Here is a 72,089-nt window from a genome sequence, read left to right as displayed (position 1 = left end):
CTGTACTGTCTGGGTTATATCAATACGACCTTAATATTTGATATTTAAAATTCCTTGAGCTGTTTGTGGTATAGAACAATTTCTGAAATATGTCATGTATACCTTTAACAATATGATAACAATTAAAAACAAATACATGAAAATGCCATACTAATATTTTATTTACCCAAAGACACCTATAATTGTGTAAGAACGTATGTATCATGCAACAGTTGATAAAGTTTCTTTATACAAAATTCAAATACATATTCAATAGTAAGCACTACAAGCAATATATGAGAAATGCAATTGTTCGTGTACAACTAATAACAAAACACTTATGTATATTGTAGCACTTTAAATAGCTGCTTGAAATAATCTTCTCTCTAAATGAACAATGTTAAAAATCATTTTCTTCAAATTGGTTTGCCATTGCTAGATGTTTTCGTAGAAGCTAACCAGTCTTCATCGTGTACTTTCAGTTTCTGAAGAGCGAGGACTTTAGGACAGATGTCGAGGGAATCCATTATCTCGTTCCAGGATAGAAGAATATCATTTTCGTTGACAGCGCTCAACAAATGATCGAAATACATGTCAATATGTTCCTGATCATCATACATGACGCAGGAGTGTTGAACCTGTGAGGGATGGTCAACCTCACATCCATAGCACTGATCTTTCCGTGACAACGTTTCCAAGACATTCGTATAATGCCTTAGCATACAGAAAGTCAAAGTAACTGTTCATTATCATCATGTGTGCTGTGGACTCGTTCATCATTTGTTAAACCCGTGAAACAATGACTTGTCACAATACCACGGAGAGCTTCGTTGACTACCAAAAGTGTAGGTGCTAGTGTCAATCCCCGTAGATTTGGGTGTATCAATAACGTCTACGCTGGTTGAATGGCCAAAGATTTTGAGGAATTTACAATGTTTATAGTGCTCTTCCCAAGGATTATCGGTTATTTCCCACTTTGGCAGTTTTATGTTGCATGAGAAACAGATGACTTTATCACTATATCCAGAATAATAAAATCCTGCCTTGGCTAACTGGTGTTTATCTGGAATTATTTGTGTAGACCAACCGTTGAATGTTGATAACCGGTCGTTGTTAAACTTGAAAGTTTTAGTGTTGTATAGTTAGTTGTGTCCATGGGTTCACTGTCCATCGAGGAAAGATTTCAGCAGTAGAACACATTGTTTCAGGTCACAGAGAGTTTCAAACTGTTCTGTACTAAGTTTGATTTGTAAGCTCCCCTTTTTCAATAAAAAGTAGTTCGAAGTTTCTGTCTTCTTTACAACCAAAGAAAATTTTTCGTCCACTGTACAACAGATGTGTTGTAAAACGGGTGACAACTGCACAGACGTAAATCCCTTTTTTTGAAAATAGTTAATCGTCTCTTCAGTAAACTCAAACTGAGCTTGTGCCATGCTAAAAATAAACAAATACATAATGATCAGTTAAAGGAGAATAATCCATTATCATCTCTATAAAAAATCTAATAAAAATTACATGATTAGTGTTCCTTTTATATTTACATTTCTAACGTGAAGGGTGGTGAAATTAAACATCTTTACAAATTGTACTCACCAGTTAATAAATTTTACTCTAAGTTCCAAGGTTTATGAGAGCTTGTTGCTTCTGGTGCGAACGCTTCGATGCTGGTTGTGAAAATTCTGAGAACATACACGCATTGTATACACGATGGAACATATTTAACCTTGACCCGATCTTGGCCTTGTGGAGATGTGGTCTACATCAATTTCGAAGTTGACACGAGCACGGACATGCGTTATACTGACCTAGTTAGGATGACTTTGGTGGGAGGTTAATGCGACCAAGGTTATATACATGAGCAGTGGTAACCTACATTTGGTGACCTATGGAAAGAACAAGGACACAGACCTAGATTTGTGACTAATCCCAAAAAACCCACCTCTATTAAGCCTCATTTGCTACTACTACTAGGTTAAAAGTAAATCAACTTAACTGTGATGTCTTTAAGTGCAAATACTTTCAAGGTTCATCTTCCAAAGATTAATTTGCAATGATGTTATCATGCTTTAATATCATGCATGGAAATTTCAAATGATCAATCATATTTCTAAGTCATAGCGAAGTCAGATGCAGGGGAATAAATGTGTTTACCACAAACAAAATGGAAATTAAAGTCCTTTGTAAGTCGGCGTTGTTTTTGTTCAGTAGTCATCTTAAAATTGGTAATCTGCCAAAATTGTTGCTTATCTTACAAAATGTAATTCTAAGGAAGTGAAAATAAATTGAGTTTGAATATATTTTAAGGGCTCTTCCATTTAAATTCAATGGAGGTGGTTCAGTAAACACTGGAATATATAGGTTCCTGAGCACTGCACTTGTACTTATTGCCCTCTGTCTTATTTTTTACTTTCATGGAGATCCGATAAGTAGTTATTTAGTAAATCTCCCGACAATGAGGAGGAGGGACCTACTTTATGGTTGTGAACTTGAATGGAATAGCCCTAACAGTTTCAGTAACAAAGTGTATTTACGGAATCAATTACTGATATGAACAAAGGTTTACAATTCATTAAACGGGATGAGAAAATTATTACTCAAAACAACTTGTAGGTTTATTTCGATGGATTTTTTTTTCAGTTCAAATAGCTGGTCCTCATGAATTTACAAGTATCTTTTTTGCCAATTGCTGCTCTGTCTCGGCCCGTTTCTTTTCGAAATTTTACAGCTCATCATCTGCTTATTCATTCGATGGTGTTCTTGCTGAAGACATACCAATATGAAATATGATTACTGGTCAAATAAACACTGAACGATCTGGTATTTATCAATATTTCCATGACAAACTACAGAAACAAGCTCAGTAGCCAGCATAAGTTTTAAGCATAAACCCCTTGAAATGGCACAGGGTAAAAGTCTAAAACATAAGACAAAACAACAAAAATCATAAACAAGAAACATGGAACAACAGCACAAAACTCCACAAACACCACAGTGCATACATACTATACAAAGAAAACTAGGTGTTTTTATCAAGGATTGTTAGGAACCGCTTTGGAACTGTCAGTAATATTTAAATTTACTGTGGGTTTAAACCAGTTTGAGTGCACAACCTCACTCTTATCCCAACAATCCAGAATAATGTTATCAAATTGTTCTGTCATTCTTCTTAGCATATTGGCGACTTCAAATGGAGGTAGGTAATATTAATTGAGAGGCGTGGAAAATGAATGTCTATGCTAGATCCTACATAAATTGGAATTCTTTGATATAATCCAAATTCAAACTATTCCCAAATTGACATCCATTCTATCCACAATTTTTCACCACAACCACATCCATTTCATCTGGAGATGGAAGCTTTCTGCTTTTTTTTGACTCCAAAAGAATTCCTTCTAAGCTGAAACATATTAATGAATTAAAAAATCACCATAAAAAGCAGGAATGACAGTGAAGGTTAGATTGGTTTAACGTCGCAATGCAGAACTTATGACACACGCTCTGCACATATACTAAAATATATTCAAACATTTTTAAAGGTTGGTCCCCAACCCCTATTTTTATCATAGAGCCTCAAGTTTCGGCTCAAATGCGCAAAGAAACAAGACCAATGTTGCGCCCCTCTAATGACTAGCTCAGGAGCCGTACCGGTATTGCCGAAATGATGTTTCTAACCATTTCGATTCTTTATGTAGACATTAGGTGTTTGAAAACATATACAAGAATATCGGGGGGGGGGGTTATAAATCATGTTTGGTTATCAATCCCAAATAATTGCTAATAACAATAAGTCTGATTCATAACATTAGTCAAATCACAACAAAACTTTATTCTCTTAAGTAAACAAACAGGGGTAAAATGAGAACTCGTTAGATAAGTATGCATACACAATTACTGAATAATGTTTAGTTATATTATATTTTATCCCTTTATGATTTCTGATACATCTTTACTTATTCCACACTTCTATGCATACAACAACGACTGAAATACATGTATGGTACCCTCAACTCACACTGTAACATGTACTGATACTTTTGTACTCATGTAGACTAGTTAACACTTCAATTTCATGTATTTTCTTCGATCGTCACAAACATCTTGCAAAGTTAAACTAGCTTTGTTGAATGTTGTCATTTATACTGCTTTTGCATCTGAGAATTGTCAATCCTTTCGCAGAAAACAACAATTTATTCCTTGAAGATACAAGTTCACATAAGCGTAAGAAAGTATTAAAAATGGGAACCACAGTATTGTGGCTGGGCGTGTTTCTTGTCGCTAAAATATTTTTGAAACAGTCTGTTTTGGAATTTTAGAACTTTAAAACATTTATGCTCAGCTGTTAAACGTAGGAGCATGTATCAGCCGCAGGTGAAAATTCAGTCAAATGTGTACATGTTTATGGCTTTGACAGTTCGATTGCAGTGATGCAGCAGCAACAAACATTTTAGTGTATACGTTGATTGAAATGGCATATACCCGGTAGAATGTTTTTGAACAAGTGCTTAGGCATATGTCATATTATATTTTCCTACTGCTTTGTACCAAGTTTCAACCATTATATAATTTAAAAAAAATAAAAAAGGAATAAAGAATTCGAATGTAATATGTAGATTTAGAAAGAATGAATAAAGTAAATGCACACCATGAACCATGACACTTAACTTTTGCAAGAATCTCATTCCGTTTGGCATCCTTGGTCTTGTTGCCATAAGAGGCAGCTTTATTCACGGGCACGGATTCAGTCCAGTTGGAATATCTCTTTTAAACCAAGCCATTATACAAGTCATGCATTTTACCAAGACGACCCAATGTTGACATGAGTTCGCGTTCCAAATGAGGAGTATTAAGTGGAAAGTCAAAGCTTACTAGAATGCGATCAAAAAGTTGAGGCTGAGTTTAAATGACCGTTGAGAACGACCTCAAAATATTTTGTGATCACCAATTTGCGTACGGTCTCAATGGAGTCCAAAAGTATCAAGTCAAACTGAGAATGCTTTGAGCTTAAGGCCGGAACTTAAACCAAACTTCTGTCTTGCTGACCGTTCCTTGTTGGTTGTCTAAGCATTTATTAATAAAATTCAGAGTGTTGTTTTTTGTTGATGTGTGTATTTCGTTAAGTTATCGTAAGCTGTTGAATAGTTGCCTCTTAACATTCTTATCGTTCAAAAAACTACTTAAGGCTTGTTCTTTCAATTTCCATTGTATTATTTGAAAAGGCTTTGATTTTAACGTATGCCATTCGCGTTCAGATCTAGAAACAAATCATAAGTTCTCCATGTTAATCGGCTTATGTAAAATCCATTAGTTTCAGCAACGGAAAGCACATATTTATTTCGTGATTGACCGTTGTTTGCTTACAATCATACTTAAATTGGCACTTTCATAGTCGGAATAAATTTTAAGACATGGTTTATGTTGCAGACTACAAAAAAGACAATTGCCCCTGAAATATTGAAAATAAATGCTTCTTAGTTAGCATATTATGTTTGATCAAAAAGTGACCCGGTTTAATGGCACTGGGTAAACGCCAAAGACATAGAACACAAATTTAAAAAAAATCACAAACAAGAAACATGGAAGAACAGCACAAAACTCCACAAAGAGCACAGTGCATACATACTATATAAAAAAACTAGGTATGTTTATCAAGGATTGTTAGGTACAGCCTTGGAACAGTCAGTAAAATGTAAATTTACTGGGGTTTTAAACCAGTTTACGTGCACAAACCCCACTCTTATCCCAACAATCCTAAATAAAGAAAAAACGTAAAAGGTAAATCTTACCAAAGTATGCATTAAAAATACACGTACTTCTGTGGTATTACACTTTCGTATAAAAATGTCGGTCATTGTCGTAATGCTAGCTGAATCTTACACTGAATTTACACCAAATTGTAGTTTTATCTGAAAATATATTTGCCCCCCGCAATGATGTCATCGTTTCAGTTAAATGTTTTTCGTAACATTTCTTTTGGAATGAAGCGTAAGGCTTTGGCTTATATAATTATTTATGCCATGTCATATCCATTTTTGTTATTTTGCGCAAATTTCCGCTATTTTAAGGTCAAGACCTTTCTGTATTTGTCATGTATAAGGTGTCTTATCTTTTTGAATTGTTTATATTTATATTCCATAACTTAAAACTATGTTTAGAGCCATTCTTTGCATGAGTAGCGTACATTTTCAAGATGGCTGCCATTCATTTCTTTAAGCGTTTTTTCGTGCCGTCTCTCCATTGTCACTCGATTTGTTTGCACTGCCATCATTTTGGTTGGCACTGCTAACTGTTTGGTTGGCATTGTCATCAATTTTCATGGCAATAGCGTTCCAACATCTTTCGGTTGATGTGCAAGTATATAAGCGCCACGATTTTCGTTTGCAGTTAGTCTGAGTCAAGAACTTTAAGAGCAGACCCGCGTAACGTTTGCTTGAGTAATTAAGCGGAGTTTTAACTGACATAATAACAATTTTTAGTAGCATTACAGTATGGCTTGACATAATAATTTCTCAGTAAACATATAACTTAAGTGAAATTATACATTAATTCGTATTTTAACAAATGTTTAATTTTGATAAAATCGATATATATATATATAACATTTACAGAAAATACATGTATTGGAGATAAACAAGGTCAAATAAACAATAATGAGCAAGTTGGGTGACTTGTGTGTGTGTTATCTCGCTTTGATTGCCAATACCAGAACACTATTAAAATCGCGTTATACTGCATGAAATGACATCGCGAGATTCATGATTAATAGAATAAATATATCATATAATATATATAATTTATGAATAATTATCCTAGGTTCGAGTTGTAATTGGTGTAGACAACACAATTGTCTTGTTAAAATCAGATGTTGTTACAATCACCTGAGAGTCAAACTGAACTTGTTAGCAGAGCCTACACGAAGTGGACACTGAGTATATTGTTATAGCTAGTGACCGCATATATATTTGTGTTACGTAAATGTATAAGTGCGAAACTGGGGTTATCTCCATACATTTTGATGTAAAACATGTGATCGGTTATTCTGTATCAATCAAGTGCTACGAATCTACACATAACATGGCAATTATACAATGAAAAATAAAAGAACAAGCCCAGTAGCCGAAAATTCAAAAATCTAGGAGCATTCAAATTATGGACTACCGGACTCAGTCTCTGTAAGACTGGGAATTAACAACATAAACTGTGAGTAAAGGGGGATTTCACTGCTTCCACACGGCACCCACAAAACTGCATTGGCAAGCCACAAAAGGGACAAAGAGGTAACCTTTCCCAGTACTAGAAGTTGGATAAGGGTGTAGTTTGTTGTGGTGATAAATGTTTTTTCAGGTTTTTCCAAGTTAAATATATAATAATATACAGAAAGAGTGTATGGAATCTTATTACCACCGTGTCAAAATGATGTGGGAGTTTTGTCCACTCTGTCGAAATGATGTGGGAGGGTTTTTTTCCACCTAGTCAAAAATGGCATGGGAGGTTTTGTCCATGTGATTCAAATTTTTCGTATTGGCGCCCTCCTGGTTGGACACTAACAACCATGTTTGTATTTTTCGTATTTGCGCCCTCCTGGTTGGATGCTAACAACCATGTTTGTATTTTTCGTATTGGCGCCCTCCTGGTTGGACGCTAACAACCATGTTTGTATTTTTCGTATTGGCGCCCTCCTTGTTGAACGCTAACAGCCATGTTTGTATTTTTCGTATTGGCTCCCTCCTAGTTGGACGCTAACAACCATGTTTGTATTTTCGTATTGGCGCCCTTAGTGTGCTGTATTGTCCTGGTTGGTAAGCGCCTTGTCATCAGGCTAACAATCATCTTTGTATTGTTCATATTGGCGCCCTTAGGGTGTCGTCCTGGTTGGTAAGCGCACCGTCAGCACGCTGACAACCATGTTTGTATTGATGGTATTGGCGCCTTCATTGTGTCATCCTTTGGGTATTATAGGACACCATTACGACAAATGCTTTTTCATGTTATTTCACGAGTTGCTGGTAAAGTTGGTTTGTTGTATGTTGTAACAAATGACACCGCGACAATAAAATGTAAATGAATGTGTAAAGAAGATACATGTTATCTAACAAAATGATTTAAATGAATATTGAAGGACAGTTAAAGCAAAAATATTTAGAATTATTATTATAAAATAATATAAAAAATATATCTGATAGTCACATGATAAGCAACAAGTTGCCAACGCGTGCATGAGATTTGCTTTGAGGGATAAATTGACATCTATACATTTTGAATTAAAGCGGATATAAATTGTTAATGTGATTCTAGGTCATTAAGTTCAATGTAATACACACTTTTATAAAGGCTTAAACCATCAAATATGGCACAAAATTCGATTTTAATCCATGTCACATGGTGATTTATGTCGATGTCATGCGATATTTCAGAAATTGTTTAACAAGGCTGATACCTTTATATAAGCCAAGTCCATGCACTATTATGGATTTAAGTAATGACATTTGCCTACTTGTACATGCACATTTTCAATTTAAGAACGCGAAAACAAACGACGTTGTTGATGTAGTTTAATGTAGGTTAAAACAAAAAACGTTTATGAATTTATGCATGCATAGCATATAAAACCCATTATGTTGGTATTTGATTTTCAAGAATAAACAATATACACATACTCTGTCACGAGAGAAAAAAAAATATATATCAGATTTGACTTACTTGGGGAAAACAAACACACAATTAAACGACATTAATGTCAAAGGTTTACATGCATATAGACATTCTTTACATACTTTATCTCCAAAACTGAGTTTAGGTTCCTTAAACCATAATGTTGATTTTTCTCCGTTTTCGTTTATACATGCTGATGTCATTTAAGAGTTTATAAAAGGCTGTCTGCGCCCATTGGCAGCAATAGGGCTTTTTCATGCTTGTGTGTTTAAAGAGCATTTAATGCCAAACGAAACGTAACGTTTAAGGGACTGTCAATCAAAGTCACAATGACGCTACTAGAAAAAAAAGAAACATTACTGATACTCGAATTATGTTTGTTTAATACACTTATTTTAAATAAAGAACGGTAACTAGTAGTCTGAGTTTCATCGTTTAATAATGAGCGTTATTGATATATAATTGTAATTTATCCGCATGGTTCTTATTGCGTTGTCTTTGTCAATTACTTATATATTTCTTAATCCGAATTGGCATGTAAACGCGACATAAAAGGAAGGTATCTTTTTACCTCTAGTTTACATTCTTGCTTAGTTAGCCTCGTTCTGGTTATTGAAATAAATGCATGCATACAATTTGATGGAGGCCTATGCCATCAGGAAGTTTTTTATTTCATAATTGATTTAAGAAGTATAATCTGTCGTTTCGTTGGAAAGCCAATGCTTTTGACGTTTGACTGACAATATGTAAACAATAGTTTTTACACCCAACACTCAAAACTGATGTAATACATGAACGATTGGAAACTACAGGGGTGCAGGCGTTTCGCGGTTGCTGTTTTTAATTCCATCAACTCATGTATTGGGTGATGTCACTAGTATGTACTCTTCTGTGGACTTAATATAATTTTTGTAATTACAACTAATTTAAATTTCATTGTACGATTTTTCATCAAAGCATTAAAATTTGGCGTATAATAAGTTTGAAAGAGGAGGCCCGATCCAGCATTTGTTTTATTATGATGTGATCATATGACTTTTCATGTCTATATCTGTTATGTATATACATATTACAACAAAGATATATCAGATTACTTGGCAGCTCTTTCTTGTCACAGTGAATGATTGTAACCCTAAAAATCAACGCATTAGTGAAAATCACGTAACATTTAATTGAATTTTATAAATCTAAAACTCGATCTAGATATGAGACAGTGACCTTCACTTTTTTTAAAACACTTCAATTGAGTTTCTTAAATTAAGCTGACGTTTACTACTTCTTTTTAATTATTGCATTAGAAGTTCTGTAAAATTCATATTTTATAAGACACCACTGATACACAATGACATTTGTTTGCATAGCGTATTTGACAACTTAATCGTTTTCTTAGTATGTGACGTTTTGGGAAATGTCCGAAACTGGTGTTGAGAAAACACATGTCTCACTCCCTTTGCGTGTCCCTTTTTATTAGAAAATTGCACGTTTTCTCTCTATTATATATATCATGTATTTCACTGTGTATATAGCACGTGATCAATTACGTCGTATATGGTACGTCTGAAGGCAACACTTTGCTTAAAATGAAGACTTAAAACAAACATAACTTTGATTGATTAGGTCGTTAGACAAACCTGTTTCCAAACTAAAGTTTTGACAGTGCTCCATCACGCGGCGATTTTGTGAAAATGTCTGTCGAAGTGTTTTGAGATACTTAACGCTCAATCAAACTCGGGTAAAACACCGAAGGCGGTGCACATTTAGCGTCGTAGAGTGCGCTCTGTTTAATTTTGAATGGTGAAGAAATTGTTAAGTTATCTTTGTTGAAAGTCTTCATTCAAAGCAAGATATTACCTTCCGACGTAGCATTTAATGACGCAATTTATCACGTGGTAAACACACTGTTTGGCGTAAATGTAACTTTATGCAATAACATTCTCATATTAAATCTATGTTTGTATTGAAATGAATGTTCGGAAATTGTAAATGGGATTAATAAATGGTAAATATTGACGCCGTTGTTGACTGCATCGTCTATCATGTATTTATAACAGGTAGCGGCGTTTAAAATGATGTATATTAATATAAATATTTACTAAAAGGAGAAAGAAGATCATAGAGGGATTTTGGTGCTGCATTCAAGGGTATTAAAATAGGGTATTAAAATACGCAAACTATTCTAAGTGTATCTGTTTTTTTATTACATTTGAAAAGACAGAAACGATTGGGGAATATCTTTCATGAATATTTGTTTTTTTAAAGGCTTGATTGCGATCTTTTTGTTCTTGAGAGGCGATGTGTCAATTTCGTTTTACAAAAAGCTGGATACATTACATAAAATACGATCTTTGTTAAAACGTCATACAGTGAAACATCAAATCATTCAGAACATTTTGTATTTTTCAACACATCTGATTTTCATTTTTTCGTCGCTAATTTATATGTTGAAGAGCGATTGTCCTTTCCGATTACTCAATTATCTGCCCCTGAAAAAACACTGTTCAGAAGATTAAGTCCCCGGAAGTAGAAAAGTTATATTTCACATACCATGTATCAATTTCAGCTTGTTGTGTGTAGCAAATGTTCCTTGCACACTTCTTTGTTTAAGTACAAATAATTATACAAGAAACATTGGTTTCACCCAAACAAGCCAAAACTTAAGTAGGACATTTGAAATATAACTGTTCTGCTTCCGGGGACTCAATCTCATGTGTATTCATAGGCAAGCTAATGAGTTTTCGGAAAAAACAAAACAGTTTGACGGAATTTTGTCATACGCTCATAGATGACATAGCCCTTTGGAATGAACATTACAGGAGTTCCTTCTCGAGATATTAAAGACATGTCCGATGAAATTTGCGCGGTGTTTTGAGACGCATCAGTTAAATGATTACTAAATGATTATATAAAATCTGATAAATACTAAAGAAATATTTCAACCAAATCGTAAGAAAAGTTTATCTTCCACTTCCCCACACGTGAAATCTGATTTCAGTTTGTTTTTTCTTATTCAAATCGTTGGGAAAAAGTACCTTTCACATTCCCATACTGGAACTATCAAATACCAGCGCGGGAAAACCTGCGCATCCCAGCAATGGAAACTATAAAATCCCCACGCGGCAACACTATCACATCCTCACAAACTATCGCATACAAACACAGGGAAACTATCCCACTCCCCGCTGGAAAACTATGGGCGTGGCAATCGCAACACAATGTATACAATCACGCGCAAGATAACAAACACGCATGCAAGAGTGGAAATGTAACAATGTAGCGGAAGGACAATTCCGTTTTCTTTCAGGATATCTGATGACGTCACAGTGGCATTTATATCATGCAGACAAATAGCGTATTGGGACACACTTGGAGAAGTGCACCTGAAAATAAGAGAAACGATTTAGCAAGTTAGTCGTAATCACACGACATCATGACATTGGTAGTTCTTGAACTATAATTGAAATATGTTTATCATTTGAGAACTGTCGTAATAACGGAAACGATAAAGTAACTTAGAAACAATGTTTACGATTCAACAATTGAAACCTCACAATATCGGCTCTTTTCCTTGAAGTCTTATCATCGTAATCGCAGACAGTGGATACTGTATGTGGGATACATATCGGGCCCACGTCAGCCACCAGGGATAAGTCACCGTGATGAAGCCGCTAAACAACAGCGAACTGAACAAAAAGGTGTTTGCAAAGAGCAACGCTACCTTTAAGTTGGTAAATACAGCGCCGATCAGCATTCCGAGCCCCTAAAACATCACAATATAATATAATATTTCTTGACATAAATTTCACGATAATGGTATGTCGACTTCAGTCAGTATTATTTTCACATGAGTCTAGAATAAAATTATTTCAATCGTTGAATCTTCGTGTTGTATTATGAATCGCCGCACCGAAATGTTTACTTACATGCAATGCCATTATGTCTGAGGCTGATATAAATTACCCTTGGGCATGGTAGTAAATCATAACAGATGTCATGAGAAAGTGCACTTGATGGGTCTTGGACTCACGGCCTTTTTGGATGAGAGGCAGAGATTTACATATACCTCTACAGCACATCAACCTGCTGATAAAACAATAAACGATATAGATAAATGTTTACCAACCTGTGCACTTAAGATGCTTATCATAAATACAGACAAGGACGCGAAGAACTGTCCAACGTTGCCCAGTCCTGACATCCAGTAGACGACTGTGTAAAATAACGAAGGAACCACAATAGTCAGGGGCAATTCGCTTACAATTTTGGCAAAATAATAAGCAGACAATCGGTATGCCCCTGCAGCTCTTTCTTTTGAAATAACTCCTCTCTCTGTTGGAACTGAAAGGAAATCAGCCAATGGTAACAAACATGCCCAAAACATGTAAATGTCTGTTACCAATACAAGAGGAAATAATGAAGAAAGCGGGTTTTGTTATTTAAATCGTATTTTTTTCAATTAAATAAATAGTTCAATGCTTATGAAATATACAGGTTTAAAATTGATAATCTATTTAATTTCAACATCATAACAGATGTAGAAATTGATGTTGAAATTAAATAGATTATCAATTTTAAACTTGTATATTTTATAAGCATTGGCCAGTATTTGGACTAGGCACTGAAGAAAGCACTACATGCATAAATCAACTGGAACGAAGTAAATCAACGAATCAATTTTGCTCTTTTTCAAGATTTATCAAAAACATTATGTTCACAGTAAAAATGTCCAGATATATGAGTTTTCTTCTATATCAAATACAAATCATATTTCAAAAAACATACAAAAAGTTTTCTTTAAACTAGTATACTTGAATGTTACATTTAAACCCTGATATCGTAGCTAAAATATCAGTGGAAAACTCGTTAAAGTTTTGTTGACCTTTTAAGTGTAAAAATCTGATTAAATGTTTAAAGTTTGAATTTCAAAAACGTTCTTTTGTATACAATTCTAAGAAGTCAACAAATATATATATATATACGTGTCTTGTCAAAATGAAAACAGAGATTTAAATTTGAGTGGACAAACATTTCATTTGGCTGAATATAAAATGCATGACCATATAGGCTAGTCTTCCAAAAACATTCTCTCCGAACCCACTGTCCGCACTAACTATCCGCTTCTACTGTAGGTAAAACATGTTCGATATCGTTTGTTCTATCCAACCTCATTTTTGCGTGTGAATCCGATCTGCATTCTAGTGGAATCACTAAGTGAAAAAAAATGGAAATGGTAAAAGCCAGACAGGGAGCGCGTAGTAAAACATTGTAAGAAACAGTTGTTAAACGCAATTGTTTACACCACTTATTGAACTAAAACCTTTTTTCCCTTTACGGCGATCTTGTCTATGGTTTCATCGATCCATAATACATCCCGAATGTACGTCTTCACAAAAGCTTTGTATTTTTGTATGTATCAATTTAAGTAGAAGCTGATCCTAAAAGCGATCCTATGGTTGGACTTAACGTACAATTTTTTACGTTAATACATATATATACCAGTAATATCTAACACAAATCATTGAGGGGAAACAATTGCTCTTATAGGAAAATTAACCAGTGCCTTCACCTCATTAACCCATAGAGCAATGTCACGTTACGTCTTTGCATTACCTTTGTATAAACTAAGCTTACATGCTATTTATCTAAAGTCGGGGAGCAGAAACCTTTCACTGAAAGGGACTTTGACGTAGAACTTCAGAATACAATAGCAATCACAAAATGTGCCTTCCCATATTTTTTTCAATACATATCCTTCAGGTAAATCAGCGTAAACCACTGGTTATCTAGCTTTGTTACCAGCATCATTGACCTTGAAACCACCAACCCAACAACAATCCCAAGCGCAGCCTTCACATTGGCTACTTATTTTCCGATTGTCACCTAAATCCATGCATTCAAACTAATGTAATTGGGACAACACAATAGATTTTGGTAACAGCGACCTTGACATTCAGCGTATTGTCCCCAAAGCGTACATTTTAACATTCACTATCTTCATCATCAAGATCTATCGCTGTGGATCAATGTTTACTATTTAAGTTATGCAGCGGAAACCACATTATTTACTAAAGTTTCTCTCGCACGACCATCGACATGCTTTTGCTGCATACTGTGTCAATACCTTAAACATAAAACATATGCGAAAGACAGACCGACTTGACGCTTGTATACAATTAATAATAAATAACTTTAAAACCGTCATTGCGGTCCTTTTAGCTCAACGTAGATCAAAACATTGCTCACATGTCATTATAGCTTGTATCGCAGGTCCAAAGGTCCAAAACGTAACACAAAAATAAACCTGAAATTGAATAAACGAACATTTATCAAGGGATAATGAAGACAAGTACAGTAATTAAAAATTGTCAAAACTTGTTAAGTGAAACAAATATCTCGACCAGAACAGAGAGATCTCTTGGTATTTCCGCCTCTTATTCAAGTGGACGTTGGCTATCAGATAATGTAAATTATAAAACGGCAAAGATACAAAACAAACATAATACTAAGACTAACGGGAACGTAACCGAAACGGATACATGTACGTGTGGACTACTGGTACGGATACATGAACGTGTGGACTACTGGTACGGATACATGTACGTGTGGACTACTGGTACGGATACATGTACGCGTTGACTACTGGTACGGATACATGTACATGTGGACTACTGATACTGATACATGTACGTGTGGACTACTGGTACGGATACATGTACGTGTGGACTACTGGTACGGATACATGTACGTGTGGACTACTGGTACGGATACATGTACGTGTGGACTACTGGTACGGATACATGTACGTGTGGACTACTGATACTGATACATGTACGTGTGGACTACTGATACTGATACATGTACGCGTTGACTACTGGTACTGATACATGTACGCGTTGACTACTGATACTGATACATGTACGTGTGGACTACTGGTACGGATACATGTACGTGTGGACTACTGGTACTGATACATGTACGCGTTGACTACTGATACTGATACATGTACGTGTGGACTACTGATACTGATACATGTACGCGTTGACTACTGATACTGATACATGTACGTGTGGACTACTGGTACGGATACATGTACGTGTGGACTACTGGTACTGATACATGTACGCGTTGACTACTGATACTGATACATGTACGTGTGGACTACTGATACTGATACATGTACGTGTGGACTACTGGTACGGATACATGTGCGCGTTGACTACTGGTACGGATACATGTACGTGTGGACTACTGATACTGATACATGTACGCGTGGACTACTGGTACGGATACATGTACATGTGGACTACTGGTACTGATACATGTACGTGTGGACTACTGGTACGGATACATGTACGTGTGGACTACTGGTACGGATACATGTACGTGTGGACTACTGGTACGGATACATGTACGTGTGGACTACTGATACTGATACATGTACGCGTTGACTACTGATACTGATACATGTACGTGTGGACTACTGATACTGATACATGTACGTGTGGACTACTGGTACGGATACATGTACGCGTTGACTACTGGTACGGATACATGTACGTGTGGACTACTGATACTGATACATGTACGCGTTGACTACTGATACTGATACATGTACGTGTGGACTACTGGTACGGATACATGTACGTGTGGACTACTGGTACGGATACATGTACGTGTGGACTACTGATACTGATACATGTACGTGTGGACTACTGATACGGATACATGTACATGTGGACTACTGGTACGGATACATGTACGTGTGGACTACTGGTACGGATACATGTACGCGTTGACTACTGATACTGATACATGTACGCGTTGACTACTGATACTGATACATGTACGCGTGGACTACTGGTACGGATACATGTACGCGTTGACTACTGATACTGATACATGTACGTGTGGACTACTGATACGGATACATGTACGTGTGGACTACTGGTACGTATACACTAACGTGTGGACTACATTTTGAGTGTTACGTTATCAAGTGTTATATACTTTGCACACGATAATGCGAGTGATCAATATGAAGAATATATGTCAAACTTATATTCAACGTCAAACAGGAACTGGTAGGCTCGTCAATGTTAAGAAGTATTCAAAATTATGATTAAAACGTTTAAAATGGGTGTAGAAGGTAGATAAAATTTCGCAAACGTCATTTGAAGACAACTGCAACATTTATTCACACAGGTAGCTACACGCACAAGTGCATAGTGTTTCACAATCTACCTTAGATAAACAAGAACACTACATGACGCCGGTTTCTATGCATACAAAATCAATATTGTTTAAGCCTTTCAAAACGTAACATCAAAATATAAATGTAGCACAAACCAGGCCCATTCTGTCTCTGAACACGTCTGCAGTGTTCGGAATTTGAAAGAATAGCAAACTGACAATTGCCGACATTACTGCAAAGAAAACGAGGTCATGATATTGAAACAATCGGCCCTTCGATTGCTTGTAGTTTCGCCACGTCAACATTCGAAACTGCGTCCAAAACCCTGTAGGCCACCTTTCATGATGGCCTACACCGCTATCCACATCAAAAGCTTGCAAACAGATTTGCGCAGGTCTTGAATCTGCAAATAGAAAATGATATAATCAACAAAATAGTTATAACATGACATTTGATCGTTTCGAAATGTGTTAAATGATGATATCAAGAATGGCCTATTTTTTTTGCAACTTCGCGTTTCATTTGCGAAACGAAAAGATCACCTTTTTTCTCTTCCTTGTCGACCGTTCTTTCATTCTCATTAACGAAAGCTTCATTATTCTTGCCGCCTTGACAGTGTGGCCTGAAAAAGGTCAGACAGAAGATCGATAAAGAAGCAATATATCAAATTTGTGAATATTTCAAACATTCAATATTACAATAATCACGCGTTTTAAATTGTGAATGAGCTCACACTGGATGTAAATTCATGACATGCACACTTATCTTAGCCTCACATTAACGGTTCATCCTTGTTTAACTGCACAAGGTCATCAAGTATCGGTTTCTCAAGTTTCAAAAGATCGACTGAAAAAAGCATATGATAAAACGAAATATATTAAAGAAGCTTGAACGGCCATAACCGACAAATGCACTGACGAACTAGCGTGTTACGCACAAATAGCTGTACACGAAAAAACTTAGTATCAGACACTTACAAAGAGCAATACAAGTGCTAGATTGACATGAAATAAGATGTATCTAATTTAAGGTGAAATAAAGTAAAGCATGTTTCCTACTTAGAAAATCTGCAGGATTGTATAACGGGTTACAAATACGGTCAATCTTCTCCATAAACTTCAGTGGTTTTTCGTGTGCCTCTCCAAAGTACGCTACCTAAATCATAAGTTGTCTGTTTTTTATTATTCTAACTTGTACATTTATATTGTATTACAACATTAAACTACGATCAAAACATAAAATGTATTTAATTGATCATATGAAATTAAACATCATTGTAATATGTATATATTTCCTCTTTCGCCCTTTCTGTGGAATCAACGATAATGTTATCGAATCAATGTATTACTATAGCAGTATATAAATCGGTGGATATTACGAGAACACAAACCTGCCCATGTGTTAGAAGTAAAAGAGAGTCGAACAAGTGATAAATCTGGCTGGAAGGCTGGTGAATTGTTACAATTACCGTCTTGTTGTAGCGGGATGCAAACCACTTCAGTTGGTTTATCAGACTGAGTGCAATGCTTGAGTCAAGGCCAGATGTAGGCTCCTATAGATATATATCACCATCAAAAGCCAAGTACATACATATAGGGTTTAATGTTTCTGACTGATTATCAATTGTAACACTGCAAATAGAAAACGGCCGAATCGTTCCTAACGTTGCATAGAATAGAAAGGAAATATTTACCGGGCAGTAGTACTCGTAACTGTAACTTACATCCAGAAGTAGTATGTCCGGATCAGTAAGCAGTTCAGATGCAATGCTGGCTCTTTTCTTCTCCCCACCCGAAAGACCTCGAACGAAGTTGTCGCCAATCACTATAATGAAGCATGCAACAACAGATTTATTTGAAATGGTTGATGTGTTGGAAGTAATATTGTAAAGGTAAGAAGTAATTCTAGTTAGGTCAATTAATGAAATTAGAAAATGAAACATGTTATAGATAATCAAGTAATGACAATAATCTTTCAAAAGCCAATAACTATATTTTATTTCATTTTATTCGTTCTGACATATATTTTGTGACCATTTGATGTCTCTACATGCACTTGCAAATTAAATATCGGCAAACCACCAATCCAAATGTGTATTATCTTTGTTTATACTACTAAGAGTGGTTTTTAATATGTCTTAAATTGCACATTATGCATTCATTGTGGTGATAAGAATTTAATTGAAAATGAACCATTATGGTTTTATAATATAACATCTTTTTTCTAGACATGGTCAGACTCCGGAAACGATGAAGATGTAATCAGACTTTAATTGGAAATTGAAAGGTTATCATCACATACTGGAGAAAAACTAAGAGAGTTATCATCACAGTTGCAAAGTCGTTATCTAGAAGAATTAGAAACAAATAGAGCTGATGATCCAAAAATTGTGAAAGAGGAACTGGATGAACAAACCGAATGTACTGTAAAACAAAAGGATGTAGATACCAACCAGGTGGTACATAAACAGTTAAAGCAAACTATCCCACAAATGAACAAGAGAAACTATATGCACAAACTAAATGTAATGTGGAACAAAAGGATGCAGACAGCAATTGTGTAAGCCATGAAGCTGATCATGGCATGTTATCGGCACACCTACCAAGTAAGAAACCAGTATATAAAGAAACAGTTAGAGCTAATGATACTACAAATAAACAGGATTAACTGTGCGCACAAACTGAATGTACTGAGGAACAAAAGGATGCAGATAACAATGGTATAAGCCATGAAACCAACCATGGCATGTTGTCAGCTCAGCTGCCAAGTGAGAAACCAGGAGATATAGAAACAGTAAGAGCAGATCCTTATACATACAATTATTCTGCAATAAAAATTGAACACTTAACCGAGAACAATTTACATGAAACAGATATCGGAGTTGAAAAAAGGAAAAAGAAACGAAGAAAAGTTCCAATAAGAAAGAAACTGTAATATATGTCAAGTTTGGATGATGATGATGATAATGATGATGATTATTACTCAAATCTTTCAGATGTTACAAAACATAAAATCAATGTTTAAAACGAAGTGAGGATGGACTGGGAGAAAATATCAAATAGGAATGCAAAGAGGAAATTGCAACATTCAACCAGGAAACAACGAAAAGAAATTCGACATAATCAAAATCAACACACACGTCAAATAATCATCCAAGATGTTAAAAGAATAAGTCTGACAGAGGCTGTCTTGAGAAACACCCTTATCGGACATGATAAGGGACGTTTAAACCAATTACTTCATGCCAACAGCATCAAGCGTGACAGTGTCCCTCCTCATGGAAACTGTTTCATCCAGGCAGCATGCAGCATTCAAATCAGATAACAGAGACATATGATGAACTAAGGCAGTCAATATGTAGGCATAATGCAAAGTACATGGGTTTCCTACTGACTAAATTTAGCTCTGAAAATGAGGAATTGTTTGAGGAAAAGAGAACAACTAAAGGGAGACAGGTACTGGTCAGGTAAAAATGAAGACTTTTTACCACTTGCATTATCTAACTATATTCAATGTCCTGTTACAATATAAACAAGCAAACTTGACCAGCCAGTTATTATAATTACATCCTCACTGAATGTAGGGGGAAACGAACAGTGAAATACAACCATATTTTGATAAGATTTACCTTTTGCGTTTTATCTTTATTTAGGATAATTGAGATAAGAGTGAGGTTTGTGCACTTAAACTGGTTTAAACCCCCAGTAAATTTACGTTTTAATGACCGTTCCAAGGCGGTACCTAACAATCCTTGATAAAGATACTTAGTTTTTTATATATAGTATGCATGCACAGTGCTGCTTGTGGGGTTTTGTGATGTTCTTCCATGTTTATTGTTTGTGATTTTATGTTCAATGTCTTTGGCGTTTATCCAGTGCCATTAAACCGGGTTAATGTTTAAACGTTTTGCTACTGAGCTTGTTTTAGTAGCTTTTCGCATAAATATTGCTTATACATCAATTCAAAATATCTTAGAGCATTACGATGCATGTTTGCAACTTGATTCAACTGAAAGTTCTAACATCACTTCTCAGCCTGTCAAGGTGTCCAGAATTGCTAACAGCAACACCATTAGAAACGGAGAAAAAAAACAAATCCGTCTTCGGGCCAACCTTCAGCTACTGCTAGTAGAAGCAGCCCAAAGAAGAAGGCAAAGTTCGTTTTCCCAGGGAAAAAAGCTTTTTAGAAAAAGACAAGCCACACCTTAAAACTGGAAGAAAATTGTCCATAAAAGGTTAAAACTATGTCGGGAGGAGAACACGTCGCCTACATGGAAAATCGTCAAGAAAAAGGAAGTTCAGTCTTGTGATTGTTCCACTGTAATGACAAAGTATCATTTGAGCATAGATGTGCTATAAAAGATAGTTATTATGCATTGGACTCGTATAAGAAACAAAAATGACTTTTTGTGCTTAATTTTGCATGAACAGAGCACTAAGACATACCTGAATGATTCTGGACAACAAAAAGAAACAATTAACGAGAATTTACACGTAAGAGATTGAATACAAATCAGTAAGAGTTTGTGTTTGTAAAAAAATCATTTTAAAAATATTAAAAACCGGCGAAGCAACTGTGACCCCGGCCCTGCAAAAAAGGTTTATGGACTCTTCTAACGACGAGGTGAGAGGGGCAGACATACACCAATTAATCAAACAAGTTAATAAACACTAAATTACATTGAACCCTTCCCGACAGTAGCAGCTCGTTACGTAAGGAAAGACTCAAAGAGACAGTATCTGGCAACATATCTCAACATAAGAAGAATGCACGAGGGATATGAATTACAGTGCAAAGTCAATGGTAATGAAGCAGTAAAGGAACCAGTTTACAGACGAGTGTTTAATGAGGAATTCAACCTTTCATTTGACGTTCCCAAGAAGGCTCAGTGCAGCTACTGCAATAGATACTATAATACCAAAACTGATGACAGGCTTACTCCTGAAATGAAGGTGGAATACGAAAAACATCAGCGAAGAAAAGTTATTGCAAGAGAACAGAAGGAAAAGACCGAACATTTTCCAAGATGATGCAAGTACATACTTATACTTTTGACTTACAGGCATGTATTACATGTGGAAACTGTGTGTTTATAACCAAGCATTCCACAGTGTTAGCGATATAAAGGCAAAATGCTATCTGTGGTCTGAATTAAATGGAAAACGTGGCTCGAACGAGATTTCAACTTGTCTTCAACTCTATCTGTCAACGCTTCCAAGTTCCGTTAATCTTGTCATCCTGTATTCTGATGACTGTCCTTGTCAAAACAGAAACCAAATTGTGGCAACTTGTCTTCTCGATGCAGCAAATACCATTCAAACAATACACACAATTGACTACAAATTCTTAGAAAGCGGGCATACCCACATGGAGAGTGACTCGGCCATAGAATTTGCAAAATCGAAAACAGATCTTTGTACCAAGCGAGTGGGAAACCATTCTTCTAATGACAAGACGAAAAATACATATGAGGTCTTATCACTCAAGTTTTAATGACTTTTAGACTATAAAGGAATCAAAGCAAAAGTTACGAAGGCAGAAAGTTGCAAAAAAGCAAATGGAGCTTAATGAAGTAGATGAGGTTTCTTCAGTCTGAACCTGAAATGTGTTCCTTCAAAAATGAAATAGATGAACAGGAAGATTTTGAACGAATTGAACTTTTGATCATCAAACGACTGTTAGACAATCGACCTCAAAGATTGTACAAAACAGACTGCCAATTTCAAATGCAAAGAAGAAGGACTTGGCAGGGATGTGCAAGAAGGATCAAATACCTGTTGAGCATCATGAATTTTACAAAAGTCTCCCAGCTAGTCGGAATATTTAGGAACGTCTTCTTGTATCAGACGAGGATGAGAGCGAGGTCGACACTGACACATTTTACTGACCGTTCCAAGGCGGTACCTAACAATTCTTAATTAACATACCAATATATATATATATATATATATATATATATATATATATATATATATATATATATATATATATATATATATATATATATATAGTAATTATGCACTGTGCTGTTTGTAGAGTTTTGTGCTGTTCTATGTTTCTTGTTTGTAATTTTGTGTTTTATGTCTTTGGTGTTTGCCCATTGCCACTAAACCGGGTTTATGTTTAAACTTTTTGCTACTGAGCATGTTTCTGTAGCTTTTTGCATAAATACAGACATGATTTCCATAAACCATCGATACATACATTGATTGTTCTGTGAACAGTTTGTCGATATCATTATTGTTTAAACTGTGACGGTTTCTTTAGAAAATATTGTATTTAGCAACATAAACTGTTAAGTTAGTCTGAGTCTTTCCTGGGTACATTGTTATTTCTCTAAAATAAGAACATTAAATTCTGATTTGCTTCCTGCTGAAAGAGCGCACATGTATTTACTTCGTTTTGTTACAAAGTTATACTTGCATAAAGGAAAAATGTATGTTGCCATATCACTGTATAACCATTTACTCTTACATAGCCCATTAAAATGTTGTATTCTGTTATACCTGGTCCTAGCTCTAGCAACTGCATCACTATTTTTTTGTCCGGGCAGCCAGAACTATGTACCTCCAGATATCTGACTTTGTCGGTTTCAATATGCACATTTTCTTAATACATGTGAAAGCCAAAACCAACTACCAGAGACCATAGCAAATTTTTCATTGAAAATATCACATTATAAAGATGAGAACGATTTTTGGTGTTCCTGAAAGAATTCTATAATGGCCAATACGTGGTTTTGGTTTTTAACCCACCATATATAAATATATATATATATATATATATATATATATATATATATATATATATATATATATATATATATATATATATATATGCATTTTACATATTCGAAATGATCCGTACCAGTATTCCGACACTTTTGAATGTCGAGAGCATCAATGATCTCTTCCAGTCTCTGTAACTTGTCTTCTTTTGAAACACTCTGCGGTAGTCGAATCATTGCCGTAAACTAATGAAATACAAAAATGCGATTGCTTTAAAACAACCACACGCAAGTGTTATTGTAAGCATCGATGGGCATGCATTATATGCATTGTATATATGTCGCCTTTGTTTTCGCTACTAGTCATCATATTTTCAGGAAGAATCCATAATTCAAATGTAAAATTTATAAATGTTTGCCCCTGAATGCGAAAATGAAGTATAAATTGCCAGACGAAATTGATTTAAGGTGACACATGACAATCCTTAAAGCGTCGAAAAGTTGGCGCCTTCATTTTCGTAGTTCAAATAGCGTGTCAATAGTTAGTCTTGTGTGTATTATAGCCTTGTTCTTGTTCAGTGTCTGTAAGGGCTAAGGCGTGTGACTTTTAACTGGGTCTTTGTTAAAGTTTACTACTGAGATTGTCCCAATATTTTAAATTGCATTGTTGAGTGTCAGACGATGACAAGGACAAATACTTATAAAAAAGTAATCTTTAGTGATTTTAAGGAAACATATTGATTCTGATAAGAATTTGAAAATAATTTAATCGCTTAGGTTTTCACTAGCCTAACCCTCACCTAACCCTTACCCTACTGTGGTGGTGCTATGTGTATAAGAATGTCTGTTAAACTTGTATTTATTGCTGCATCTTATAAAATCATCCGACGCCATGAAGGGCGATATCATATAATGTAAAACCGAGAGCGTCAATGCCTACCAAGTTTCAAAGTTCAGAACATAGTGTTACATTCTTATACTAAATGTGTTAACAATACACTTTAGGAATTAACAATCCTACTTCAACTGGTAGTTGATTATTTCTGAATTTTACTAAATGTTTAAAAACCTAGCAGGTGTTTTAGCTAAATATTCTTCGAATTCAAAATTCTCTTTAAACAGTCTATAGCTACAACATTTTCTTGACGTATTCAAAGTAGAATACCAGTCGTTTTTGAATAGATCTGATACTTTCATTTGAACGGACCTTTTAAGCCATAATGTGTTTGGAAACTCATTACTTTCCCAAAGATTATTCATACCACATTTAACAAATATATTTTGTATATGTTTTATCCATTGAAATTCATTGTTTCTAATTCTATTGTCATACATAAATCTACTTAGCATTACATAATATACAGATACGGAAAGTTTTGAATAGTGTGTGACCGCGGCATTTAATTTACCAAACAATTATTGTTAACACTGTTCACCCATTGTTGAATATATCAAACATGTATTTGTGCAATCACTTTCATTTTCGTTTTACATTTGTGAACATTGGGCAGCTGAAGAGCCTAAAGACTATCCAACAGTGCTTACATTTCGATTGCCTGAGCTGTTGAAAATATAAAGCTTAGAAAGTTTAGCGGTAATTTTGAATTGATTCGAAAAGACTGCTTTTAATGAGGGTGACAAATTATTCTGTGAAAAACAATACACCCTTATATCTTCTTGTGTATAATTGTATCCATAGGATGAAAAAAAAACTGTGAAAATCTTATTTCCTAGACGAACTGGATCGAAAGCAGTTAAACAGTCAATTCATTATTGTCCTTCTTTGACATTAATGATAACAGTATTTAATATAGTGCAGGTGCAATCAAACACATTTATTGAGCTGCAATGCAGTCAACTGTTTATAATCTTATTTTGTGACTACAATGAATCTTAAATTTAACAACCGCCATACTGTTTCTTAATCGTTTTGAAAATACATCATCATGTAAAAAATGATGGAAGATGCAAGGGTAGAGCTTCATCACTTATATCCTCTTTTACCCAAGCTCAAATGTCATCGTGACTGGGTTTGATTTTATTGTATTTCAAGTGTTTCTAAGGTAGAGACTAAGACACATAGTTGAAAGGAGGGCACTGCACTCTGTTAAATTTTGGTACCACCATTCTGCCATCGTGGAAAGCTGTGCTTTCTTCTGTCGTCTTCGTAGAATTAAATGCTTAAGATTATCAAATTTGTATATAATTCCGATTAAAACTGATAATATAACTATAAAAAATTACATTTCTTACATTTTTGGCAGTTGAAACTGAATAAAAAATAAAAATATATATATTAAAGTTCTTCTTAGCCCTATACAATGTGCCCTTTTCTTTGTCAGCATCCTTCCTCCTTTTTTGCAGTACTCTTCCATTTTTAAAAACTGGCTTAAATCCTAATAAGGACATATGTAATTGAAATACTTTATTTCAATTTTGTTAACAAAGCAACGCAAAGAAAATCTGAATAAAGAAAGCAATAAGACAAATACCTACTAAAAATAAGCATGCATGATGTTTTAAAATTATCTGAATAAATGCTTAAACATGACAACATTTTGAAACATTAGTTATTAAGTAAATACACCATGGCAACCGGTTTGAGCAAGTAAATCGAAAAAAACTATTTTATGAGGATAAGAAAATATTCTTTGAAAAACAGTACAACCTTATTTCTTCTTGTGTATTATTGTATTCATAGAATCAAATGAAAAAAAACAAGAGTGTGAAAACCTATTTCCTAGTCAAGCTGGATAAATAGCAGTTAAACAGTCAACACAATATTTTTATTGTCTGCGATTTCATAATTATGATAACAGTGATAAACATTGTACATATGCAATCATACAAATTCTCTGCATTTGTAATGCCCTGTTGTATCACCCTCTTGTGTGATTATAATGAATCTTAAATTTAATTAACAACCGCAAAACATCGTGAATGTCATTCCAATCGTGAATATATAATGAACAAGAGCGCTGCGCAGTGGGCGCCAAGTGTCCCCTACCGGTCTAGATCGTTGTTAAAATGATGAGCGTGTCTCCAAAGAATCTCTATGAAAACTTTAACAAATCCTACCAATAAATAAAAGCTGTTTATGTAACCCGAGCCCATGTGATACTGAACTAATGGCATTTACAGTAAGTTTTAAAATGCTACAGTTTTAGTCTTAAAACCTACCAGATCACCCATGTCTACTTTTGACATATTACCCTCTATCCACATACTGAGTATGATGAACCTATTTTTGATACTTTTTGAGTTATCACAGGACCAAACTGGATATATTTTTAATGTCAAGGGCAATAACTGTGCATTACCATGTCTGACGAATAAAATAAACTAACGTGCATAATCTTTATATTGCCCTCTTCCCACAAACTCAGTTCCATTTACCTAGCTGTGATACTTATTTAGTTATAACAGGACCGAGATTTTTTTCCGTCAACAGCTATATTTTTAATAAGTCAAGGGCCATAACTCAGCATAACTTTGTCTGAGGAAAAACATTAAACGTGCATAACTTCCATATTGCCATCTTCCCAAATACTAAGTTTAGTTAACCCAGCTTTGATAATTTTTTAGTTATCACAGGACCAAATAGGCTATATTTTTAATATCAAGGGGAATTACTCTGCATTACCTTGTCTGACGAAAAAAAAACTAACATGTATTACCTCCATATTTCCCTCTTTCAACATACTAAGTTTCATTAACCTAGCTTGGAGACTTTTTTACTTATCCCAGGACAGAGATTTTTTCCGTCATGAGCTACACTTTTAGTAAGTCAGGGGCCATAACTCTGCATAACTTTGTCTGACGAAAGAAATAAACTAATTTACATAATCTCCATTAAACCCTCCATCCACATACTAAGATTCAATATCCTAGCTTTGATACTTTTTGAGTCATCACAGGACCAAATTTGTTATATTTTTAATAAGTATAGGCCCATAACTCGGCATTAACTTGTCTGACGAAAAAAACTAACGTGCATAATCTCCATGTTTCCCCTCTTTCCACATACGAAGTTTCATTAACCTAGCTTTGATACTTTTTGAGTTATCGCAGGACCGAGATTTTTGTGGACGGACGGACGGACGGAGGGTAAACCTTACGTCCCCTCCGATTAAACCGGCAGCAGCAAGGCGCAGCAATGTCTGGATATATCTGTTAAAATATTTGTCGCTTATAATTTTATCCTTTTTGTTTTCCCAAATTTTATTTATTTCTAAAATTATTTCGATTTCGTAAAGAATTATTGTAGCAAATGTAAAGTTGATACAAAACATCGTTTTGATACAGGTTTTCGTTCCCTTTGTCGAATACGATGTTATACCATTCAATGATTATAAGTATCTTTTTTATGGCCGGGAGTGTAAGATAGGTTCATCCCAACCCGAGCGTAGGTTTTTTGGCGGAAACAGGGTTTACCGAATGTTCGCAGAACACCCTGCGCGAGGGTTAGGATGAATTTATCTTACACGAGCGGCTATGATAGATGCTTTTTCTCCCACCTCAATTAAACAAAATAAAGTAAAAATGTATTATTTCGCTGTAACTCTTTTGTGCGTAATGAAATGAATGCGTATGGATATGTGATCATTCGTGGTTGTCATGGATATGCGCGCAGTGATTTAGATTATATAAATTGTCAAATCGTTCTTTAAATAGTTATGAGGAGAGTTAAGCAGTATTTTTAAATGCAGCGTGAAAAGTTTTTGGTGGTGCCATTTTAAGCGAGAAATGATTAATTAGGATTCTAAAAATTGCCACAAAGACAAGGTTTTCATGATGCTTCAGACGATGGTCTTTAACAAGGGAGGTAATTGTGTGACTACAATAAAAAAGGAGCTCCATACGGGTACTCGTTTTATCTATGCCTTAGGGCAAGATAAGAATGGTCATTTGTTTGGATCTACTTATCTGAGATGGGAGAAATGCTATTTTAAATTAACAATGTTTAGTTCTGCAATAGTTTGCAACTTTATTTATTTTAGTTGTTTTATTTTGTATTTTGTTTTCAGTCGAACGAGTAACATATGTTCATTGATTTATTTTTAGTGTGACTCCTTTTTCCTTAAAATATGTGAGTGTGTTTTTAAAACATTCGTGATGAAATGTGAAACATAATTTAATATTTATTGATAAACATTTCCATTTTGTAAGAAATTTCAGTTTATTTTCATGTACCTTAGTTCAGCGAAAATTGCCATAACAACGCCTAAATATGCCATATTCAGATATTTTCTTTTCAACGAAATGCTTCCAACAAAGAACTGCCTCAGGACTAGTTAAAAACTTAATTTGTGTGAATTCCACATTTGGTGCCCTAGTCAACAAAAGTTTCGTCTAAAGTGTGTGTGTATATATATATATATATATATATATATATATATATATATATATATATATATATATATATATATATATAACATGACACACAACTGTGGATACCTTAATGGTCTGTAAGCAGTTTATCTATTTTAGATGTAATGGACCAAAAATATATGAATTAGATATATCTTTATATAAAGAGATCATTTTCAAATGGAGCGAAACGCTTAAACCTAAAGGCTTATTTATACATAAACGTATAAAAGTTCAAAATATCATTCTTCTGCATGGTTACACCATTCCGTATTAATTTGAACAGACAGTTGACCGTCATTTTGAATTGTACGTACATAAAGAGTTTCCCACAGCGTCAGATTTGAGAAAAGCACATCGCTCTGTAGAACAAATCCAAGTCGACGTCGCAATTGCTTTCCAAATTGTACCCCGGATAAGGTAATTTCTCCGGATGTCAGCTTTTGTCGACCAGATATGACATTCAGAAGTGTGGTTTTCCCAGCACCTAAGTGTAAACAAACTTAAATAATTCTTATAAAGATCATCCATAACATGATAGTATAACATATAAAGTATACATAAACTGTTTATGTACTGTAATATTTTATATTGAGTTTGTAAAACAAAGGGCTGTACTTGTTGAATTGGCATCTTTAACACGCAATAACAAGAATATTGTAGTGTGTAGTGTTGGCGTCTTCCTTTCTCGAAATAACAACCATGGTATTCTTGTCGTACTATCAGCGTTATTTCGTCCATCTTGGGTGTTAAGCCCTCGACAAAATAATATATATTGTAATTGCGGTACTTGCGCCCGGCCAAAACAAGAACACATCATTGTTATTTTTATCGCATTAGTGTCCTAATTGTGTCCGTTTTGAGTGTGGCTACCCCGATAACAAGCAATTGCATTTATCCTTTTTTCCGCGTTGACGCCCTTTTTGGTTCGTCTTAGGTTCTTGGTAACCCGCCAACACGAAATAAAGTCATGTGATTTGCATTGGCATTGGTGCCCTTGTGTAGGTTTATGAAAATTTTGGTCACGATTTAAACAAAATCATCGTTGTACTTAAATATTTAGATGCGGTATAATATCTTGTTTTAATTGACAAAAATGGGCAGATCCATGGTCTAAGGGTAACATATTTGAATGTCAAACCAGAGGTCGCTGGTTCACTTCCCCGCCGCACCTCTTCAAAATACGAATCGTGATCCGGGAGGGACTTTGCACGTTAAAGAGCCAGGGTAGCTCTAACCAGGGTGGCTTCATTATATCGTTAACTATTCCTAATGTAACTAAAAATCTAATTGAAGCACTCGTCGATTGGGCCTCAAACGAGTGCGAGAAAAGATAAGCTTTCGAAGCTGGTTGACTTATTGCCTCTAGCTTTTGCTGGTATGTATGCAAATGACAACGTGGCAATAAAACAGGAATGAATGCGCGTTTGTAGTAAAAGATGCGCGTTATAACAACATTATCAATACATATGTATGTAACCAATTATGCATGTAGACAATAAGGATTAGAATTGTTATAATATAAAAACGTACCTGATGGTCCCATGATTGCCAAGATGTCGCCACTTTGTGCTGTACAGGTGACATCGTCAAGAATTGTATTCCTCTTAGTTGAAAAACACACGCTCTTTAGAGCAAGAATGGTATCTTTTGATAATGTGTTCATCTCACTAGAAAACGTGTGTGTATACCACGTGATAAATTAAGTCATATATGCTATGTCGGATGGCAACATTTTGCTTAAACTGAAGACTTAAATCAAAGATAACCTTTCTTTTACAACACCATTTAACCCTAACCCAATGCATTTGTTTATTGTTTATGACGTTAAAATTATCACAAAGGTTAAAAGAAGCCATTTGGATTTACATAAAAACAAATTGGTTTACAGCACTAAAAAATAATTGGACTTTGATTATGTTTACATAAATATACAAAGAAACAAAATAAGTTTAAAGCACGTACACATAATTGGAATTATTTTAACATTCTGCTACATAATTGACCAATGAACGCGAGGAAATACCTTCCGTACCTTAAAATAGCAACGTCCAGTACAGAACGAATACGTCCAATATTCGTCTTGAATTGTTTTGTAGAGTGGCGATTTATGTGGATGTAAAACGATGTTACCAGAACCAACACTGTAATCGTTGTCCTGTAGGTATCTTAATACAGATAAAAGTGTTGACCTTATTTGTGCGTATTTGTACATCAATATTTACAATTTAAGCGGAAAAAAGAGATAAAATGTTATTGATGCGCTTGGTGGTAAAACCTTTCAAATCGAGACTAATGGGGGTCAGGCATGCATAGTACGTATAACCAGTGACGAGTGTCAGTTATTCACTGCCATTGAATGTGCCTTAAGTTGTACGTTGGTATTCTATTTTCAGAACTAAATCAAAAATGAAATCCGGGAATAAACAATATGCATACGCTTTGCCCTATGAGAAAATAAAAACGTTTATCTTTTTGTGCTTATTGCATTCAAAACTATCTTTATTGGCGCCGCACTGAAGTGCGCACCTATTATGGAATGGGAATTTATTTTAGTTAGTGGTAGGAGTGGTTTTTAATTTGATTGACGGTTGGGTTTTATTGTAATTTTATTATGATTAAAAAATGCAAATGGATGGCGATTGCATGGGTGTTAAAATGCTATTTATGGTTGAATAGATTGTCTTCAATTTATCTTAAAAACATTATTTCGGAAGAACGATAAATAAGTTTAATAACTGTTCCCGATTAGAGTACGTTTTCCGATTGGTTACCTGTAATCATGTGCCGGAAATGTAAAATGTGTGGACCGCTAATTATGTGAATGGGAATGATTATGTTTTATTTTGTTTTGTTATGTTTACTGCATTGAAAAACCATGAGGTAAGCTGTTTTCTTTTATGTAATCGAGATCGGAATTAAATGTTCACCTAACTTTATTTGTTAATGTGTTGAAGGTGACATTAGTAAATTTTCATTACGATTGCCCCCCGAGTTGTTTTATATTTAGAACACTACACAGTGCGCACAAAATGATTGGTCGGGTAAGTCATGTGATAAGATGTTTTCGCGGGAATTTCATAAATCTTACACTTTCATTAATTCAGTTTAAACAATTATGGCCTTTAAGGAATTTTGTTTTCATATAAATTTCCTGTTATATTGAGCTTTGTCAATTTTGTTGTTGTTTTGTATTATGTACAATAACTGCTTCTATTTCTTAAAAAATCATCTTTTAAAGATGCACTCTTACTCCCAAATAAGACAATTAATTAACAATTAACATTATTGTTTTGATTTTTCAAAAAGGGTTGATAGATGTCGACAACAATGTTTCTCATGAAGGATCTTGAGTTCAATTTGCGAATAAGAATAAACATAAAACATGGTAGTTCTGCCTTGTGATACTATAGTAGACCACAGTAAATCTTTTAGCAATCATCAATCATTTAATATTTGTCATGCTTTCTGCTATAATAAACAGGGTTACAAGTTTGTTATCAGTAAACAATATTTTCAGTAAATGCATTATTTAGTAAGTAGTTATTGGTTTATCAGTAAATTTGATGTGTGTTATACAATTGTATGTATTGATTTTCATTAAGACCACTTTAAAGATGCTCAAAATCTAGACATATGTGATACGCATTATATGAATGATTATTGTTAAAGAGCCCTCTGATTTGTTTTGGAGATATTCATAAATGGGTGTTATTCTTTGCTGTCTCCAGTTTATTATACATTTAAGGATTTTTATAATTGCTTTTCGGGTATATATTGATTTAATGCAAATATAAACACACTTTAAACTAGACACATTTGATACTAATTATATTAATGATTATTGTTTACATATACTCTGATTTGTTATGAAGATATTAATAAAGGGATTTTCTTCATGTTATTAGTATTTAGTATTTCTATTCTGGTATATATTCATTTAATGCACAAAGAAATTATTATTAATGTTCAGTTTCACTTTCATACATTGTCCACTATTATTCTGTGCATATTTGGCCTAATTATGCTTATGTGCATTGTTGTATTTCAAAACCTATGTGAAAAATAGAAACAGTATTATTTCTTTCATAAAAAGTCTGATACATATTCAGTTTGTATGCATTCTTTTCATCATATTTGAAAATTGTGCCATTGTCCAATAAGACACATGCTATTTTTGTGTTAGTATCATTATCAACTAAAAACATCCTTTTTCAACTTTTCTTTACCATGTAAATGAAGAAGTTAACATCACAATTCCATTGACCAGATTTTTTATGCCATTGGTCCAATTTCATACATTTTAGTATTATAATCAGCTAAAAACAAGGCATGTTATGTTTTAAATGCATTTCATCTAGTCAACAATGTTCACTATTTATATAACAGTTCAATAATTATGTTCTATTTATGTTTGCAACTTATTCTTATTCTTCCCCTCAAGTTGTCATTCCTACATGATGACGTGACCCCCCCCCCCCCCCCCCGAAATAATATGAACTGTAGTGTACAAGAACAATAACTATTTCAGCGAATTGCAGAGTTATTCCCTTTGTACCATTTCCTGTCCGAAAGAAAACTAGAAAACTACTGTTTGGAATTTCATTAAACATCATTCAATGGTAAAGCACAACGAGAGGAAGTGCAGTGCACAATAACTTTAGTTGTATTTCAGCTAAATACAGGATTATTGCCCTCTTCCGCTTTTTCTTGCCCAGAGCATTACTTTAAACTGCTTATGGTATTGAAATCAAACTTGGCATATGGATAGGTGGCAATGACAAAAAGTACAGTGCACAAGCACCCTAATTCTGTCATGTTAATTAATGTACCACACCCTTAATGAAATCTTCAACTTAAAACTCTTCAATTTCAATGCTTTAGCCTATGTTGTTAAGCAGAATACTACAAATATTTTGAGAATTTCATGGATGCGGTTCGATGCACCATAATATGCTTGTTGGCCTTGACATTCCTTGTTTTTCAACATATAACAAATGCATAAACTATTAAACGGCGCCCTTTGATGCTTTGCATCAATGGTCTTTCTTGTCTGCTCTGTAACCGAACTCTTATTTAACAAACGGCCGGTCACATGAATCCAAAGGTATGGAGGTTGGGAGTGAAAAACGAATGAGATGTATTCATGCTAAATACAATCTATTTAATATGCAAGGCATGTATTCACCCTGTTGGCAATTCACTAACTCACTGTACGTGTCTTTGTCACACGTAGCCGCTCAGTCTAGCTACAATGTAAACAGTTTGTTTAAATTATGTGTAAATAACGATGGAGATATCGCCCATCAAAATGTCTATATAATACACAGATTAAAAATAACAATAAAGATTTAAAGCACAAACAAAAATGGGAAAATCTTTTTCATAAGGAGAATTATAATGAAATAAACATAGCATGCCGTACATAGCTACTATTGATACATGTAAGCAAGCATTTCAGTTTAAAATAATAAACAGAACCATACCTACAAACAGATAATTGTTCAATTGCAAATTATTCAATTCAAGCCAATGCGATTTGTGCTCAAGATATTAAAGAATAATTAGTCACATGTTTTGGGAGTGCGTCATAATACATGATCTGTGGTAAAACCTAAAGACCTATCTTAAGACGAATGGTATACTTGTTGAACTTAATTTATTAACAGTTCTATTTTGAGTAAACACAGCTACACGTAGTAAATATAGCAGCACAACCTTTATTATTCTGTTGAGGAAATATTTCATTCTCATTATTCAGCCACCAAGATTTGAGACCCGCGACATCTGGGTGATACCAACAACAGAGTTGGACAACCATATTGGCAGCTTCTTCCTGTCAATCCGGAAAGGTGATAGGTCCGAATACGAGCCTGATTCGCTGATAAGCTATCATCGTGGAATTGACAGGTGAAAATGTTGATAACTTACAAAATAAAACAATACAATTGCTGATGTTAAATACCATGTACACGGTTAGATACTATTAGCATGTTAATTTAATAAAATGTTAAAGTTATTCCATATTAATTATTATTACACAATTAAACTGCAAGGGAAAATGAATGTTTTTCTTCCATAATAACTGTCTATTTTATTTTAATATTCAGACTTCTGAGGGGGAAGGGCTACCGGTTCAGGCGATTGACCGCGAGTTTACCACATCAAGGGCGATTCTTGCATCAAAGCGCAAATAACTGAAGCAGCAATGGAAAGGCAACCGCCCAAATGCAGCGGAAGCGATTACAAATGATGAGCTTCAAATCCTAAGAAAAAAAAGGTGTTATTGGGACAAAATTCCCCAAAGCAACTTCTTCAAACAATGACTTATCTTTGAAAAGTTTTTGCATTAGGTGCTCTGAAATGAATCCCTCCGTAGGTAGATAGAGTTGGGATCTCTTATCATAGAAGTACTTGTGGTTTACCTACACTATTATTATTATTTGTTTTATCGATACGTTTCCTCAAGTTAATGCATACTTTGATAATATTTACCTTTTGTGTTTATCTTTATTAAGGATTGTTGGGATAAGAGTGAGGTTTGTGCACATAAACTGGTTTAAATCCCCGGTAAATTTACATTTTACTGACCATTACAAGGCGGTACCTAACAATTCTTGATAAACATATCTATTTTTATATATAGTCTGTATGCACTGTGCTGTTTGTGGAGTTTTGTGCTGTTCTTCTATGTTTCTTGTTTGTGATTTTATGTTATATGTCTATGGCGTTTACCCAGTGCCAATAAACCGGGTTTATGTTTAAACTTTTTGTTACTGAGCTTGTTTCTGTAACTTTTTGCATAAATATTCTTAATAACATTTGGCAAAATAATAGCACATTGTACGGAATACGGGGCGGAACAGAAGCTCATGCTTTGCGCTGGAGGGACATTATACTGGATGTGAGAAATGTACCGCGCCCAGTTCATCCACCAAGAAAATTTCTGGATAACGAAACCACTGAACAAGAAGAAAACAGCTATCACTGTATTCCCAACAAGCATAGCGGCTTTCATGTTTGTAAACAAAGCCCCAATCAGCAGCCCGAGACCCTGTGAAAGAAAATAAAACTGTCAAAGAATGCAAGTATTTCTGGAAGTGGTCAACATTTTACCAACGTACCGCGTGTATTTACTTCTAAATCTAGTATTGCTTCGTAGCGTTTTATAAATGCGAGCTCACTGAGTATCAGAATGGGCCAGGTCATGAAAAACTGTCTAACGTTGCCCAATCCAGACATCCAAAACACGAACGTATAAAACAACGATGGATTCAGGATTTGTAACGGCAGTTCGCTCACAGTTTTGGCAAAATAGTAAGTAAGACAGTCGGTACGCCCCTGCAGCCCTTTCTTTTAAAATAATGCCTCTCTCTGTTGGGACTGAAATGCATATAAAAAGCAAACAATGTTTTAAACTTTTCATGCTTTGAGCATACATGACACAATCCGAACATGACACAATCCGAACATGAAAATAAAAACAGTTTAAGTTAAACGCCGGTAATAAAAATGAAACTTTGCACTTAACCGATTAATATAATATGTAACTGTTTCTGTTATACTTTCAAAATCCAATCAGCTGTAACCTCCCTTTAGCGAACAGCAATCACTGTTACCATGATGATTAAAAGGACCTGACGTCATTCGACCCTAAAAAGTATGTCATATAAAATTTCATAGTAAATAATATATATATTTGATAATATATAATAAGAACACATATACTTTTCAAATTCTACACAGCGGTTACTTTTCCTTTATCAAACAGCACTGCCAACATTCATTCAAAAAATGAGAATTCTGTCATTTTGAATTAAAAGTGGAATATTCTAAACTTTGGAAACAAAGTTAATTAATTAAACTTCATCATTAATTCAGCTGAAATTCAGCTATTATCGTACGTGTTTACAGTGATATTCTCTGTTCGTCAAGGGAGGTTAATGCATAGTAGAATTATACACTTATGATGCACTCACATGTTAAGATTCAATTAAAAGTGCTACTGTCCAAATCGTAACGCAGAAGAATATCTGAAATAAAAAATGCAGCATAAATACACTTCAATACGTTGGTATAAAAACAAATATTAAACGGTTGGAAAGCCTTAATTTTCATTTTTTAAAAATGGAATAACAAGAAGAAATCATAACTTACAAGACCCATTCTGTCTCTAAACACATCTGCATCTTTCGGGATTTGAAAGAAGAGCACGTCTGAAACAGCTGCCATTCTCGCAAAATGCATCAGGTCGTGATATTCGAATATGCGACTTTTCGATTGTTTGTTGTTTATGACGGTAGTATCCCTTACTGAGCTCAAGAACTTGTGCAGAAACTATGCCAGAACAACCAGTGTCCTGCTGACTCTTACTGAGATGTGATTTGCCCGAAATGCCCAATCTTTACTATGATATGACATTAGTTTAAACAGTATATATTTTACAACGATTATGAAGAAGGTTGTGATAACTTATACTAAGTCACTCTCGTTGGTACGATGTTCTGCGAGAGTGTGGTCTTGTGTTGTTTGGGAAACCGGAGTATCCGGACAAAACCCACCTGTCCGGCTTGGTGTTCACTAACCAAACTCACATGCATCCAGGCCGGAATCGAACCCTTGTCGCCTTGATGAGAAGCGAGTGCACCTAACCACTGCGCTAACAACCATGATTCGATATTGATACAAGCTGAACATTACCACATACCTGAGGGTCCCATGACGGCAAACAAATCTCCACTGTATGAAACATTTTAACTATTTCTATGGACGAGTATAATAGTGGACAACTAGCTTCCTCGCTTCAATCATCGCCATACTAAGCATTTGCTGCTGTAATCATTGAATGCATGGTAACGATCATGTTTCGTTATTATCAGTTTCGATATCAATTGACATATTGTCTATTGTGGAGTCTACATACATCCCGCTTGTTCGCAACCATTACTGTTTTGCTTTGTGTTGTCTTCTGTGGGCATTTAATGAATAGCAAATGTAGTCTATATCATCATACTACTGGTCAAACACTTGGCCAACTAATCGAAAATTTCTTTAAGTTACTTTTAGATATATAAAACTAACTGTGTTTCTAATAAGATTTCATGAAACTGTTTCAGCTGTACTTGTTAATATTTAATTGTGTGAGCTCATCATGAACTAGTTCGCGTTTGAAAGTTAACAACGATGTCGTTAATCATTGAAGCACCCTCACTATTAAACCGCGTCTTATACACTAAGCCGTTCAATCGTGTAGTTACAAAGTCATAATAACCACGTCCGATGATACAAGTTTTATTGTTAGCAATTATTTGTTTCTTAGTTCCAATTAATTTGATCTATTAAAGAAGAGCAAAGCTGACTCTGAGATCTTAAGCTGGCAGAATGCCTGATCTCGGTCCGTAGACCTGTACATTAGTTGAAGTAGTTCGTAAATTTTTGAATTATTATTTGAATTATTTCATTAATTACATGTAGTGTTTAAGCTTGTATATTTTGTATCTCAGTTTAAATTAATTGCCAGTGAAGTGAATTATTGCAAACATAATTAAAATTCCCAAGAGTTAAGTCATTAAGTTTAACTGCTAGATAAAATTACTCCTCCTAATATTTAATCGGTTCCGGTTCCCCCGCCATGAAAAGAAAACGCACTCGCGTAAAATCGTGCCAACGAGAGTGATTTAGCATATCAAGCTCACATCAAGTTAGTAAAGCGAAAGAAGTTCAAATTAATATTTGGTGAATCTCAAAAATGCAGTCTTATCTGCATCGTCAATGCCGTCCCTAGTTATTATGTTCAGATATAAGAACTAATTGTCAACTACGATCTTTCAAAGAAAACAAGAAAAATCGTTGAATTGATTTTCCCCGTCTGATTAGGCAAAATTCATGGATTGGAAATGAATAGTAGGTGGAATATTCCTATATTAACATGAAATATGACTGAAGAGAAATGGACCGTTATGAACGTTGGATGTAAGTTTTAGTTTGTTTGAAAGTATTTGAATTAAACGTTTTGTGTATTGAGTAACATTTGTAATAGTTTCTATGAATTTGAATGATTTTAAAGTGAAAGTTCAGATATGTCTGAAGTGATAACAGTAAATAATGGAAAATGACATTTCAATAAAAAGATATGGCTCTTGATAGCAAAAATATGTGATAAACAAACGGAGCAATGGACAGACACACTCAAACAGATTTCCCCCTCATGAAACCTTCAGAAATTATGTTTGCAATAAAATACTTCACTGGCAATCAATTTAGACTTAGATAGTTAAGGGTTGGCATAATGAAATCCAAACGTTTTCTAAAAAATCGCCGTAAATAATATTGAAGATTATTTGAATAAAATTACCATCGTGTACGTGCCATCGTTAAAACTTGATTGATGATTACGGGCCATGCAAGTTTAGTGTTATCCTCACTCTTGCTAAATGTGACTACATGTGTTTTTGGACTAGATTATTGGATTAGTAAATGGGCAAACGGAAGCATAGCGGCAACGGGGGTAAAGGCCGGAGGAAAGGAAAACACGAACCAAGGCAAATTCGAGGGGTTCCGGTAACCTGGGAAGTTCTAGCGGATCTAGTGGAGTAAGTGGCAGTAGCGTAAATGACAGTGTCAGCGACGCAATAAGGGGTGCTATCCTTGTACTGTTTAGTGATACAGTTCCGGAAGTGGATACTCTAGACAATTCGAGCATAGTACTCTCGACCTGCAAAATAGCCAGATGGATGCGGCCAATGACACGGGGGTCACGGGGAACTCAGTCAATAACACACAGGAAGCAAAGCCAACAACTACCAGGGGCGACGCCAGTGAAGGGGGTGGCATAGAGGCTGGCGCTGGAAATAGTGCAGGTAGCAATCCATCAAATTCTGATATCTTGGATTATCTTAAAAACATGAACACTAAAATAATGCAAATGGACAATAAGCTAAAAACTCTTGATAAGCTTGAGCAGAAGGTATCGCATTTTGAAGGCGAAATGACAAAGCTGTGGTTATTTGAACAAGATAGTGCCAAAACAAGTGAACGGAAAATAAATAGCGCAAATGATCGCATTGGAACTGTTGAAATGTCGCTCGGAAAGGCAAGCTCAGAGATTGACCAGCTACAAAAACAGAATGATCAGCTAAAGGATTCTATGAACTATATCACCTCCCAATCTATGAGGAACAATCTGGTATTTAGTAACATCGCTGAGGGGCATAACGAGAAACCTTTTCAGACTGAGGACATCTTACGCGGATTTATGAGGCAGGAAATGGATATTAGCAGCGAAATAGTCCAAATTTTTTAATTCGAACGCTTTCATAGAACTGGACAACCGAACAGGGGCGGTAAGCGAAATATTGTGGCTAAGTTTTCTGTTTTCAAAGATCGGGAGTGTGTGCGGAGATCACGTGATGTCCTTAAAGGTACCCCGTTCTTCGTGAATGAACAATTTCCCAAGGGTGTTGCTGACAGCCGGAAATCACTGATGCCCAAACTAAGGGCTGCTATTGACAATGGAAAGCGAGCTTGGATCAGCTATGATACCTTATACGTCGACGGTGCTGGATTGAGAATGGAGAGCCATGGGGACGTTAACAGGGGTCGCGGCGGAGCGGGAAGGAGTGAAAACGGGAACGTCCGCAGTGGGAGCGTCGGAGCGGGACGAGACGTCATCGGGGACGCTAACCAGGGGCGCGTCGAAACAGGCGACCGGAGCATCGGGAGTAAAGGGCGTGGGGAACGAGGGGGACACGAAGCGAGGAGCAACGGAAGTGCCGACCATAACAGGAACGGAACCGAGTAGCGGTTCAGGGAGGCTGGAGTAAATGTCCTGTCATGGAACATTAATGGACTTACACGGGATAAGTTTATGGACCAAGACTTTTTTAATAAGCTGTTTAAATATGATATTATATTTTTGTATGAATCATGGGGTAACTTAGATTCCAATTATGATGTGGAAGGATATACATGTTTAAATTTGTTTAGAAAGTTTCAACATAGGCGTGCCAAACGCTGTAGTGGCGGAATTGTATTATATATTAGAGATTCAATTCATAAAGGCGCATCTGTTGTTCTAAATATACATTATACTATTTTGTGGGTGAAACTTGATAAACTATTTTTTAAGTTAGAATCTGATATTTTTGTAGCGGGACTGTATATTTGGCTAGAAAATTCTCCTGCTTATAATACTGTCAATGTCGATCTTTTTGATATTTTACAGCAAGATATTGATAATTTCCAGTGTCAGGGAAAAGTTTTAATAACAGGGGATATGAATGCCCGAGTAGGAAATAAACGCGACTATATAGTGTGCGATAATTCCATTAATTTCATTGACCATGAAGACTATATACCCGATTTGACACCACCAAATTGACTGATGACAAGGTTAATAATCAGTACGGTCAAAAATTGATTGACGTGTGTAAATCAAGTTCTTTGCGAATAGCCAACGGTAGATTAGGTCATAATACTGGGTCATTCACGTTCATGAGTCACGTGGGCTCTAGCGTAATAGATTATCTGCTATTAAAAGATGAAGATTTTCATTGTATTGACACATTTAAGGTCGAAGAGTTTAGTGAGTGGTCTGATCATTGCTCACTGTCATTTGCTATCAAAACAAATAGTGATGTATGTTTTGTAGAGCCTCCATCCGAGCGAATTAGAGTTCATTGGGATGACGCACTTAAAAATGATTTTCGCCGGGGGTTATTTGGCAAGCTGACTGACTTTAATAACGTGCTACAAAATATTGATCTACACAGTGCCGAAAGTATTGAAAATAGTGTCCATGATTTTACATGTTTAATAAGGGGCGTTGCCGACCCGTTATTTCGTAAAAATAGTTGATAACTCAAATCGTCCACGAAATAGTCATTTTAAAAAGTCCGAGTGGTTCGACCAAGCGTGCCGAGAGGCCAAATTGTTGTTCAAAAATGCCTTATATGTCTATAATTGTGATAAGAATGATAATAACAGATCAATTATGATTGAATATAAGATAGCCTACAAGCGCTTAGTTAAGCGTAAACGAAGAGTCTACAAAAACAGTAAAATTAAGGAAATTGAAAGGTTGAGGCATTCTAAGCCACGTGAATTTTGGAAACTATTTAAAAAGAATAAACCTAATTCAAATAACAATGTTTCTATGGATGATTTCTACAATTACTCTTCATCATTGCAAAATGATATACCTTCAGCTGAAAACCATGAAGCAAGCTTTTTTAGCAATAACCATGATTTTGAAAATATTAATTGTAGGTTCGAGGAACTAGATAATCCTATTACTTCTGAAGAAATAAAAAAAGTAGTTAAATCACTCCAGAGGGGTAAAGCATTTGGTAATGACCAATTATTAAATGAGTATTTGATCGAGGCATTCGATATTCTGTCGTCACACCTAGTTGATTTATTTAATGCTATTCTTAATTCGGGTCACTTTCCATTGGAGTGGTCTAAAGGTATTATTGTTCCTGTATACAAAAAGAACGACTCAAGCAACCCAAGTAATTACCGTGGGATTACATTAGTAAGCTGTTTTGCAAAGGTTTTTACCGGAATATTAAATAAAAGAGTAACTGACTGGGCAGAAAATAATAATATACTGTGCGATTCTCAATTTGGATTTCGTAGGGGTCGGTCTACTACAGATGCAATTTTTATATTAAATGCAATTGTACAAAAACTGCTACATGATAAGAAAAGATTGTACTGCTCTTTTATTGACATGAAACGTGCTTTTGATAGTGTCAGTTGACATAGCCTTTGGCTAAAGCTTTTTAGAGCAGGAGTTGATGGGAAAATGCTTAGAATAGTCAGGAATATGTTTGCGAATGTGAAATCATGTGTAAAAAAATATAGCTCGTTGTCTGATTACTTTGATTGTGCTGTCGGCCTTAAACAAGGGGAAATAATGTCCCCGATTAAATGGACATATGACAATAAATATCTTGAAACAGTTGATGATTTTAATTACCTTGAACAGTTTTTAACAACACCGGGTCCTTTGTTTTAAACCAAGAATCCATAGCAGGGAAAGGTATTAAGGCTCTTTATGTACTTATGAATAATACAAAGCATTACAATTTTAAGCCTAGCGTCCTTTGTCAATTGTTTGACGCCTTTGTTGGGGCCACGTTGAACCATGGGTCTGAGATATGGGGATTTTCAAAATCGAAAGAGATCGAGCGAATTCATCTTAAATTTTGTAAATATATTCTAGGTGTTAAAACGAGTTCATGCAACATGGCCGTTTACGGTGAAATAGGTAGATACCCTCTATACGTCAATAGATATGCTAGGATTATAAAATTTTGGTGTAAAACTATTTCTACCGACAACATTATCACAAAAAAATTATATAATGACATGTTAGGGAACCTTGATTATCGTAACAACTGGGCCAATACGGTAAAATCTTTGTTAGATATGTATGGTTTTTCATATGTGTGGTTAAATCCAAACTCAGTTAATTTGAAAAACTTTCATATTATGTTTAAAAATAGAGTGCTCGATGTGTTTAAGCAATCATGGTATGAAGGGATAAACAATAGTAGTACTTTATGCACGTATAAACTAATTAAGGAACATTTTGAAATTTAACTTTACCGAGAGTATTTACCAAAGAAACTAAGAATGTCTTTGTCTAAGCTAAGATTGTCATCTCATAAACTGCATATAGAAACCGGCCGATATGGTCGAAATAGAACAGAAAGAGCCCAACGTTATTGTACTGTGTGTAACTCTAATGATTTAGAAGATGAATATCATTATGCCCCCCTTCGAAGAAGAGGGGTATATTGCTTTGCACAGGCATGTCGGTATGTCGGTCGGTCGGTCGGTCCGTCGGTGTCCCAAAGCTTGTCCGAGTGATAACTCAACAATTCCTGGACCAGTGGATGAACCCTATTGATTTTGGGGGTCATCGGGTCAAAGGTCAAGGTCACAGTGACCTTTAATGGTAAATGTTTTTTAAAGCTTGTCCGAGTGATAACTCAACAATGCCTGCACCCATGGCCCTCAAACTTGACATGGAGGTTGGGCCTGACCAGTAGATGACCCCTATTGTTTTTGGGGATCATCAGGCTAAAGTTCAAGGTCACAGTGACCTTGAATGGTAAAAGATTGTCCGAGTGATAACGTGACAATGCCTGCACCCATGGCCCTCAAACTTGTCTTGGAGGTTGGGCCCGACCAGTAGCTGACCCCTATTGTTTTTTTGGGCTCAATGGGTCAAAGGTCAAGGTCACAGTGACCTTGAATGGTAAAAGGTTGTTCGAGTGATAACTCAACAATGCCTGCACCCATGGCCCTCAAACTTGACTTGGAGGTTGGGCCTGACCAGTTGATGACCCCTATTGTTTTTGGGGGTCATTGGGCCAAAGGTCAAGGTCACAGTGACTTTGAATGGTAAAAGGTTGTCCGATTGATAACTCAACAATGCCTGCACCATGGCCCTCAAACTTGACTTGGAGAATTGGCCTGACCAGGAGATGACCCCTATGGTTTTGGGGGTCATCTGGCCAAAGGTCAAGGTCACAGTGACCTGGAATGGTAAAAGGTTGTCCGAGTGATAACTCGACAAAGCCTGCACCCATGACCCTCAAACTTGACTTGGAGGTTGGGCCTGGCCAGAAGATGGTCCCTATTTATTTATTGGGTCATTGGGCCAAAGGTCAAGGTCACAGTGACCTGGAATGGTAAAAGGTTATCCGAGTGATAACTTGACAATGGCTGCACCCATGGCCCTCAAACTTGATTTTGAGGTTGAGTCTGGCCAAAAGATTGTCCCTATTAATTTTAGGGGTCATTTGGCCAAAGGTCAAGGTCACAGTGACCTTGAATGATAAAAGGTTGTCCAAGTGATAACTCAACAATGCCTGCACCCATGGCCCTCAAACTTGACATGGAGGTTGGGCCTGACCAGTAGATGACCCCTATTGATTTTAGGGGTCAAATTTCAAGGTCACAGTGACCTTGAAAGCAAACTCGACAATTCTTGGACCTATGGTCATCAAACTTGACATGAAGGTTGGGCCTGCCCAGTAGATGACCCTATCGACTTTGGGGGTCATCAGGCCAAGGTCAATGTCACAGTTACCTTTAACGCAAAAAATTATCAAATCTTCCCCCACTGATATCTTAACAATGCCTGAACCTATGATCATTAAATTTGACATGGATGTTAAGCCTGACCAGTAGATCACCGTTATTGATTTAAGGATTCATAGAGCCAAAGGTCAAGGTCACAGTGATCTTGAATGGTAAAGGTTGTCCGAGTGATAACTCAACAATGCCTGAACCCATGGCCTTCAAACTTGAATTGGAGTTTCATCTGACTTGTAGATGACCCCTTATGATTTAAGGGGTCATCGGGTCAAAAGTCAAGGTCACAGTGACCTTGAACGAAAAAAACTTGTCTTGGGATAACTTGACAATGCCTGCACCCATGGCCCTCAAACTTGACATTTAGGTTTCAGGTGACCAGCTGATGACTCTGGATTTTGAGTTCATAGAGTCAAAGGTCATGACGGTCATATCACACTTTATCCTCACACTTTAATGGTCATAATCTTAAAACAGCAACAAAACAGCTGTCATTTCGGTCCATGCATATTTCATTCAATTGTCCATATAATCCTGACAACATGGCGCTCAGGGGGGGCATAATGTTTGACAAACATCTCTTGTTTCATCATAATATGTCCGGTACATAATGACTTAAGAAAAATATTGATTAAAAGATATTATATTAGAAACCCAAGTATGTACAAGTTTATCGAACTAATGTTATCAAAAAACGTAAGCATACTAAGTAGCTTAAGTAAATTTATAAAACAAGCATTTCTGTTAAGAAATTCCTTAATTAATAGCACCGTTTAGATCTTTCAAGTATTATGACATTTGTGAATAGCCTCCCATAATACTTCATTACTGTATTTAATATATACCCCACAGTTTGATTTTGATATGTATCTTGTTTCCCTTTTTTGATACCTTATTTTTTATTATTTTTGTTCGCTCTTTAATTTAACTCACTTATAGTATTCTCTTTTCTTTGTATTTAGGCCATGAATCGTTGTGACCATACTGAATATTTATATGTGTGTTTATATTTTCTATATTTTTGTCAAGAAACTGTTACATAACATGTTTACGACAATAAACATTTCTGTCTGTCTGATTAAATCTTTCACAAAAAGAAGTAGCCTTATCACCTTTTATTCACGCTTCAGTTCACAAATAATTTATACGAGACATGTGACATTTACGCAGATCAAATATATATACGCAAGCTTAAGCAGTTGTTGGATTGCATTTCAAGATGAACACATTATCAAAAGATGCCATTCTTGCTCTGAGTAGCGTGTGTTTTTCAACTAAGACGAATACAATTCTTGACGATGTCACCTGTACAGCACGAAGTGGCGCAATCCTTGCAATTATGGGACCCTCAGGTACTTTTTTATATCACAATATTCTTATCATTATTGTCTAATTGCATAATTGGTTACATACATACGTATTGATGATGTTGTTATAACGCGCATCTTTTCTAAAAGCGCGCATTCATCCCTGTTTTATTGGCGCGCTGTCATTTGCATACATACCGACAAAAGCTACAGGCAATTAGTCAACCAGCTGTGTAAGCGTGTTTTTTTCTCGCACACGTTTAAGGCCCATTCCACAAGTTTTTCAAGATTTTTTAGTTATATAAGGAATCGTGCACGATAAAATGACACCCACCCTGGTTAGAGCTACCCTGGTTCTTTAACAAGCAAAGTCCATCCCGAATCAAGATTAGTATTTTCAATAGGGACGGCGGGGAAGCGAACCTGTGACCCTTGGATTGACATTTAATTATGTATCCCTTAGACCATGGATCTGCCGATTTTTGTTAATAAGATCAAGATATTATACGGCATCTAAATATTTGGGTACAACGATGATTTTGTTTTAATCGTGACCTTTATTTTCCTAGAACGACACAAGGGCACCAATGCCAATGGAAAACATAAAACATAAAGTTATTTCGTGTAGGCGGGTTACCAACACCCTAGTGCGATACAAATAACAATGATGTGATCTCGTTTTGGCCGGGCGCAAGTACCGCAACTTCATTTGTTATTTTTTAAAATTTTTGTAGGGGCGAGAACTTAACACCCAAGATGGACGAAATAACGTTGTTAGTACAACATGGTTGTTATTTCGAGTAAGGAAGTCACCAACACCCACGGACCACACTGCAATATTCTTGTTATTGCGTGTTAAAGATGCCAATTCAACAAGTATAGCCTTTACAGTGCTTTACAAACACAATATACAATTTTTAAGTGCATAAACAGTTTATTTACTATAGCGCTAAAACAAAACAACGATATGGATGAAATCTGTCATCATGTTATGGATGATATATATAAGAATTATTTAAGTTTGTTTACACTTAGGTGCTGGGAAAACCACACTTCTGAATGTCATATCTGGTCGACAAAAGCTGACATCCGGTGAAATTACCTTATCTGGGGTACAATTTGGGAAGCAATTGCGACGTCGACTTGGATTTGTTCTACAGAGCGATGTGCTTTTCTCAAATCTGACGCTGTGGGAAACTCTTTATGTACGTGCACTTCAAAATTACGGTCTGTTTAACGGTGTAACCATGCAGAATAATGGTATTTTGAACATAATACAGGTATATACATATTCACTTTCGGGGGCTGACTGGCCGGCCCTTATAATGTCATATAACCCTCAGTGTTGTGTAATATTTCTTAAATATAAAGATATATCTATTTCGTATATTTTGCTCCACTACATCTAAAACAGATGAACTGCTTACAGACTATTATGGTACAAATTGAAATGTTTATCAATAAAAAGAGAATTATGTTTCAAATCTCATCACAAATACTTTAAAAACACAATCACATATTTAAAGGAATCAATGTAACACTTAAAACATATGAATGAAAATATGTTACTACAATGTATGTCGACTGAATTTTATATAATTAAACAACAAAATTAGTCTAAGATGAAAACTATTGCAGAATTAAGATTGTTAATTTAGAATATCATATCATTGAATGGTATTACATCGTCTACGACAGAGGGAACGAAAGCATGTATCAAAACGACGTTTTGTGTCATCTTTACATTTACTGAAAGAATACTTTACACAATCGAATTAATTTCTAGGAGTATATAACACTTATAAGCGACAACATTTTCAACAGATATTTTCAGACATTATTCATTATAATTCACGATTGGAATGACACTCACGATGGATTGCGGTTGTTAATTATATTAAAGATTCATTATAACCACACAATAGTGTTATAAAACATCAACTGCATTACAAATCGTTTAATTGCATATGCACAATATTAATTACTGTCACCATAATTATGAAATTACAGACAATAAAAATGATTTATTGACTGTTTTTTATCCAGCTCGTCTAGGAATTAGGATTTTCACAGTCTTATTTTTTTTTTCATTTGATTTTATGAAAACAATAATACACATGGAGAAATAAGTGTGCATTGTTTTTCACGTTCTCATAAAAATAGTTTTTTTCGATTTATTTGCCCAAACCGGTTGCATGGTGTATTAACATAATAATAAATGTTCCGCAATGCTGTCATGTTTAAGCATTTCTTTAGATAATATTTAAAAATCATGCCCGCTTATGTTTTAGTAGCTATTTGCCTTATTGCTTTCTTTATTTAGATTTTCTTTCGTTGCTTTGGTAACGAAATTGAAATTAAGTATTTCAATTGCCTATGTCCTGATAAGGGTTTAAGCCAGGTTTTAAAAATGGAAGAGTGCTGCAAAAAAAGGGAAAGGGTGCTATAAAAAAAGGAGAAAGGATGCTGAGGGAGAAAGGTGCAAAAAACACGGTATTTCTAACTTACGAGACAATAGCAAATCACAGTAAATCAGTAAGCATTTACCAACCATTTAATAATTGTGCATTTATTAAATACACGGTTACAATCTTGTCATCAGTAAGTAATATTATTCATAAATGCATTATTCAGTAAGTATTTTAAGGTTTATTACTCAAAATTTATTTCATACATGTGTGTATATTGATTTTGAATAATAGTATCACTTTAATTCTACTATTATATACAGAAGAGAGCACATGCTGCTTTCCACGATGGCAGAATGGTGGTACCAAATATGAACAGATTGCAGTGCCCTTCTATAACTATGTGGCTAAATTTCTAGAAACACTTAAAATACAATCAAACCCAGTAACGATGACATTTAAGCTCAGGTAAAAAATAGTAAAAAAGCACATCCCTAGCATCTTCAATCATGAACAGTTTTTACATGAAGTTGTTTTTTAAAAACGATTAAGAAACAGTATGGCGATTGTTAAATTAAGATTCATTATAACCATGAAAAAGATGATAAAACATTTGACTGCATTGCACCTGAATAAATGTATTTGGTTGCACCTTTACGATATTAATTACTGTATTAATTAATGTTGTCTTTGTAAGACTGAGTAAGTAAAGAACATGTCATGTCAGGTTCGATCCTTTTACTCAACTATCATACATACAAAACACGGAAGTGACGTCGACGTTAATTCATAACGCCGTGTCGTCACGTTACGAAATTTCGCGCGTAATACTATACAAATTCAATTCATGACACTCCGGCGTATAATATTAGTCTCTTGCACTGTCGGTGTCACACAACACTTTTAGATGATACAGTTCTACGATAGGGCGGGTAGTGTGGTGGGGTCCATTTTGTGTACGAATCCGCGCTGCAGGAACCAACCCATCGTTTCCGGTAATGGTTTCCTCCACAACTGCTAGTTTACATGAGGACTACGATGTCATTTCCGGCGAGAAAACATGGTGTTTGGATGTGATATTCCTGGAGAACTGGGATTTCCCCATCCTGTAACACGTGTGCGTCTCACTTCCGGTAGCGTCCTCAGTCGGTCGCAATGGTCACAGTCCATATTACGTCTCAGCTAGTTCGGAAGTTTGTCTCTGATGATGGGAACCAACAAGTCGTCGTATGATTCTTGAAAGTGTCCTAAGGACTCGAAGCCTCTGATGTATGATTCCATTTTATCACGGAAAGTCTGTTTGCTGTGCAGAGTATGACCTGGGCGTGGCAGTTCAAGCAAAGACTGCATATACGTGCTGATGATCTCATGCGTCCGACCAAAACTTTCTTTCGGTAGATCGACGGTCTTTGGATAATTTGCATGTGTTAATGGGAAACCAGCAATACTTGAGGCAGCGCTTCTATGTAACAATGATCGCAGATAGCTGAATTTTTTAACATCAGACAGGGTGTGGTTCGAATGCACTGATGACTCGTAGCAGTCCCAGAAAGTTTGCCATTCGGTTATGTCGCCACTTAAATTCGGCAGCGAAAGGTGAGGCAATTTGTAATAAAGCTGACAGTTCGTTTTCTCGTATCGCTTCTGCATTGCGATTTTGTTGTCGTCACTCTTGGAAAAGAATTTGTTCTCGGATGCATGTTGTGTCTGTCTACGGAGTCTCAGCATTTTAATTTTTAGGTCGATAGAATATTCCTCACTGTTAACAAGCTTCGTCTCCAAGTCAGCAATGTCTGCATGACTTACGATTTTCTCACTTTAGGCTTTGATGGTTTCTGCCTTCTCCGCTAGATTTTCCAGCAGCTTGATGCGCTCCAAATTAGGTAATTCCTCCTCAAACTTCAAAAGTAGTTTTTCGACATACTCTGTCCCTCTCGCATTGAAGTTAGCTTAGTTGCATGTTGGCTTTGTCACGGCACTACAATATCTTTGTAAGACTGAGTAAGTAAACAACACGTCGTGTCAAGTTTGATCCTTTTACTCAACTATAATATTTACAAAACAACGGAAGTGACGTCGACGTTAAGTCATAACGCCGCGAAGTCACGTTACGTAAGTTCGCGCGTAATACTGTATAAATACAATTCATGACAAATGTCAAAGAAGGACAACAATGAATTGACTGTTTAACTGCTTTCGATCCAGCTCGTCTAGGAAATAAGATTTTCACATTCTTGTGGGGTTTTTTTCATTTCATCCTATGAATACAATAATACAGAATAATTTGTCACCTTCATTAAAAACAGTCTTTTCGAATCAATTCAAAATTACGGCTAAACTTTCGAAGCTTTATAATATTATCAACTCAGACAATCAAAATGTAAGCACGGTCTTAAGGCTCTAGTGCTGCCCAATGATCACAAATGTAAAATGAATGTGAAAGTGCGAATACATAGAAGATATTTGTTTATTTCAGTGTAAGATCGTTTTTTTATTTCACGAGTGCAATAGAAAAACATATTTTCACGAGTGGCGAACAAATTTTCTGTTTCTTTTATGCTTATTTTCTTTAATTGAATTTTAATTTATTTTCTTAATTACCCCCGTTTTTGAAAATGGTGTTTTTTACGCCGTTACCCTTGGGGCGCCTCTCTTACAAAATTATAGCTGTCAATTTCCTATTTCCGGTTTGTTTAGAAAGAGTTCTCTGATATTCTGCTTTATAGTCTATTATTCGCTCGTCTTTTAGTGCAAAGATTTTATGAACAGTTATCAATGAAGTTTTATAAGTGCATCCATGCTCTAAAAATAACGAAAACAATTTTATTTTAAGCGTGGAATGAATACTTACCAAATTACTACGCCGCCATTTATTGAATAAAAATTATAAAAGTCGAATTTGATGACAAAACAATTGCAGATAACCATTGGATATAAACATTTTTCTTATTTTCTGAGTGTGTTTCATGATACATGGATATTCAGCCATCTTATTGTCAGAGACCATTCTGTATTGCTTGAAGACAGGTCGATTTCCAGGTAATGATGAGGACCGCGCTGGTTTGCTGACAATTTTTGAGGCGTGGGTGGGGTAAATAATCAGTAAATCTGTAAATTGTTGTGTGAATTTTCCGGGAAATTCGTATGATGTATTACAACGACAAACAGTGCAAAATACATTGGAACGATAACCTAACCTTCTATCTATGTTTAGACAGTTGTTTGTTTTAGTCTGTATTTGTTTGGTATGAAAGCAAACGTTCGGACATTCAGCTTCAAGATCAAGAAAAAGTTTAAAAAAACGGAATAACCAATTTTCTAATACGGTATGTTGTTAATTTCCAAATATATCTTTATTTAAACTTCTGTAACATTTTCTTGAATGAGTTCATTGTGTAGGTAAATCCAATAGATTGATAACATATTCTTCAAACACTACACTTACTTTTTAAAGCTGAAATTTTCGTCCAACACTGTGGACATCATCAGAGTAACTGGCCTGACTATCGCTCACTCGCAGCTCTGACACTCGGGACTTCCCGCCGAATTTCCGTAATCCAGCGAAAAATTCGGCGGGAAGTCCCGAGTGTCAGAGCTGCGAGTGAGCGATAGTCAGGCCAGTTACTCTGATGATGTCCACAGTGTTGGACGAAAATTTCAGCTTTAAAAAGTAAGTGTAGTGTTTGAAGAATATGTTATCAATTCTGTAACATTTCTTTAAATTTCAGAAAAAAATATTTGCAAACATTTTCTGTTTCAAAAGTGTTCTGTTTTAATCAAGGGTGTAGTGTGTGTGTGTGGGTTATAACCAGACGCCCGGTTAGCTCGATTGGTTAGAGCGCCGTGCTAGTGTTCCGGTGGTCGTGGGTTCGAGCCCCACACCACACGCACTTTTCCTCCAAGGGTTACCTTAAGGGGAAGTAACTGCAATGTATTTTAAAAGTAGTTCTAAAAGTTGATATTTTCACTCCTTATTTTGCAGTGAAAATCTCAATTTGCTATTTTCACTGTTGTTATTTCACTGATAAAACACCATATCTCATCGAAAAGTATGAAAGAAATGTTTGATATATTGAATAATGGGTGAACAATGTAAACAATAATTGTTTGATGAAATAAACGCCTCGGTAGACATTGACGTTCTCGGTTTAGCATTATATGCTATCGCCCTGGTATCGGATGGTTGTATAAGATGCAGCAATAATAAACAAGTTGAACAGACATTCTTATACACATAACGAAACACCACCACAGCAGGATAAGGGTTAGGTGAGGGTTAGGCTAGTGAAAACCACAGCGATTAAATTATTTTCAAATTCTCATCAAAACCAATATGTTTCCTTAAAATCACTTAAGATTGCTTTTTAGTAGTGTTTGTCCTTGTCACGGTGTGAACGCAATGCATAATACACGCCCATCATTGCTTACAATAACACTTGCGTTCGCTTTTTTGTATTTTCTTAGTTTACGGCGATGATTCGACTACCGGAGAGTGTTTCGAAAGAAGACAAGTTACAGAGACTGGAAGAGATCATTGATGCTCTCGACATTCAAAAGTGTCGGAATACGGGTACGGATCATTTCGAATATTTAAAATGCTCATATATATGCATTTATATATATGATGGGTTAACAACTACAACCACGTATCGGTCAATATAGTTATGTTTCAGGAACACCAAAAAAACGTTCTCAGTTTTTTTATCAGATGTGATATTTTCAATGAATATTTTACTATGGTAGTTAGTTTTGGCTTTCACATGTATTAAGAAAATCCTCACACATATATGTGTATGTAATTTAAAGATGCACTCTTACTCCCAAATAAGATTTACCACAATTAATACAATTGTTTAAATGTACCAAAAAGGATAAATAAATGTCAATAACTATGGTTCTTATGAAGAATACCGGGTTTAATTTGAAAGAAATGTGCAGAAAACAGTATCTCTTCCTTATGAGACGATGGTAAATCACTGTAAATCTTTTAGCATTCACCAATCATTTAATATTTTTGCGTTTTCAGCTATGAAATGCATGGTTACAATCTTGTTATCAGAAATTAATATTTTTCATAAATGCATTATTTAGTAAGTAGTTAAAGGTTTAATACTTAATATTTAGGTTTGCTATACATGAGTATGTATTGATTTTGAATAAGAGTGTCCCTTTAATGGGCTATATAAGAGTACATGGTTATACAGTGATATGGCGGTATAAGTTTCTCTTTATGCAAGTATATTTTCACCTCATCTTCCATTCCTTAAATGAACTGCCGATCGGCAATTGCGTTTATCAATCGATGAACGCAACATGTTCGGATCGCAATTTATTACATAATAATTTACATTAAATCTATTGATCTTGCTCATGTTTGTGTTGTGGCAGCAGGTCCCGTAAAATGTAAATAAACCTTTTAAAAAGTATTAATTTATTATATTATGAATGTATTGTTGCCATAAGTGTTTCAATTTTACGTTTAAAAGTGATTTTAAGTAGTTGATCTTTTCCCGCATTAATGTGACGTCATTTGAAAAAAAAAATCCGGTTACATTCGGGTCGTTCTTTTTACAGAATGGGTAAGAAAGGAATAGTGAAAGGTTTTCTTAAATGAAATGAAGTATTTTTTTAACAATTCTTGAATGAAATAATGAACTATTGGTGTAAATATAAGGAATGAATTGCGGGGTTGATGTCATTATCGGGGATATGAACGCAATCGCGCTGGTCAAAGTACACGTTCGGACTCCACACACTTTGACCAGCCCTATTGCGTTGATACCCCGATCATGACATCAACCCCGCAATTCATTCCTTGAATAATTCTGTAACAAAACGAAGTAAATAGATGTACGCTCTTTAACAATGTAAATACTGTTCACAGGACAATGTATCTTTTTTATCGATAGTTTATTGAAATCAATTAATGTCTGTGTCGCCCTCGTTCACATCCACGTCTGATACAGAAGACGTTCTTAAATATTCTGACTAGCTGGGAGACTCTTGTAAAATTCATGATACTCAATTGGTATTTGATCTTTCCTGTACATCCCTGCCAAGTCCTGCTTTTTTGCATTTGAAATCGGCAGTCTGTTTATTTTTAAATTTTGAGGTCGATCGTTTAACAGTCGTTTACTGTTTAAAAGTTCAACACGTTTAAAATATTTCTTTTCATATATTTCATATTTGAAGGAACAAACCTGAGGGTCAGACTAAGAAAACCTCCTCCAACTTTTGCTTTGATTTCTTAAAGTCTAGAAAGTCATTAAAACCTAAGTTATAAGACCGCATATGTTTCTATCGTCTTGTCATTGTAAGAATAGCTTCCCACTTGCTTGGTACAAATACCTGTTTTCGATTTTGCAAATTTTATGGCCTTGTCACACTCCATGTGGGTAAGCCCGCTTTCTAAGAATTTCTGGCCAACTGTGTGCATTGTTTCAATGGTATTTACTGCATCGAGAAGACAGGTTGTCACACTTTGGTTTCTGTTTTGACCAGGACAGACATCGGAATACGGGATGAAAAGATTAACGGAACATGGAAGCGTTAACAGATAGAGCTGAAGACAAGTTGAAATCTCGTTCGAACTGCGTTTTCCATTTAGCTCAGACCACAGATAGCATTTGCCATTTTATCGCTAGCACTGTGGAATGTTAGGTTATAAACACACAGTTCTCTCGCGTATTACATCAGACTTACAAAGGAACAAGGTGTACAATACTGCCTGTAGGTCAAATGAACAAGTATGTACATTTGCATCATTCTTGGGAAATGTTCGGTCATTGTCTTCTGTTCTCTTTTGTTAGCTGACGTTTTTCGTATTTCACCTTCATTTCCGGAGTAAGCCTGTCATCAGCTTTGGCATTATAGTATCTATTGCAGTAGCTGCACTGATCCTTCTTGGGAACGTGAAATGAAAGGTTGAATTCCACATTATACACTCGTCTTTAAACTGGTTCATTTACTGCTTCTTTACCATTGACCTTGCACTGTAATTCATATCCCTCGTGCATTCTTCTTATGTTGAGATATGTTGCCAGATTCTGTCTCTTTGAGTCTTTCCTTACGTAACGAGCTGCTACTGTCGGGAAAGATTCAATAGGCTGTCTTATGTAATTTAGTCTTTCTTTACTTCTTTTATTATGTGGTGTATGTCTGCCTGCTAACCTCGTCGTTGGAAGTGTCCATAAACCTTTTTTGCAGAGCCGGGGTCACAGTTGCTTCGCCAATATTTTATGTTTTTAAAATGCTTTTTTCCCTGGGCTGCTTTTACTAGCAATAGCTGACAGTTTGCCCGAAGACGTAATTGTTTCATTCTCCGTTTCTACTGATGTTAGAACTTTCAGTTGAATCTAGTTGCAAATATGCATCGTAATGCTTTAAAATATTTCGAATTGATGTTAAAACCAAATTGTCTTTTACTGTTTGTTCCCCCCCACACATACACACACATTCAGTGTACGTGTAATTTTAATAACTGGCTGATCAAGTTTGCTTGTGTATATTGTAACATGACATTTAATGTAGTTAGATAATGCAAATGGTAAAAAATCTGCAACTTAACTTGACCAGTACCTATCTCTCTTTAGTTGTTATATGTCAGTAAGATACTTCGTAACAAACATTTCCTCACTTGCAGGGCTAAATTAAGTCAGTATGAAACCCATGCACTCCTCTGTATTTACTTCTAAGTGCCCACATATTGACCGCCTTAGTTCATCATATGTCTATGTTATCTGATTTGAAAAGTATGCTGTCTAGATGAAACAGTTTTCACGCTTGAGGCTGTTGGCATGAAGTATTTGGTCTAAAGGTCCCACATTAGCTGTGATAAGTGTGTTTCTCAAGACAGCCTCTGTCAGACTTATTCTTTTAACTTCTTGGATGATTGTCTAATTTCTTTTCTTTGTGTCCTGGTTGTATGTTGCTATTTCCCCTTTGCATTCCTATTTGATATTTTCTCACAGTCCATCCTCAATTCGTTTTAAAAATTAATGTCCTGTTTTGTTACATCTGAAGATTTAAGTAATACTTTGTATCTGTGGAATTTGCTTCTTTTGAATTAGGAACATATGTACGATCTTCTCTATCACTGTCTTTTCCCAAAAGTAGTTTCTTGGCAAAAATCCTCATTGGAACATCATCATCATCATCATCATCATCATCATCATCATCATCATCATCTTCATCATCATCATCATCATCATCATCATCATCATCATCATCATCATCATCGTCATCATCATCATAATAATAATAATCATCATCATCATCATCATCATTGTTATTATTATTATGATGATAATGCTGCTGCTGCTGCTGCTCCTGCTGCTGCTGCTGCTGATGATGATGATGATGATGATGATGATAATCATCATCATCATCATCATCATCATCGTCTGAACTTGACATATATTTCAGTTTCTTTCTTGTTGGAACTTTTTTCCGATGCTTTCTCCTTTTTTCCACTCTTGTACCTGTTTCATGTAAATTGTTCTCGGACAAATGATCAATATTTATTGCAAAATATTTGTATGTATAAGGATCAGCTCTTACTGTTTCTATATCTCCTGGTTTCGCATTTGGTGGCTGATCTGACAAAATGCCATGGTTGGTTTCATGGCTTATACCATTGTTATCTGCATCCTTTTGTTCCTCAGTACATTCAGTTTGTGTGCACACTTTGTGCGCACAGTTTATCCTGTTCATTTGTAGAATCATAAGCACATACTAATTCTTTATTTCCTGGTTTCTCACTTGGTGGGTGTGCAGATAACATGCCATGATCAGTTTTATGGCTTACACAATGTCTGCATCCTTTTGTTCCAAATTACATTTAGTTTGCGCATACAGTTTCTCTTGTTCATTTGTGGGATTGTTTGCTTTAAATGTTTATGTATCACCTGGTTTCTCACTTGACAGGTGTGCTGATAACTTGCCATGATCAGTGTCATGACTTACACTATTGGTGTCTGCATTCTTTTGTTTTACAGTACATTCGGTTTGTGCATTCAGTTGTTCCTCTTTCACAATTTTAGGATCATCAGCTCTATCTGTTTCTTATTCTTCTGGATTACGACTTTGCAACTGTTTGACCGCGTCTAGAAATTTTTTTATATTATTCATTTTCAATGAAATACATATCACCACAATGAAATGCAAAATGTGCAATTTAAGACATATTAAAAACCACTATTACAAGTCAAATATAAACAAAGATATTACACATTTGGATTAGAAGTTTGCCGATATTTAATTTCCAAGTGCATGTAGAGACATTAAATGGTAACAAAATATATGTCAGAACGAATGAAATAAAATAAAGTTATTGGCTTTTGAAAGATTATTGTCATTACTTGATTATCTATTACATGTTTTATTTTCTAATTTCATTAATTGACTTAACCATAAAGACTAGAATTACTTCTCACCTTTACAATTTTACTTCAAGCACATCAAATATTTACATGTATCTTTCTCTCTATGACTTTCCGAAAACTATCAAGAAATGATACATCCGTGCAAAACATACTAGAGTGTTAAAACCTGATATACCAGGATATTAACACCAATTAGATCTTTCATTTGTGTAATTGTTTATAGTCGAAACAATGCATCTCATGGTAGACCTTTTTTGTCGAAAATAATGATACTTTTGTTAAAATCCAAAAATGCCAAACAGATGCATCCACAAATGAAGTTGTCTGGCATTTGAATATTTATCTGATTTTAAGAAATTTATTTTGTTTCATCTTATACTATGTTTTGGTCTTGTGATATGCACATAATTATGGCATTTCAGTTTCAGCCATAATGATGTTTCGACGTATACCCGTTATGACATTCTTATACATTTATCTTTAGTTGCTTTTCTTAGTGCCAAAACATTGTAGCGACATGTCAGATATTTTCGAGTGTCGTATAGCTTCATCTATAGGTAAAAGTTTGTGGTATCAAAGTTTACATGACTTTTGCACCCGAAGATTCCACAATTGTGTGATACGTTAATTGATCTCTTATCAATTTCTTCGAAACTAAACAAGATATAAGGGTGAAAATTATGAAATATGCAAAAGCCCTTTATGGGGTATTTATGGTGAAAATCTCAATTTTGAAGATTTTGCTATATACAAGGTTCGGCTTTGAACCCACGACATATCTGGTCTGAGATTTTTAGACTTTATATGGATATTTGTTTTGCATTGTAAAATTTGCTATGAGAAGAGCACGGTGAAAAGCATTGACTATGTCATGAAAACATAGTTTGTAGTTGTGTACAGGTAAACCATTTCAAACAAGATCTGTAACTTAAGATTTAGCGTTTTTGAATCCGAGCTTTAAACTGAAAATCAAAACGTGGCTGTTAAATCAACGACTAAACAAATATCCTTGGCACGATTTAAATTTCAAGACCATTCTATAGTTACTGTTTCAAACGGTTAACAGTTGAGAACGGCTCCAAATCTGGTTCAATACCAAAAATTCGGCGAGTAAGTCAACATGGACCGTATTGCAGTTTCCACAATTGCCGACATAAGTAAACGTTTCACTGCTGTTGTTGCATGCTTCATTATAGTGATTGGCGACAACTTCGTTCGAGGTCTTTCGGGTGGTGAGAAGAAAAGAGCCAGCATTGCATCAGAACTGCTTACTGATCCGGACATACTACTTCTGGATGTTAGTAACAGTAATAAGTACTACTGCCCGGTTAATATTTCCTTTCTATGCTATGTTATCGATTTCGCGGCTGAAGTTTGGTTGCAGTGTTATAATTAATAATTAGTCAAAAACATATACCATATATTTATTAACTTGGTTCTTGATGGTGATCTATATATATAGGAGCCTACATCTGGCCTTGACTCAACCATTGCTCTCAGTCTAATAAACCAACTGAAGGGGGTTGCATCCTGCTACAACAAAACGGTAATTGTAACAATTCACCAGCCTTCCAGCCAGATTTATCATTTGTTCGACGCTCTTCTACTTCTATCACATGGCCAGGTATGTGATCGCGTAATTCGTACAGAATTATATACTGTTATTGTAATGCATTAAATCGATGGTTCGTCAGAGAGGACCAAAGAATATAAAAATACATATCACAATGATGTTAAATTTCATAGGATCATACAAATACATTTTATGATTTAAACGTGTTTTTTTGTAATGCAATATAAAATTGTACAAGTTAGAATAATGAAGACGACAATATTATTTACGATTTAGTGCTTTATGCTATTATTTAGGTAGCGTACTTTGGAGAGGCCCACGAAAAACCATTGGAGTTTATGGAGAAGCTTGGTAATCTGTGTAACCCCCTATACAATCCTGCCGATTTTCTTCGTAGGGAGCATGATTAACTTCAATTTATCTTTTATCAAATGCTTTTAATTTCATGTCAATTTAGCACTTGTGTTGCTCTTTATAATTTCAGGATTCTTAAGATTTTTTATGTACATCTGCTCTTGTGATACACGATGTTTCACCAATGCAATTATCATTAGGTTTCTCAATGCAGTTCAAGTTGAAGTTTTGAAGACTCATATTTTTTTTTCAGTTGCTGTTTTGAAACTTGAGAAAACGAAACTTGACGAACTTGTACAGATGAACAAAACGGAACAGTTAATGTTAGTTTTTATCAAGTATTCATGTCATGACTTCACATCAAGTGTGAGGTTATTCGCAATTGAACACGCGTGTTTAATGTGATATTGAATGTTTGAAATCCTCATGTTTTTGATGTATTGCTCTTTTATCGATCTACTGTCCGGTCTTCTTTAGACAACCCTGTAAAGGCAAGGATAATGCTGCTTTCATTGATGAGAACGAACGAAACGCTGACGTGAAAGTGAAGGCGGGTGATCTTTACGTCTTGCCAACCAAGCGTGAGTTTGCGAAAATAAAGCATGTCTTGATATCAACTCAGTATTTAACACGTTTCTATACGAATATAAATAATGATACAACTATTTGGATATATGAAAGGTCATTCTCAGACTCAACACATAAACAAATCTGTTAATAAGGTTTTCGTTGTTTAGCCCGGTAGACAACCAAGTAAAGATTGCCTACAGGCTTCTGGACGCAGTTTAGAACGTTCACGTTGCAAAACTATAAGCACTAGAAGGGCCGATTGTTTTGATATCATGACCTCGTTTATTTTGCAGTAATGTTTGCAATTGTTAGGTTGCTCTACTTTCTAATTCCAAACACTACGGACGCGATCAGAGATAGAATGGACTTATGTTTAAACTTTAGGCTTCTGAGCTTGTTCCTAAAGTTTTCACATAAGAATAGTTTTTCAAATTAGTACTGGTTGTGCTTCATTTGTTTTTCGATGATTAGTTTTCATATGACTAAACAACATTGATTTCTTTTGAGTAGAACCAGGTGCTTTGATCTGTTTTAATTGATATTTGATAGACTGTGAAACACTTATTTCACTTGTCCGTGAAGCTACCTGCACATATATATGTTGTAATTGGCTTCAAATGAGGTTTACAAAATCTTTCTTACCTTCTACACCCCTTTTAAAAGTTTTATTCACGATTTTGTATTAATTTCAACATTCACGAGCCTACACGTGCCTGTGTGACATTGATCACAAATTTGACATATGTCTTGGATATCGATTACTCGCTTTAAACTTGTGCAACGTAGACATATCTGGCTGACATTATACTTAAAAAGTAGTCTGTACGTACATGAACCAGTACCAGCAGCGTTTTGTAACCTATCTGTTGTATTTTATTTGGAAGTAATACAAATGTCAATGTAGACGTAAACCTTTCGAATGACTGTAACAAGGTAACAATATATAAATATTGCATGGCTTCAACTGTGACAGTACATATTGTCAACATGAGGGAAATACTGTTACCCGAGGCTTCGCCTCGGGTAACAGTATTTACCCGAATGTTGACAATATGTACTGTCACACTGGAAGCCATGCAATATTTATTTCATTATACCGAACACAGTTACATTTATATACATATATACAGATTTTTTACCATTACACAACCTTCAAGTGTAATCAATTTATTCTGTAATTATTGTTTGTTTACATCAGCTGTCATTTTGTTGAAAATGTCGCTTAGAAATAATGCAAACACCGGTTGTACCCAGATTTGCAACACATTTTAATAAGCGCTTACCACCTCAGACTTGTGAAACCCAAAAAAATGCCTATTTTTAGACACGCGTGCTATGTGACAGTAATAATGTCAACCGGTCAAAACGGTACTGTCAGTGTGACAGTAAGAAATTGCTCATGATGGGTATATGAGAAATTAACATGGGCAGGTCACGTGAGGTATAATAACACAATATATGAGCAGCGAAATAGTTTATGATGGTCAAATTAGAATAAGAAAAAGTTAATTAAGCCATACAATACTTACCCTTGATAACAAATTAACGTGCAATTTTAGTTCTGTCTATGACGCTTTACATTTTAAGATATCTCTACATATGTCTCGAAAAGGTTGAATGTTGGGGACTCCTTATCAACAATTGTATCGCTAGATCATTTTTTTATTCTTGGTATCAACGATATATCTTATCTTATTTACAACCTGAATGAAAATATTACTCTATATTTCAGACTGCGATCTTACGACTCTTGTCGTACGGTCGTTAAAGAGAATGCTTCAACTTTCCTTGACCTTTGTTTGTTCTTTCCAACCGGGTAGGTAGGTTTGGAAACTGGAGCCTGACGCTAAGCATAGTATCAATATGGTATAGCCTAACAAATATATGCCATATATCCACATTACTGTGATATTTTCAGAATCCACAAACACGACTATAACATTGGATGCTGTTGACCTAGATAACGCGCAGAACACGCAAGCAAAATGGCCAACAAACGTCTGGACGCAGTTTCGAATGTTGTCATGGCGAAACTACAAACAGTCGAAAAGTCGCATATTCGAATATCACGACCTGATATATTTTGCGGTAACCGCAGCTGTTTGTGGCGTGCTCTTCTTTCAAATTCCGAAAGATGCAGATGTGTTTAGAGACAGAATGGGTTTTGTAAGTTATTATTTCTTGTCATACTATTTAAAAAGATGAAATTGAAGGCTTTTTCAAGAATAGAGTAATTTTTCTTCTACCGACGTAATTATTTTGCATTTGTTTCGTTTCAGATATTTTTCTTCATTACGTTTTGGACATATCAACCTGTATTTCAAGCCATCTTAACATGTGAGTGTATCATACGTGTATCAATTTCCTTCGTAGTGACCTCCCTTGACAAACTGTAACTGTAAATAATAGCTGTATTTAAGCTATATTAATATCAATGACTCTTTTAAAATCGTTAATTTCAAAATTAAAAACATTCTACTGTTTTATTTCAAATGACAGCATTTTTTTAGAATGACGACATTTTGGTGACAGTGAATGCTGTTCGATAAAGGGATGTAACCGCTGTGAATATTTTGAAAGTATATATGTACCAGTTATATATAAAATTATATTATTCGGTTAAGTTCAATGTCTAGTATAATTACGGGCGTTGTACTTAATCTGGTTTTTGTTATCAAGTTTAGATTTTGTTCTGTATGATCAAAGCATTGCAAGCAAGTGCATTTTAAAACGGTGTATGTTTCTAATATACATTCAGTCCCAACAGAGAGATGCATTATATTGAAAGAAAGAGCTGGAGGGGCATATCGATTGTCTGCTTACTATTTTGCCAAAACTGTGAGCGAACTACCTTTAACACTCGTGGTTCCATCGTTGTTCTATACGTTTGTGTTTTGGATGTCTGGATTGGGCAACGTTAGACAGTTTTTCATGACTTGGCCCATTTTCATGTTAAGCGTTTTTCGTGCACAGGTATGTGAGCTCCTCTTATTAAAACACAATGAAGTATTTTCAAATCTATATATAAAATACATGACGTATATGGGCGAAATGTCGATCACTAGCAGAAAATGAGATTGTTCAAATCGCATGTCTGAGAGTAAACCTGTATGTTGATCGTCTTTTTAAAGGCGCACTGCTCCCTGGATAAGCGTGGCCAAAATATTTTTATTACACTTCTCTTCTTTTACAGGGTCTTGGGATGCTGATTGGGGCTTTCTTTACAAACATGAGTGTCGCTATGCTCGTTGGAAATATAGTGATAATAATTTCGATGTTGTTCAGTGGCTTCATTACCCAAAAAATCCCCTGGTGGATGGACTGGGCGCGCTACATTTCTCAAATCCAGTATCCTCTATCGGCCATCACCATTATTACGTTACAAGGATTGGAACCGATATCGTAAGCTTACACTGACTTGAATACATCAATTCTTTATATTAACACATATGATATGGCAAACAATCAAATATTCTTCTTAGGACACACTCTGATGCGAAAAACAGGAGAGGGACAATGATTTTACATAAGACGGACGCACTTTGTATCCCCTTATCCCTGGACCTATAATTCAATACTCAAAAGTACGTTTTTTAAGACCTTCCCCTATAAGAAAGTGTTGGCCTATTACAGTCTTAAGTGTAATGTATGCACATATTTTTCTATTAAATAGACATCAAAATTTCATTGGGATACTTTTTTCAAGCGATAATTTATCTCGACGCATTTAATTTCAGATGTCAATACCCGAGTGTGTCTCTATATCCAACCTGCTTGTACGATATAAACGCCACTGTGACATCGAGTGATATTCTGAAGGAGGCGGGGATTGTCCTTCCGCTACATTGTTACATATCAATGCTTGCATGTTTGCTTGTTATCTTGCGTGTTCTGGTATACATTGTGTTACGTGTACGTAGATAGTGTACTGGTATACATTGTGTGACGTGTACATAGTAAGTGTTCTGGTATACGTTAAGTGTAAATAGATAGTGTACTTTTAAACATAGTGTTACGTGTACATGGATAGTGTATTGGTATATATTGTCTTACGTGTACGTATATAGTGTACTGGTATACATTGTGTTACGTATACATGGACATTCTAGTATACATTGTGTTACGTATACATGGATAGTGTACTAATATACATCGTGTTACGCGTACGTAGATAGTGTACTGATATACCCTGTGTAACGTGTACATAGATAGTGTACTGGTATACCCTGTGTTACGTGTACATAGATAGTGTACTGGTATACCCTGTGTTACATGTACATAGATAGTGTTCTGGTATACATTGTGTTACGTGTACATATATAGTGTTCTGGTATACTATGTGTTACGCATACGTAGATAGTGTACTGTTATACATTGTGTCACGTGTACACAGATAGTGTTCTTGTATACATTATGTACGTATACATAGATAGTGTACCGGTATACATTGTGGTATGTGTACATTGATAGTGTACCGGTTTACATTGTGTTGCATGTATATTGATAGTGTACCGGTCTTCATTGTGTACGTATACATAGATATTGTTCTGGTATACATTGTGTTACGTGTACACAGATAGTGTTCTGGTATACATTTTGTTACATGTACACCGATAGTGTTCTGTTATACATTGTGTTAGATGTACATTGATAGTGTACCATTATACATTGTGTTACATGTACATTGATGGTGTACCGGTCTTCATTGTGTACGTATATATAGATAGTGTACCGGTATACATTGTGTTACATGTACATTGATAGTGTACCGGTATACATTGTGTTACATGTACATTGATAGTGTACCGGTCTACATTGTGTACGTATACATATATAGTGTACCGGTCTACATTGTGTTACGTGTACATAGATAGTGTACTGGTATACATTGTGTTACATGTACATTGATAATGTACCGGTATACATTGTGTTACATGTACATTGATAGTGTACCGGTCTACATTGTGTACGTATACATATATAGTGTACCGGTCTACATTGTGTTACGTGTACATAGATTTTGTACTGGTATACATTGTGTTACATATACATTGATAGTGTACCGGTATACACTGTGTTACATGTACATTGATGGTGTACCGGTCTTCATTGTGTACGTATATATAGATAGTGTACCGGTATACGTTGTGTTACATGTACATTGATAGTGTACCGGTATACATTGTGTTACATGTACATTGATAGTGTACCGGTCTACATTGTGTACGTATACATATATAGTGTACCGGTCTACATTGTGTTACGTGTACATAGATAGTGTACTGGTATACATTGTGTTACATGTACATTGATAATGTACCGGTATACATTGTGTTACATGTACATTGATAGTGTACCGGTCTACATTGTGTACGTATACATATATAGTGTACCGGTCTACATTGTGTTACGTGTACATAGATTTTGTACTGGTATATATTGTGTTACATATACATTGATAGTGTACCGGTATACATTGTGTTACATGTACATTGATGGTGTACCGGTCTACATTGTGTTACGTGTACATAGATAGTTATCCGGTATACATCGTGTTACGAATCGTACACAGTATCCTTTTCAACATCTTACTACGTATACATAGACATTTGGTGATTTGAGGAATAGTTTATGTACCATAGATACTTCTCAATTACATATGAATTCGCGATATCATGGCATTGTGTTTTGTTTACATATGTTTATTGAGAATGTAACATTCTATATAAAGTCTTTGGTTATTTTGTTTTTACTAAAACAACAACTTATTTATGCAATGCCAGACGAGTAGTTTTTAGGCCTCACCAAATTAATAACTTGTTCATCGGATTTCCAGCACCTATTTCTTCAGAAAAAAAACAACATTTTTTACAATTATCGAAACACCGGCTAGTCCCAATCATTCAGCCGCTCTGATCAGAGTCAATGACGTCAACACGGATCGCATTGAACGGTATAGACCCGGATTTAAGCGTCAAGATGATCGAGACTAAACACATGAAATCAATTATTTCACTTCCTGACTCATGAAAAATACGTCAACAAATGACAATTCTACCACAATTTAAAGTTTGATTAAATTTTGGACAAATGTGTTTGTTTTAATTTGGCTCCCGCTAAAAGTAAACGTATATATACTGGACAAGAAGAGCTGAATTTCATTGTGAATGAAAGTTAGTGATTATCCAAAGTTTGAATTTGATTCGGACATGTCTGAACGTGAAATGACAGTTTCCAATCGGTCATCTATACCTTCTACACCTGTCCAGAAGGAAACTTCAGGTGTATATTTTTAACTTCTTTGTTGTTTTGTAGCAAATTTGTTGTATTTTTTGTAGTATTTTTTCCTTCAAAAGTATACATTTAATAGTTTATGCATGCCTATTATTTTGCTACAGATCAAAGTATAGTGTTTATTTAATTCATATGCAATGCATGTACAGTAATAGAAAAATAAAGTTTTGCTCAAAAACGAGCACCACTTGTATTCCTGCATCTTCCATTACTGTCTTGTGTTTGTTATCATCAAACTGTTTCAGTAATGCCTAGTATATAAATATTGACTGTCTTGAGGGTGACAGTGCATATTGTCAACCTGAGGTAAATTCTGTCGAGCGAGGCGAAGCCGAAGTTGTTTTCCGAAGGTTGACAATATGCACTGTCACCCTCAAGGCAGTCAATATCTATTTTATTATACCGAACAAAAACTGTAGTATTTTAAAGACTAAAAATACCATTTTCACTGACAGCTGCGAATCTTGCTGCCATTTTGGCAAGAATTGTCGGCTGGTAAACAAAGCGCTCAGGTGATACAGACTTTAAGTAAAATACTATCAGTAAATCCCGTATTCGTACCGTATTGCCAATTTCATATGTTCTATAGAAGTGAGGTTTTATAATAAGTGCATTTTAAGGTTGCAATGCCAGTTTTATATTAATCATAATTTTTCACATACAAATCCAACATGGCGGCGTATTTGTAGTGTATTTTCAATTTCATGACGTCAGAGGGTGACAGTGCGGCAGAGGGTGATAGCGCGGTTGATAGTCGAAAATATTGCCCTGGCGTTTTTACTATATGTTCTATAGAAGTGAGGTATAATAGTACATTATACTACAATGAACATTTATGTATCATATTGCTTATTACAGCTTCAGATTCCTCCGACGCAGCGGATCATGAGTTCCAGTCCCTGTGAGACAACGAGGGCGTGCTCTTGGTGGAAGCATTGGTCACCGATGAGCCTATGTGCGTAGACAGTAGGATGACGATTAAATCACCTGACTGACATTTCTATGTGCTTCATGCCATCCCATGAGTTTAAGATTCACACAAAAACATCAAACAAGCCAAAGCTTGAATTGTGTATTTTTTGTAAATATTAGTCAAATAGGATTTTTTTTGTCAGAATGTGTGATTGCAAAAAAAGTATTAATCACACTTTGTGCTGTGAATAAATGTTTGTAGATATTTTAGATGTTCATGTGTACTTTTAAACTATATATGGAAATCATTCAAATGTAAAATATTTATTCTGATTGGTTTTTTGTCTATGAAAGAAATATTGCATATTTTGCATTTTCTTGAAAAAAAAATGCTAAATATAAAAGTTGACACAATCAGTATTTGCAGTACAAAAGAAATAAAAGTGTCTTTTTATATATGTTTATGTTTTTTTTATTACTTGTGTAAAAACGATATCTCAAAGTCAAAAGATAAAGAAAATATGCAAGTTTAAAAAATGTAGGCGTTAAATTCTGAGAAAGCGTGAAATGAACCTGGTGCTTGCTGGAATTTTCTGTGACATATTTGGTGCCGAAACGGTTTACAGTACAGTGTAGGTCTTTTATAAATTCTCTACCGGAACTTAAATGGCTACCATGGCCAATCGTGTAGTCATTGCAAATGTGATAACTGTAATTAATATTTGATTGCAACTGCCTATATTCATTTTGTGAGTTATTTTTCAAGTCACCTTGTCTAGTCATTTCCATGGCATGAGATATGACAATGTATTTTAATAGATAATTATTTTTGACCAAGTTTTCCAAAGGAAAAGTGGTAAACCTAGGTTAATAGATTTGGGTATATCATTGGGCAGGCAGGTGGCTGTAACCATTGGTGCTTGTGTCCAGTCTTTAACTTAGCCAGGCGTAGGGTATTAAAAAAAATCAAAAGTTTTTAAAAACTGGAAAACTTTGATTTTGAGTTCTCTCATTTTGTAAAATTTAAAGCAATACATTTGCCTGATCTCAGATAGCATTTGTTTGATCTCAAATCTAATATTTGTATAGAATTATCTTGTAGTGTTATAATTATTTCACTGGATGTTATCCTTGTACTGTTAACAATATCATTGTTTAGTTAACAAGTGAATAAAATCTGAGCAAAAGTGAGTTAAATGACTGCTAAATGCAAAATAAATATTTTTATTATTATTTTGCTCGCTCGCCCATTATTTTTAGAAACAAAGTTCGATGAACAAGTTATGAATTTGGTGAGGCCTTAAGTGATGACGTGCAGCCGACAAAGAAAGACACTTTTAGATATGTAAAACAAGTACATTTTAGCACTAAAATAAGCATCGGCTACAAGAGTCCTACAGTGTGCAACCGACCGCCCAGGAAAACCCAGATACGGTTAACTCTGGAAACCTATGCTCATTTGCCAAATGTCAGCTCACAAAGTATGAATATTGAGCTCTATTCATTTGTCTGGATTCATTTTATGATTCACATACGACATTATGTGCAATCCGAACAGAATAAACGATGTATACAGCGTGAAGTCGACTGGTAGAATGACCACATAACAACTTTACAACTATATCATGAAATCCTAGTGCAAAACTGACCAATCAGCACCTTACTGTAAAACCCTCTCGTATCCCGATAGGCAAAATTTTTACGCTATAGATGGATTTCACTAAGACCATGGCTGACTGAACAGCTCATGAATTATTTAGTGGGGGCAAGAACGCTCTGCTGCTGATAAGCCCCTAGTAGTAAATTCAATACATTGGTGCTTGTATGGCCAGTTTATACATGTTTTCTGTAAGTTAAATTGGTGAAATGGTTACTAGTTGTTGTGTTGTTGGGTGTGCAAATAGACAAAACAAAGAAAAGGGAATATCTTTGCATAGATTTCCTAAATACTCATTGTGGAGAAGGGAAGCCTGGATAAATAGTGTCAAAAGACTACATGTCGACACAAGTTTTTCTCAACAAAGACAATGGGAACCCTCACAGCATTCCCGGGTGTGCAGTATACACTTCTTAGAAGGTAAGTAGACATAGTTTCTGTATCAAATCAATTATCAATTAACATTGGGTTATTCATCTGATTCAAAGCTGATAAGGATCTATACTGGTCAAGTGTATTTATGTATTTATTTACTTACAGGAAAACCTAGTGAAGAAGCTGCCCATCCTGACTTTGTACCAAATCAAAATCTACATCGCCGACGGGAGCAGTAAATTTTATTTCTGAAGGATGGGGTGGACGTGTGTCGGACAAGCAAATAACTTTGGAATCAGGATATATGTCTAAACTTTTGCCTGGTGATGAAGTGTTGGCAGATAGGGGGTTCCTTGTTGCCGAGGAAATGGCAGCCTCCGGCACTGTGCTTAGGATTCCTTCATTCACAAAAAGCAAAAAACAACTTTCTGGCAATGAAGTTGATACGTCCAGAAAATTGTCGCACGTGAGAATATATGTTGAGCGTGAGGGAGAATAAGGAGGTCTCTTATACGGGACTCGAGTATTCCTGTTAATCAAGTTACTTTGTTGAATGACATTGTAGATGTAATAGCTGCATTACACAATTTGATGCCTTCAATCATAACATCTAACTAGGTGTTGACATCTAACAAGAAACGCAAAGCAATTTGTGATCTTAATTGTTTATATAATGTGTATCGCTATAAGCTGCCAAAACTATGACTTTATATTTTCACACTTTTTCTGTTTATATACTGCATGAAAATATAAATACTGAAAAAAGTGTTAGTTTGACTCAGTTTTCTTTATTATCCCTGGGATAATATCTGACACAAACACTTTCAGTAGTTTTGTTGTTAATCTTTCAATGAAGTCATTGTCTCTCTGAACACGAACTGCTAAACTGTTTGATTTACTCCAAAGATCGCAGATATACAGATCGCAGTACATCACATCACAAATAAGCATATGACCTTGCACCTGAGTGTAAAATTTGTAATTTTTCTTCAACTCAAAATCTTTTGAAATCTGAAATGATCGATCACCTATATTTACATCACTTATAGGATCTGGCAAACCCGACTCATATGACTTTAAGCATTTAATTTCAAGACATCCGTTCCCACAACATACACATTCAACTACTCCATCAGGGGACGCCCCTAAATGTGGAAAAGCTCTGTTCAGTTTGAACCCACTCTCTGAACACTGAAATAAAGACCCATTAAGAAATGCCTGATACTTTGTGCACATCTTTCTAGCCACTGGTTCATTTTGTATGCCGTATTTGGTAGCTGCAGTAGAAAACGACTTTGGTTCTAACAACTCTTTCATTACTGCTGACCTGTCTGTTTCATCTCACAGAGTAAATATTCGATGCATCATGCTTGATGTGATTCGTCCCCTTCTATGCGTTTTCCATATTTGGCTCTTCGACTGTTTGACAGTTAGCTGATCAATATTAGACATGTTCTCTGTTGTCAGTGGCATAGATAACTGTTTAATCATATCACTGCTGGATATATTTTCACTATGGAACTGTGAAATAGCGTTAATCAGAGTTGGTGGTAATTCTACTCTTTCTTTAATGTCCATAGATGTAAAAACAATAGCAGATGGTTGAACCTGTCATAAAGAATCAAAGTCTATCTTCGCTTCTGCTGTCATGGAGGCTGTCCCAGGTGCATCGGGGTTGGGTCGGATATCTTCTCCATACTTAGGCCTTTTGAAATCTATTTCAGTAAGCCGGGCAGGTTGGGCCTATAAATAGCGTTTATTAAATAACTGATAGCTGATTCAAGTATTAGTTAGTGTTGTGTTAATATCAAATATCAACATTGCAATGCACATATATAAATATTCACAGATGTGTAGTTATAATTTCTATATGACAATTATTACCTTCTTTCTTGACATATCGTTCCATGTACACAGTGAACTCGTGCATGCGTTATCGCGTAATCCTAAGCGAATGGCAGCTTCAACATTGTATGCAAGGGCAGCTGCATAACTGCACGCTTTTCCAACACTGCAAATATAACCAATTAAATTCGGTTACTTATAAAATGAGTACAGTTGACATAATGTGAATATTATAAGTGATATTTAAATTTAAAAATAGTCATAAACTGTGTTATTATTGTTTTAAGCAATATAACTTACCCGGTCATGCATGTGCAGTGAGCTGTATGTATTTGTCTTCCATTTTCTCCACCCAATTTAATAATAAGGTACGTTGAATACATATCCT

The 72,089-nt window shown here is 35.4% G+C and overlaps 3 protein-coding genes across 16 annotated transcripts in view; 1 reads left to right on the top strand and 2 right to left on the bottom strand.

Moving 5' to 3' along the window:
• Positions 1-11,815: 11,815 nt before the first annotated feature.
• Positions 11,816-30,579, bottom strand: LOC128229828 (uncharacterized). The gene is made up of 13 exons (XM_052941656.1): positions 30,447-30,579; positions 29,231-29,400; positions 23,684-23,789; positions 18,540-18,640; positions 18,207-18,368; positions 17,875-17,971; positions 17,593-17,662; positions 17,359-17,438; positions 16,972-17,219; positions 14,869-14,926; positions 12,749-12,963; positions 12,177-12,385; positions 11,816-12,005 (listed from the first exon to the last, which is right to left on the bottom strand). The coding sequence occupies exons 1-13, from the start codon at positions 30,577-30,579 to the stop codon at positions 11,816-11,818; spliced, it is 1,839 nt and encodes a 612-aa protein (XP_052797616.1).
• A 15,618-nt stretch (positions 30,580-46,197) lies between these two features.
• LOC128231237 (uncharacterized) lies at positions 46,198-67,093 on the top strand. Of its 5 annotated transcripts, none has more exons than XM_052943785.1 (13): positions 46,198-46,375; positions 47,366-47,535; positions 53,203-53,308; positions 59,318-59,418; positions 59,584-59,667; positions 59,991-60,045; positions 60,302-60,371; positions 60,526-60,629; positions 62,537-62,784; positions 62,898-62,955; positions 63,377-63,591; positions 63,812-64,020; positions 64,356-67,093. In XM_052943785.1, the coding sequence occupies exons 1-13, from the start codon at positions 46,243-46,245 to the stop codon at positions 64,540-64,542; spliced, it is 1,740 nt and encodes a 579-aa protein (XP_052799745.1). In that variant the 5' UTR covers positions 46,198-46,242; the 3' UTR covers positions 64,543-67,093. The 5 variants fall into 5 exon arrangements, with proteins under 5 accessions (XP_052799745.1, XP_052799743.1, XP_052799742.1 ...); XM_052943783.1 differs by having other exon boundaries at positions 59,991-60,087; XM_052943782.1 differs by having other exon boundaries at positions 46,199-46,375; positions 59,584-59,745.
• A 2,834-nt stretch (positions 67,094-69,927) lies between these two features.
• Positions 69,928-72,089, bottom strand: part of LOC128231246 (uncharacterized) — a 10,633-nt gene continuing 8,471 nt past the window's right edge. For 6 of the 10 annotated variants that reach the window (XR_008260326.1, XR_008260328.1, XR_008260323.1 and 3 more), the window contains 2 exons: positions 71,741-71,867; positions 69,928-71,599 (listed from right to left, as the gene is read on the bottom strand). Coding sequence is in view for 2 of the 10 variants with exons in the window: in XM_052943799.1 (XP_052799759.1) it covers positions 71,468-71,599; positions 71,741-71,867 (259 nt within the window). In the remaining 8 variants the exon portion in view is untranslated. Of the gene's footprint in view, positions 71,600-71,740 lie in introns of all 10 variants that reach the window. The other 4 variants (XR_008260324.1, XR_008260321.1, XR_008260322.1 and 1 more) reach the window with 1 other exon arrangement.

This window comes from Mya arenaria, chromosome 4, assembly GCF_026914265.1.
Source record: "Mya arenaria isolate MELC-2E11 chromosome 4, ASM2691426v1".
NCBI classification, from domain to species: Eukaryota; Metazoa; Mollusca; class Bivalvia; order Myida; family Myidae; genus Mya; species Mya arenaria.
Note: the sequence above shows the minus strand (reverse complement) of the source record. Positions and strands in the feature narration are given on the sequence as shown.

Bases quoted from the DNA above. Each gene is read 5' to 3' on its own strand.
- LOC128229828 (XM_052941656.1), bottom strand. From the start codon at position 30,579: ATGAACACATTATCAAAAGATACCATTCTTGCTCTAAAGAGCGTGTGT. The intron at 29,401-30,446 runs GTACGTTTTTAT...GTTTACACTTAG, and splicing joins GGCAATCATGGGACCATCAG to GTGCTGGGAAAACCACACTT. The intron at 17,663-17,874 runs GTAGGAAACATG...TGCTTTTTTCAG, and splicing joins CAATCCTGCAGATTTTCTAA to TCGATCTTTTGAAACTTGAG.
- LOC128231237 (XM_052943781.1), top strand. From the start codon at position 46,243: ATGAACACATTATCAAAAGATGCCATTCTTGCTCTGAGTAGCGTGTGT. The intron at 62,956-63,376 runs GTGAGTGTATCA...ATATACATTCAG, and splicing joins ATTTCAAGCCATCTTAACAT to TCCCAACAGAGAGATGCATT. The intron at 64,021-64,355 runs GTAAGCTTACAC...ATTTAATTTCAG, and splicing joins CAAGGATTGGAACCGATATC to ATGTCAATACCCGAGTGTGT.